Source organism: Daucus carota, chromosome 1, assembly GCF_001625215.2.
Source record: "Daucus carota subsp. sativus chromosome 1, DH1 v3.0, whole genome shotgun sequence".
Lineage (NCBI taxonomy): Eukaryota > Viridiplantae > Streptophyta > Magnoliopsida > Apiales > Apiaceae > Daucus > Daucus carota.
The window spans coordinates 17,358,311-17,430,399 of record NC_030381.2 but is presented as its reverse complement, the minus strand read 5'-3'; the positions used below and the strand labels follow the sequence as shown (position 1 = coordinate 17,430,399).

At 40.3% G+C, this 72,089-nt stretch overlaps 1 long non-coding RNA gene across 1 annotated transcript; it reads left to right on the top strand.

Annotated features, from left to right (window-relative positions):
- Positions 1 to 30,411: 30,411 nt before the first annotated feature.
- LOC135152299 (uncharacterized) lies at positions 30,412 to 33,596 on the top strand. Its single transcript, XR_010291339.1, has 3 exons — positions 30,412 to 30,576; positions 32,317 to 32,392; positions 33,280 to 33,596. It is a non-coding gene; the product is annotated as an uncharacterized LOC135152299 (long non-coding RNA).
- The last annotated feature ends 38,493 nt before the right edge of the window (positions 33,597 to 72,089 follow it).

Below are 72,089 nucleotides of genomic sequence, written 5' to 3'. Positions count from 1 at the left end.
GCATTCAAGATTCTCAAATAATTGTTATATACTTCAAACGAATATTTTAGTATAACCCTAAGAATCTCCCACTTATACTCAAGATATTCTTTGAGTATATCAGTGTTTATTACAAGCAATCCACTACCAACTATAATAACTATGTGACCAAGTATCTGACTCCTATCGCTTCCACGTGCTCCTGAAAAGCCTTAGCTGGTAAGCTCTTCGTGAAAGGATCTGCCCGGTTATCCTTCGATGCTATGTCAGCCACAATGATATCTCCTCACTTAACGAACTGTCGTATGAGGTGATACTTACGCTCTATGTGTTTCGCTGCCTTATGGGCCCGCGGTTCCTTGGTATTCGCCACAGCACTAGTGTTATCACAATAAATCGTGATTTGCTGTGGCAGATTAGGAACCACACCCAAATCCAGCAGGAAGTTTCGGAACCATATAGCCTCTTTGGCTGCCTCCGAGGCTGCCACATATTCGGCTTCCATGGTTGAGTCCGCGATGCATTTCTGCTTCGCACTCCTCCATATTACGGCTCCACCTCCCAAAGTAAAAACACATCCCGAGATGGACTTTCTCTTATCCTTATCTGTCTGGAAATCCGAATCGGTATATCCCAGAGGCACTAAATTAGAGGACTTGTAAACCAGCATATACTCCTTAGTCCTACACAGGTACTTGAGTATTGCTTTTACAGCACTCCAATGTTCTTGTCCTGGGTTTGACTGGTATCTGCTAACCATGCCCACGGCAAAGCAGATATCAGGCCTCGTACATAACATTGCATACATTAGGCTCCCACATGCCGTAGCATAAGGAACTGCCTTCATGTTCTCTATCTCCTTAGGTGTCGAAGGACACTGCCTCTTTGATAGAGTAACTCCATGTCTGAATGGTAAATTACACTTCTTGGAGTCCTGCATGTTAAAACGAGCTAATACGTCATCTATGTAGGGCTCCTGAGATAAAGCCAACATCCTTTTCTTGCGATCCCTTATAAGTTTGATCCCAAGGATGTATGTTGCTTCACCTAAGTCCTTCATTTCAAATTGTTTGAACAACCATGCCTTTATTGAAGACAACATCTTAAAATTGTTTCCAATGAGTAAAATGTCATCAACATAAAGCACTAGAAAAACCACTGCATTTCCCTCACATCTCTTATACACGCATGCTTCGCTTGGACATTGATCAAATCCATATGACTGGACTGCCTGATCAAAACGAATGTTCCAATACCTAGAAGCTTGTTTAAGTCCATAAATAGACCTCTTCAGCTTACAAACAAGATGCTCTTGGCCTTCTTTAATGAATCCCTCTGGTTGCTGCATATAGATGGTTTCCTCAAGATTTCCATTAAGGAAAGCTGTCTTGACATCCATTTGCCAAATCTCATAATCGAGATGAGCTGCTATAGATAAAAGAATACGGATTGACTTAAGCATGACTACTGGCGAAAAGGTTTCCTCAGAATCGATACCTACTTTCTGAGTATACCCTTTCGCAACAAGTCTTGCTTTCCATGCTTTCACTTTTTTGTCTGATCCCCTCTTTTTCTTGTAGACCCACTTACATCCAATAGGTTTTACACCTTTGGGTGGTTCCACGAGCTCCCAGACCTGATTAGAATACATTGATTCTGATATGGGTCTGAAATTGGCCCTAAAAATTATTGGGTTATTTTGAGCCCTGGTTTGATTATAGGCCAGAATATAAGGCCCGGATTCTGGGTTTATCACCCAAAATTCGTGGCTAGCAGATTGAGGTTATAAAAAGCCCGTTGGGCATCCATGTTTGAGAAACATGGGCTGCCCAAACTCAAGGCACGAGCCCCCAGCCCGGTTAGGGCCCAGAACTCGAATCCTAGTCCTACTAGGAGTCTGACTAACGAGTCCAGGACTCCGAGAGTCCTACAAGAACTCTGAGTTTCGTGGATAACTATCTAGAGTCCTAGATAACCTCCAGTAGCTCAAGATAAGGATCAGAGATCAGTCCTATCCTATCTCTGACTCAAATACCTATTTCTACAAGGACTCTAACACCAGGGATCCTACTTCTAATCAGTCTCTAACCCTGAGACATCTATATAAAGGGCTCTACCCCTCCAAAATAGAACTACGTTTTTTGACTTGATTCTTCACCCCACTGAAGATACGTAGGCACCTCGTGAGGACCCGTCTGAGTTCCGACTCGCGAGATCAGTCAAAAAGCACGAAGCTCACCTCTCGATTTTTGATCCATAACATTTGGCGCCGTCTGTGGGAAGAAGACAACAACCATGGTGTCCACCAGATTACGCTCAGAAATTCATGCACCTTCAAACGGAGACAACACCGCAACCCAGGATCCACCCTTGTCTCAGGTCACCGTTGGAACCTCAAATCCCGTCACCACCACACCACCAGTCACGTTGGCCCTTGCTAGCAGTGGCACAACCACCGCTGCTCAAACCTCGATTCCTATGATTTTTGGCACGCTGCCCCCTCTGACTAATGTTGTGGCCACAGCCACTGATCATGGGACTCATTACTCTACCGTTGTGACAACCACAAGAGGACCAACAGATGAGTATGTAGTTTATACGGACGACTCTTCTGAAGATTCGGAGAGGGACTATGATATTCCCCCACGAAGGAGGAGAGACGGAAACCAGAGCCGAGGCTCCCAGCACAACACCAGGCCGAACAACTCCGAGTCCCGTCGACCCACGGACCAGGAGTACGAAGCCAGGATTCGAGCTTATGAACAGGAGATAGCTCAGTTGAGAAGAGACAGGGCGGCACACCAGACCAGGCAGCCACCACCCGAACCTCGGCAACAAACTGAAAACCCTCAGAACGCAGGTATGAATAGAATTCACTTGTTGGCTGCAGGTGATCCAGATAACCCGATCCCCCCATTCACCGAGGAGATCATGGCAGCAAGGATTTCTCGAAAGTTCAAGTTGCCCACAATTAAGGCGTATGATGGAACGGGTGACCCCGCGAATCATGTACGAACTTTCATGAATGCATTGCTGTTGCAACCAGTCACGGAGGCCATTAAGTGTCGAGCCTTCCCCCAAACTTTGAGTGGGATGGCACAACACTGGTATAGTCGACTACCCCCTAACTCTATATCCTCGTTTGGAGATTTGAGCCGAGCTTTCATAGGCCAGTTTATTGGAAGCAAGACCCACGCTAAGAGTTCAGCCTCGTTGATGAACCTTCATCAAGGCAGGAACGAATCCCTCAGAGACTATATGAATAGGTTCACTAAGGAGGCGCTCAAGGTCCCGGATTTAGACCAGAAAGTAGCCATGATTGCCCTACAGCAAGGAACCACGGATGATAATTTCCGCCGATCACTAGCCAAGAGGGCCCCTGAAAATATGAATGAGCTCCAGGAGAGGGCCGGGAAGTATATCAAGGCTGAGGAAAGCCTGAAGAAATCTCAGAATAACCAGGGACCGACCCCGAACCCAAAGAAACGTGGAAACGACACCGAGTACAACGCGGATAGTAAGTATTCAAAGACAGGGGATGGTGATAAGTCCCCCACCAAAAAGAAAGCAGGACCGAGGTTCACTGAGTATGCAAGGCTGAATGCCCCTAGGAGTCAGATCCTGATGGAAATTGAGAAAGATGAAAGTGTTCGATGGCCGAAGCCTATCAGGACTGACCCCGAAAAGAGAAACAAGGACTTGTACTGCAGGTTTCATAAGGATACAGGACATAAGACCGATGATTGTCGGCAGTTGAAGGATGAGATCGAGTTTTTGATCCGAAAAGGCAAGCTGTCCAAGTATACTAGGGATACGGACAAGAATCCCCGTGACAATGACAACCGTGGAAGAGACAACGATGATAGGAATAAGAGAAACCAGCCTAGAGGGCCTGTGATCAATGTAATCTCTGGAGGACCGACCGCAGCAGGCCTATCTAGTAACTCACGAAAAGCTTATGCTCGTGAAGTGATGTACATTGTTGGAGAGCCCCCGAAGAGGGCAAAAATTGAGTTTGCTTTAGCATTCGACAATTTAGATCTTGACAGAGTTAAATTTCCCCATGATGATCCTTTGGTAATCACCCCGGTGATTGGAAACTCTTCTGTAAAAAGGGTACTCGTTGACGGTGGAGCCTCAGTAGATATCTTATTTCATGATGCATATGAGAAGATGGGATATTCAGATTCGCAATTGACACCTTCAGATATGCCTATATACGGCTTTAATAACGTGGAGACAAAGATTGAAGGTATGATCCAACTACCCGTGACAATGGGCACCGAGCCTAGACAGGCCACATGTATGCTGAATTTTTTGGTCGTTAAGGCTTCATCAACCTACAATGCTATCCTTGGGAGGACTGGGATACATGCTTTTAAAGCAATCCCATCCACCTACCACTTGAAGATCAAATTCCCTACCAAGAATGGGGTGGGAGAAGAGATAGGAGATCAAAAAATGGCTAGAAGTTGTTATGTGGGGGCTCTGAAATCTGGAGGGACCGGGGGGCAAGTTCTCCCAATTGAGGACTTGGATGTCCGAGAGGAAGAGGAAAGGAGAGGAAAGCCAGCTGAGGACTTGGTTCCCTTCTCCCTATATCCAGATGAGCCCGAGAAGGTGACCTATGTAGGGGCGTCGCTCCCCGAGGATATGAAATCCGAATTTGTGAAATTCTTGAGGAACAACCGGGATGTGTTTGCTTGGACCGCAGCCGATATGCCAGGGATTGGTCCCCTCTTTATGACACACACGCTTAACGTAAGCCCAGATAGAAAACCCGTGAAACAAAAGAAGAGAAGTTTTGCCCCTGAGAGGCAGGAAGCCATAAAACAGGAGGTCGATAAGCTTTTGGAAGCAGGTTTTATAGAGGAAATCCAATTCCCAGAATGGCTAGCTAACCCAGTCATGGTCAAGAAAGCTAATGGAAAGTGGAGGATGTGTGTAGACTTCACAGACTTGAATGATGCTTGTCCTAAGGACTGTTTTCCTCTCCCAAGAATAGATACTCTGATCGATGCTACAGCTGGGCACGAGATGTTGAGCTTTATGGATGGCTTTAGTGGATACAACCAGATCCGAATGAATAAGGACGACATTCCTAAGGTATCATTCATCACTGATTTTGGTATCTTTTGTTATTTGGTTATGGCGTTTGGTTTAAAGAATGCAGGAGCCACATATCAACGCCTGGCAAATAAGATGTTCAAACATCTGATTGGAAAAACCATGGAGGTCTATGTTGATGATATGCTAGTGAAGAGCTTGAACAAAGCTGATCACCTTGAACACCTGAGAGAGGCTTTTGAAGTCCTGAGGACACATAAGATGATGTTGAATCCAGCCAAGTGTGCCTTTGGAGTTGGGTCTGGAAAATTTTTGGGTCTGATGGTCTCAAAACGTGGAATTGAGGCCAACCCCGACAAGATAAAGGCCATCCTTGATATGGAGCCTCCTAAGTCTATAAAAGATGTTCAAAAGCTAACAGGAAGAATCGCGGCACTAGGACGTTTCATCTCGAAGTCCGGGGATAAGTGCTTGCCCTTCTTTAAGGCTTTGAAGAAAGTTAAAGATTTTGAATGGACAAGTGAGAGCCAAGAGGCCTTTGAGCAGTTGAAGAAGTATATGGCAGAGCCACCACTCTTATCAAAGCCCGTGGATGGAGAAATATTATATGTCTACTTGGCTGTCTCTGAGAAAGCACTGAGTGCGGTCTTGGTTCGTGAGGATCGAAAAATCCAGAAACCCGTCTACTATGTTAGTAAAATTTTGCATGGAGCGGAGCTCAACTATTCTGTGATTGAGAAGTTTGCCTTAGCCATGATTACAGCTTCAAGAAAGCTGAGGCCTTACTTCCAGGCTCACAAAATTGAAGTCTTGACAGACCAGCCCCTTAGGAACATAATGCATAGCCCGAAGGCTAGTGGGAGATTAATCAAATGGGCAGTAGAGCTTGGGGAATTTGAAATTCGATACAAACCACGGGTGGCAATCAAGGCTCAAGCTCTAGCTGACTTCCTCGTTGAATGCACCATTGACAACAAGGAAGTCGGGGGGCAGGAGAGTATGGTAGAGGAACCCAAAGAAGAGGAGAAACCTAAAGAGTATTGGTTACTATTTTTTGACGGAGCTTCAAAAACAAAAAATAGTGGGGCAGGGCTGGTGCTCCGAAGCCCGGATGGCTTCACGGTCGAGTACGCAATCAAGTTAGACTTTCCAACTACCAATAATGAAGCTGAGTATGAGGCCCTTATAGCTGGATTGGGATTGGCGAGAACCCTGAGGGTTAAAAACCTGAAAGTATGTGGGGACTCAAGACTTGTGGTTTCACAGGTTAATGGAGAATTTGAGGCACGAGAAGAAACAATGCTGAAATACTTAAGGATTGTGAAAGCCCAGATGACGCAATTTAAAGAATGTTTGGTAGAACATATACCTAGGGAAGAGAATGCAAAGGCTGATGCCTTATCCCAGTTTGCATCCTCAGAGAATGAGGTGTGCTCGGGAAGTGTTTACTATCAGGTTTTGAAAACCCCAAGTATCAATGCCAAGCTGGTAGCCCCAATTGACACGGGGGCCACTTGGATCGATGAGGTCAAAACGTATCTCGAAACCGGACATCTACCACCTGATGCTGGGGAAGCACGAAAACTACAAGTGAGAGCTTTAAAGTATGCACTCATTGAAGGGATTCTCTATAAGAAATCTTTTGTTATACCTTATTTGAAGTGTTTAAGGCCGGATGAGGCTCGGGAAGCCCTGAAAGAGGTCCATGAAGGAATCTGTGGCCAGCACCTAGGCGGGAGAGCCTTGGCTCACAAAATTACTCGCCTTGGGTTCTTTTGGCCAAATATGCTGAAGGATGCGAAGGATTATGTTAAGAGATGCGATCGTTGTCAGAGATTTGCACCTGTTGTACGCCAGCCCCCAGAGATGTTGACATCCATTAACTCCCCGATTCCCTTTGCTATGTGGGGGATGGACATCCTAGGGCCGTTTCCACTCGCCAGTGCTCAAAGGAAGTTTCTGATAGTGGCTATTGACTACTTTACCAAGTGGATTGAGGCCAAACCCCTGGCCAAGATAACCACCAAGCAAGTTGCTCAGTTCTTTTGGGAGAACGTCATATGCAGGTATGGCATACCCCGAGTCTTGGTTACTGACAATGGAGCTCAGTTCAACAATCCAGAGTTTGTGGGATACTGTGACGACTATAGCATTGAGCTACGATTCACTTCGGTTGCCCATCCTCAAGCCAATGGGCAAGCTGAAGTAGCCAACAGGATAATCCTTGATGGGCTAAAGAAAAGAGTCGAGAAAGCGCATGGGTCTTGGGCTGAAGAGATTCTCCCTATACTATGGGCATATCGAACAACCTGCAAGGTCTCCACAGGAGCAACCCCATTCCAGTTAGCTTACGGGGCTGAAGCCGTAGTGCCACTTGAGATAACTCATACCTCCCCCAGGGTCCAGCAGTATGAGCCCGAAGCCAATGAGGAAGGAATGAGACTCGCACTCGACATGATCGATGAGGTCCGTGATGAGGCTAACGCCAGGATCGTTGAGAGCCAAAAACGAGCTTCCTATTACTATAATCTCCGAGTCAAGGAACGATTCTTCAGAAAAGGGGATTTAGTCCTAAGGAAAGCTGAGGCCTCAGGAGTTGGTCCCAAGGGAAAGATGGCCCCAAACTGGGAAGGTCCGTATCAGGTGAAGGATGTTATTGGTCGCGGCTCGTACAAGCTTCAGACCCTGGATGGAGTTGAGTTTCCAAGGAGTTGGCATGCCACCAACTTGAAGATTTATTATATTTGATTATCTTAGCAAGTAGATGACCATTGAATAAGGTCAGATAGACCACTGCCAGTTAGTTTATAACTTAGTTGATTTTAGTTGTTTATCTCTTCTACTATAGTTTCAATAAAATTTCTTATGGATTGCTCCATATCTCATGTTTCTAATGTTTTCATTGAGTTTTTGTTTACTTACCGTGAACGGATCAACCCGGAACATGAATTCAACCATAAATAAGTTACGATTAACATTGATTAAGTGAAAATTACAAGCTAAGGCTTGATAAGTCCGATACTACGAGTTAAGGCTAAACAAGTCTAATACTACAAGTTAAGGCTAGATAAGTCTAAATAAGTAGACCACGCAGGGTCCTTAATAAATCCTACTCATCAGACTCGGAATCAGCCTCCGAGCTATCTGCAGACCCGGACTCCCCAGCCGGATGCTTTTCAATGACATCCAAATCCTCGACTTCCTCTTCAACAGGACTGGGAGAGTCAAGAACAATCCTCATGGGACAGAGATAATCCCATTTAGGATGGAACAGGTCTGGATGATCCTCATGAATGGTCTGAACAGCCTCATTCCACCCGTCACTGTAATCCTCTGCAGAGGTGATCTCATTGTGCTTCTCCAGCAGATTCTTGTACTCATCAGAGTCCAAATAGTCGTCGATGATAGCATCCTTTCCCTTTCTAGCCTCGACTAGCTCGCTTCGAGCTTCCACTAGCTCCGATTGAGTCTTAGCCACAATCTCGTCTTTTTCCGCATCCTTGATTCGAAGGGCCTCCATGCCCTCCTCCAAGGATTCCTTAGCCTTCTTGTGGCTCTCAGCTTGTTTTTTCCAAGCTTTAGCCTGATGGAGGGCAGCCTGGAATTGAGCATTGGCCTGAGACAAGTAGATAAACGGGTTAAGGAAGACTCGGAGAACCTAAACAATAAGTTTGTAAGAACACTCACACTAGCAAGGGCTTGAGAGCCAAAGCCATCAATCCCCTCGATCTCCGACTGTAGCACCACATCCTGGTAGTCGGCAGGGGTAATAGAGTGAAGGGACCAATCAGAAGCATGAACAGTCGATCCCAGCACCGAGTCAGTCCTTCGAAAACCCCAGGCCGGTTTAAAGGCTTGAGACTTGGAAGCCCGAGGCTGACTAGATGATCCTCCCTCTGCCGAATGGGGTTGAAGGAAGGCGGGCAACTCTCGAGGGACCCGAGGGTCTTTAGCCAACCTATGCCGCTTCATCCGACCCGTCTCCTCTTGCAGAGGCACGTTCTCCTCATTGATTTTTGTAGCAGCTGCAAAACAAAAACGAGAAATAAGTTAAGTCGCGAATAATGGGGTAGACCCGAGGAAGGTCCTAGGTGTAAAAAAAAAAAAAAAAAAGGTTTATACCTTCATCACTAACCCTTGAAAGACCAAGCTTTCTAAGATTGAATTCATCAAGGAGATCCCAGCATTTGGATTGGCCATTGTCTTTGACCAATTCAGCATAGGCTGCCTTCTCGACATCCGATAGGTGGATGGAGTCGACACTCCCATCAACGACCTTACAAAACTTGGATCTGAATAGAGTTCCCCAATCTCCCCCTTCCCAGTGTAGCTTGAAGAACTCTTTCTTCCAACGAGGGTTGTTATCCGGAATAGAGGAATTGTTGAAAATATGAGGCTGGTCAGGCCGATGACTAATGAGAACCCAACCCGTGGAGCCCGCCGGGTAGTTCTTGAATTGGAAAATCTTACGAAACAATGAGACAGACATGGAAAGGCCTTTAGATAGGCACTGAACCATGAAACAATGGATTATGCGCCAAGCATTGGGCGTCAATTGACAGGGATTGAGTCCCACATCAGCTAAGAGCTTAGGGATGAAGGGATGCAGGGGAAACCTAAGTCCGGCTAGTAGAGCATGCTTGTATACAAACAAGTGCTGAGGATCCCAATGACAGGTCCTATCCCCGGGTTCGGCACGGACCAGGGAATAAGCCTTGGGAAAGTTAAGCAATCTATGATAGGCCTTGGCCAACGAAGGCGAACAATCGGCAGCATAGCCATAAGAACCTAGCTCAGCTAGGGAGGGGTATTCATCCCGCATAATATTGATCAAATCAAGTAAAGATGAACAAGAAGAGTTTATGATTATAGGAGTACCTCTCTTGGACTTGGAGGAGGTGCCCATGGCCTTGGAAATCTTGGCCAAGCGTGATGCTTCCCGATCAGCCATTTGAGCTCGAAAGAACCTTGGTGGTGAAAGCTTGAAGCTTGAGAGAATTCTAGAGAGATGTTGTAAACTTGTAGAGTGAGAAGTGAGAAGTGGGAAATGAGGATGCTCACTTATTTATAGGATGGCCAACAGGTCATCTAACAGGTCAACAGGCCAAGTGACCTGCTATTACAAGTCAACTAGCCCAAGCCCAAGAAAAAGCCCATAATCTAGAAGGTTTTGGAAGGATCTAGATTTTCCTAGAGCCTAAAAATAAATGAAAATACAATATTTATACATATTTTCATGTAAAAAAATATGTATAAAACCTTATAAAATCCTAATCAAGGGATTAGCCTAGAAAAGGCCCCTAAAACCTTGATTAAGGCCTAATCTTATCTTATATCATTAACAAGTCATGATCAAGCAAGATTACACTTAATGGTTGCATAATCCATGCTTAAACTATGTATAGTCCCGAAACGCTCGAGAGCGCCCATGAAGCGCCCCAGGAGCGCCCTATGAGCGCCCTAGGAGCGCCAAGAGCGCCCGAGGTGCGCTTGAGGACCTCACCACCGTCGACCTGGGCACCTAAAATGCCCTAAATCGACCTAGGTGAGGTCGACAATCGACTTAGGTGTTAAAAAACACCTAACGCCCGAGAGCGCCCGAGAAGCGCCCTGGAAGCGCCCTATGAGCGCCCCAGTAGCGCCAAGAGCGCCCGAGGTGCGCCTGAGCGCCCGAGGTGCGCCTGAGGATCTCACCACCGTCGACCTGGGCACCTAAAATGCCCTAAATCGACCTGGGTGAGGTCGACAATCGACTTAGGTGTTAAAAAAACACCTAACGCCCGAGAGCGCCCGAGAAGCGCCCTGGAAGCGCCCTATGAGCGCCCCAGTAGCGCCAAGAGCGCCCGAGGTGCGCCTGAGCGCCCGAGGTGCGCCTGAGGACCTCACCACCGTCGACCTGGGCACCTAAAATGCCCTAAATCGACCTGGGTGAGGTCGACAATCGACTTAGGTGTAAAAAACACCTAACGCCCGATAGCGCCCGAGAAGCGCCCTGGGAGCGCCCTATGAGCGCCCCAGGAGCGCCACAGCGCCCGAGGTGCGCCTGAGGACCTCACCAGCGTCGACCTGGGCACCAAGGATGCCCTAAATCGACCTGGGTGAGGTCGACAACTGATTTGGGTGACAAAAAAACACCTAACGCCCGTGAGCGCCCATAAGCGCCCAAGGTGCGCCCACGGTGCGCGCGAGCGTCGACCTAGGCGCCCATGAGCGCCCATGAGCGCCCGAGCTGCGCGCCAGCATCGACCTGGGCGTCCAATCCGCCCTAAATCGACCTGGGCGAGGTCGAGCGCCCCTGAGCGCCCGAGGAGCGCCCGAGTTGCGCGCCAGCGTCAACCTGGACGCCCTGAGCGCCCTAAATCGACCTGGGCGAGGTCTAGCGCCCTGGAAGCGCCCGGAAAACGCTCAAAAAGCGCCCCAGAACACTTGATGTACCCCCAAAATGCCTCGGATCGACCAAGGGAAGTCCAGAATCGGCCTAGATGGCTGACCTTACTCAGAATAGGCTCGAGAAGTGATTGAAAATGCTCTAAAACTTTAGAAAAGTTTCTACGAAACTTATCCAAAGTTGGGGGGCAAATGATATGGGTCTGAAATTGGCCCTAAAAATTATTGGGTTATTTTGAGCCCTGGTTTGATTATAGGCCAGAATATAAGGCCCGGATTCTGGGTTTATCACCCAAAATTCGTGGCTAGCAGATTGAGGTTATAAAAAGCCCGTTGGGCATCCATGTTTGAGAAACATGGGCTGCCCAAACTCAAGGCACGAGCCCCCAGCCCGGTTAGGGCCCAGAACTCGAATCCTAGTCCTACTAGGAGTCTGACTAACGAGTCCAGGACTCCGAGAGTCCTACAAGAACTCTGAGTTTCGTGGATAACTATCTAGAGTCCTAGATAACCTCCAGTAGCTCAAGATAAGGATCAGAGATCAGTCCTATCCTATCTCTGACTCAAATACCTATTTCTACAAGGACTCTAACACCAGGGATCCTACTTCTAATCAGTCTCTAACCCTGAGACATCTATATAAAGGGCTCTACCCCTCCAAAATAGAACTACGTTTTTTGACTTGATTCTTCACCCCACTGAAGATACGTAGGCACCTCGTGAGGACCCGTCTGAGTTCCGACTCGCGAGATCAGTCAAAAAGCACGAAGCTCACCTCTCGATTTTTGATCCATAACAGATTCCATCTCAGAATCCATTGCCTTTTGCCAAAGACTTGCATCTTTGTCCTGTATTGCCTCTTCGTATGTCCGGGGATCATCATCATGTTCACTAGAGACCAAGTCCGAAGACTCTCCCAAAAACATGAATCTGTCGGGCTGTCGAACAACCCTCCCACTACGACGAGGAACTGGTGCGGTATTAGTGACCGGTTGCACAGTCTGCTGTGGTTGTTCTACTTGTACTACAGGTTCATTATTCGTCCCTCCCACTAGTTCCTCTAAAACGATACTACTCTTGGGTTTGTGATTCATTATATAGTCTTCCTCTAAGAATCTTGCATTGGTGCTAACAGTGACATCCCGATCCTTAGGACTATAAAATAAATAACCTTTTGTTCCCATGGGGTAGCCTACAAACAGCTTTACTTCTGTACGAGATTCTAGCTTAGTCGCGTTCTTGTTCAGCACATGTGCTGGACAACCCCATATCCGAATGTGTCTCAGACTCGGTTTGTCCCCGGTCCACAATTCTAAAGGGGTTTTAGGAACCGACTTAGAAGGTACTAAGTTCAGAAGATAAGCTGCTGTCTCTAAGGCATGTCCCCAAAAGGACTTGGGTAAATCCGAATAACTCATCATCGATCTAACACTCTCTAAAAGAGTCCGGTTCCTTCTCTCTGCTACACCGTTCTGCTGGGGTGTGCCTAGTGCAGTCAACTGGGATTCTATCCCATTCTCTGATAAATATTCCCTGAATTCCCCAAGCAAGTATTCGCCACCACGATCAGATCGTAGTGACTTGATACTTTTATTATGTCGCTTCTCCGTTTTAGCCTTGTACTCTTTGAATTTCTCAAAGCACTCAGACTTACGGTGCAACAAATAAACGTATCCATATCTAGAATAATCGTCAATAAAAGTGACGAAATACTCATAACCACCTCTTGCTTGGATATTCATAGGTCCACATAAATCAGAGTGAACCAATCCTAACACTTCTTTGGCTCTATTCCCCTTTGCCTTAAAAGGCCTATTGGTCATTTTACCTTCCAAGCAGGATTCACAAACTGGAAATGGCTCCACTGCCAATGAGCCTAAAGGCCCGTCTACTACCAGTCTTTGAATCCTCCTCAAGTTAATATGACCTAATCTCAAGTGCCAAAGATATGTTTGGTTCAAACTAGAAGGTTCCTTTCTTTTATTAGAGGTAGAAGATGTGTTATTCAATACCCTATGTTGTAGTTGCAGTGCGGGTTGACTAGGATTAATTATATACAAATTGTCTTGCAATGTACCAGAACATATAATCCGTTTATTCATCAAAATAGAAACCTTACGATCCAAACAAACATTATAACCATCCATAGCAAGTTTAGAAACCGAAATCAAATTCCTTCTAAAAGAAGGTACATAAAGACAATTGTTCAAAACCAAAATCCTATCAGAACCAAAAGATAAATGAATAACTCCTACTGCAACTACTGCTACTTTCGTAGCATCTCCCATGAACACGTAGATCTCACCATCTCTAAGCATTCTGGATTGCTGGAACCCCTGTATAGAGTTACAAACATGATCAGTGGCTCCAGTATCTACACACCAAGTGCTCGTAGATATAGCCGCTACAAATGTTTCTGTAACTAGAGAAAGAGACATACCAGTATCGTTTGTCTTCTTAGGAAGAGGACAATCCTTTTTCCAGTGACCCGACTGCTTGCACCGGTAGCACTTCCCCTTAGACTTTTTCACACCACCTTGAACTCCCACTGCATTCACAGCTTTCTGTGTCTGAGCCTTTTTCTTCTTCTTATTGCCTTTCGGCTTAGAGGAAGAACCTTTCTCAGCCACATTCACTTGAACACTCTGGCGAAATAATCCTTCAGCTGCCTGAAGTTCTGTCAGCAGTTCCGCAAGACTATACTGCCTCTTGTTCATGTTATAATTCAAGCGGAACTGCTCAAAACTCTTGGGCAAGCTCATAAGGATAATGTCAATCTGGGTTTCCCCGTCAAGCTCTGCACCAAGGATCTCTATCTCATTCAGATGTGACATCATCTTGAGAACATGATCCTTTACAGGTGTACCTTCAGCCATCTGAGTGTTCATTAAAGCCTTCATGGCTACTTGCCTAGCAGCCCTATTCTGATCTCCAAAAAGTTCTTTGAGATTAAAGAGCATATCCGAAGCAGTGGCCATAGCCTGATGCTGATGCTGCAAAACACCCGACATTGCTGCCAGAATGTAACTTCGCGACATCTCATCAGCCTTTGTCCACTGCTTATAATACTCTTTCTCCTCATCAGGAGCATCAGCAGCGGGCTGCTCAGGCTTGGGTTCATAAGTGCAAAACTTGTACTCCTCAGCAGTCAACACAATGTCCAAATTACGTTTCCATTCAATATAGTTAGGTCCGGTAAGTTTGTTATCCTTAAGTATAGTGAACAGTGGATTAAACCCCATTATATCCTGAGAATCATGCATGAAAAAATCACATTACACATAAAGAAGGGTGCATAAAAAATTAAGTCCTATTGTTTCCTCTAACAATTATTAAAATTAAATGCACTAACGTTTAAACACCATAAGTTTCTGGTACGTCACGATGGGTGACATGTATACCACCTAAATTTGTTTAAACGTTACTTCGGTCCTATTACTAAACAATAAGCCACATTGGGGTGGTCTATATTATTTTTCATAGCTAAGTGTATACCATCATCAAATCTTAAATTACCCGAAACCTATGGAACTTGGTACGCCACGATGGGCGGCATATATACCTTCCAATATTTCTGGAATAGAATACTTTAATTCAATATTCGTGTCTGGTTTGATTTCTAGGCAATGGAGGAGTCACATCGGTCTCACTTAATACCCATAAGCCTTCGAAATCGCCCCAAATCAGAGATAAAGAAAATCCGTATCTATTCGTATTAATTTAAGAACTTTGTTCCAGTAATATCTATAACATTCTAGACACCATAAATTACATGCCACGATGGGTGACGTATACATAATTTATATTCGCCTTTATGTTAAATTACATACAAACAATGATGGAGACCATGGGATTTAATACCATATTAACTCCCTCCCCCACTTAGAATTTACTTTGAGAATTTTAATCTAGATGCATCGCCCTATGTTATTTCTTCGAAGTCCACATGCATACTATCATGGTTATAGCAACATAAAGAACACATAAAGAACACATAACATGGCAGCATACTAGCATGATTAAAGCATTAATTAAAAACATCCCTATGTCCATGTCATTCTAGCATGCGAAGGGTTAGTATCACATGGCATAACAACACAAACAAGAAACACATGATAACAATAATCAAGAATCATAATAAAGCACATCCACTATTATGGCCCCGGAAAAATCAGCTTCGAATTCATCCTTCGTCAGAATCCAGATCTGTCCAGAAAACTTCGAGAGCCCGTTTGGAGGCCTAAACGGCCTCAGAATGCCTCGAAAAATCCCGAAAAACACCTTTGAAATCACCTCCTTCGAGAGCTCCGAAAAGTGCTCATTCGCCCAAATCGGACATCGTATGCAAAAGTTACGCCCAAAACAGTGCAGCACCCCCGAAACCCTAATCGCAGCAGCGGAAGATCCTTGTTTCTTGCAGCCCCGTTGATCAAACAATTACATACTAATTGTACAGACGAACCAGCCTATTCTATTACATCAAATCATAATCTAAAACAATTACAAATTGAATTAGAAGATTAAACTATCACGATCAACCCTCGTGATTTACAACAGCCACGATAAACCACGTGGAATCCAAACATAACAGAATAATTAAAACACGGCCATAATAGTGGACAACGACCTGCATCACAGAATCACTATATACATGCATATATAATCATGACATGGACTACATATCATAAATCGCAGAACCGCAACCTGGCTCTGATACCATTGTAGGAACAATCGGACCTTGGCCCTGCGTTTTATGATATTAATTAAAAGTTCGAACAGAATATTAACCTTAATCGCTACGGCGCAAGCGATTCAAATCCACGTCTTCTACTGTATTCCTTGATTCTCCTTGGACGAAGTGTGGCCTTCGATCTCCCAAGGTGTGCCTCTCCTTAAAGCTCCGAAAACCCAAAACCCTAGCTGTCTCCTTGAGAAAAACGTCTGCCTCTCTCTGACTCTAGGATTAATTCGTTTTGGTGTGTCTTTCAGCTTTAGGAGAACGAGAATATATATAGGCTACAGCAGGGATCATGGATCATTAGGTCCGGCCTTCCAATGACATTCCGGGCCAGGCCCAATGTCATTAAATATTAATTCTATCCACTAAAGAACTAATATTTGCACTACCTTTCCTAATTCCGTAAATTAATTATTTAATTCGGCTCCCATATTAATTGCTTATAAATTCCCCATGTTTAAGATATCGCATGTCCATTAATTAAATTAATTTCTGACAATTAATTTAATCAATATCTTTTATCCTTGATCATCCACTCAACCTTATAATTATGCAAGAACAAATCTGCCTGCAGGACTAAAGCATAATTATCTTTATGAGCTTTCAAGAGGACATCATCACCCAAATATATTTTTCGGACACGGTTTCCTTCTATAGTCAATATCCCACTCTGTATATAATGTCATTGCCCAATACATAAATTCGTAATTTAAAATAAATTACTTAATTTATGAGTCAAGGCATATGCATTAAATACAAGTGTCAATCACTATATCCGGATTAAGAACTTAAGCATTAATAACATTATAGAATCTTAGTTCTTTATTGTCAGAATTAAAGAAACAATTATTCTACTATTTTGATCCCGTTCAATATACACAAAGTATATAAGTATTATTCAATAGTCAAGATAAACTATTTCCAAATAATACTTATGCCGTTCTAGTGGTTTGTCTAACACCACCTCGACTGTGAACCTTTATTATATTATATAAGGAGTCTGACAATCTAATCTTCTGCTATCCCATTTGATACTAGATTGTCTACAATATATAATATACAGACAATGTGAAAACATGCATTCAAGATTCTCAAATAATTGTTATATACTTCAAACGAATATTTTAGTATAACCCTAACAGAACCTGCAGTTGTGCGAATTGTAATCAATCCACAGATTCTTCAATATAAAATCTCACGGGTGGATCATTCAATCCTCCCGTATTTTAATACTTGGTGTTTTTCTGTTTTGCTGTTTTAAAGTGTTTGTTCTTGAATCTTTTATTTTGTAAAAGATTGTATTCAACCCCCCTTCCTTTCTATAATCTTTCTTATAGTTGGTGTAAAATAACAATTGGTATTAGAGCCAGGTTCCCAACAAACAGGGAAAAAGATCAACACTGCTAGAGAAAGATGGGAAAGAAGGTTGCTGGAGTGAAGATTCCTGTTCTTGACAAAGATAACTACTTTCACTGGAAAGTTAGAATGCATCTGCATTTGTTGTCTATTGATGAGAGTTATGCGAACTGCATTGAAAGAGGACCTCATGTTCCCATGAAGGTCTGTACAAGTATTGTAGCTGATGGTGAAGACATGGTAGGCAAGATAATTCCAATACCTATCCATGAATACTCTCAAGAAGATACTGAAGAAGTGCACAAGGACAAGAAAACCATGAACCTTCTGTTCAATGGTTTGGATCAAGAAATGATTGATAGTGTTATCAGCCGCACTACTGCCAAAGAAGTTTGGGACACCATCAGGACTATCTGTGAAGGGAATGAGCAAGTAAGAGAAAACAAAATGCAGCTGCTGATTCAACAATATGAGTCATTCCATTTCAAGGCTGGTGAAAGTTTAAGTGACACATTTAACAGATTTCAAAAACTGTTAAATGGTCTGAAACTTTTTGGAAGAATATATCAAGTTAAGGATTCAAATTTGAAATTCTTGAGAGCTCTTCCCAAAGAATGGAAACCCATGACAGTCTCTCTCAGAAACACTCAAGAATTCAAAGACTACACTCTTGAGAGATTGTATGGAACTTTGAAGACCTATGAGCTTGAAATGGAACAAGATGAAGAGATAGAGAAAAGCCAAAAGAAAGGGTACTCATCTGTGGCTTTAGTTGCATCTCTTGATGATACAGTCAAGGACAAAGGAAAATCTCAAGTTGAAGAAACTGAGAAGCTGGTCAAAGAAGAGAGCTCAGAATCAGGCAAAGGAAAAGGAAAAGATGTAGCTGATTCTGGTGAAGAAAGTGATGGGATTGATGAGCATTTGGCCTTCCTGTCAAGAAGATTCTCCAAACTGAAATTCAAGAAGAATTTCAACCCTGCAAAATCTTTTAAAGGCAATTCCAAGCCTGACAGAAGCATGGTGGATAGATCCAAATTCAAGTGCTTCAACTGTGGAAATCCAGGTCACTTTGCAAATGAATGCAGGAAGCCAAAAGCTGAGAAGAGGTCCAGTGAACATATGGATTACAAAAAGAAATATTATGAACTTCTCAAGCAAAAAAAAAGAGCATTCATTACAAAGGATGATTGGGCAACTGGAGATGATTCTGATGATGAGGAGGAGTTTGTCAATCTTGCTCTAATGGCCAACTCCACAGATCAAGAAGAAAACACTGGAAGCAGGAGTCAGGTATTCACTACAAAGTTAGTAGAGTTAACTAAAGATGAATGCAATGCTATTATCAATGAAATGTCTACTGAATTATATCATTTGCATGTCTCTTTAAAATCTCTCACTAAGGAAAACTGTAGAATTAAGGAAGCTAACACCTTTCTTAGTGATAGAAACAGTGCTCTGGAAACTCAGTTCATTGAGTTTGAGAAACTGAAGATTGAATGTCAAACAGCCAAAGATGATCTTTTGGCTGTCTTAAAAAGAGAAGAGATCATAAGAAAACAGCTTGATAAGGAACAAGAAATAATTGCCAAATGGAAATCTGGGAGAGATGTTTCCATCATCAACATGCAAGGTAGAGAAACCTTTTTTGAGAATAAATGGAAAAGGAACAAGAAAGCTCTTGAGATCTCTGAGAACAATTCAAGTGATGAGAATACTGATGATGATCATCAGTTGAAAAATAAAGCGTCAACTGATGAAATTCATCAGTTGAACAAAAACTCATCAGTTGACAAGAAAGTTCTCAAGAAACTCAACAAGAAATATGATCCTGTTAAGAAGAACTTTGTCAAAGGTGAGAATAATTCTTCTGAGACTAGTGAGAGTGTAAACAACATTCACAATTCCAGTAACAAGACCAAGAAGAAATTGGATGCTAGTGAGCCTAAATCAGAAGAGACTAAAAAGAAGAAGGGGAATAAAAATGGTAAGATTGGAGTCAATAAGCACACTAATTACACACCCAATGCTAGTGCTCCTAGGAAAACTTGCAGTAAATGTGGTAGTGTAAATCACTTATCTGCTAATTGTAAAACTGTGATTACTCCTAATTTATCATTGCCTATTCCTATGCCACCTGTTCCTCACATGAACCTATCTGCTATGAACATGATGCCTGGTTTATTGCCTCACAATTCATATTCTTAGCCTGGCATGCCATATATGTTCAATCCATATTTCAATGCTTTTAACATGCCTCAATTCCATTCAAACCTGCATGGTATAAACAATGTATGTATGCCTCAAATGCCTGTGTTTAAAAGCAATGTTGAAATTCCAATTTCTCAACCAAAACCAAAGATTGAACCACTTCAATCCAAGGGAAAAGTTGAGAATGAAGGAAAAGCTGTTAAGACTAACAAATCTGGTACCAAATTCAACTTGATCTGTTTTTGGAAATGTGTGCAGGGAAACCATAAGAAGAATTTATGGTACTTAGATAGTGGATGCTCCAGGCACATGACTGGTGATTCTTCCCTGCTCACAAAGTTTGTAGAGAAAGCTGACCCTAGCATTACCTTTGGAGATGACAGCAAAGGATATACTATGGGATATGGCTTGATAGCAAACGAGAATGTCATCATAGATGAAGTTGCATTGGTGTATGGTCTTAAGCATAATTTGCTTAGCATCAGCCAACTTTGTGACAAAGGGTACAAGGTCAATTTCACTCCTGCAGCCTGTGTTGTCACCAAAGGAGATGACAACAATGTGGTACTAATTGGACAAAGAAAAGGAAATGTGTATGTAGCTGACTTCAATTCTGTCAAGTCTGAATCAATCACTTGTCTTCTCAGCAAAGCAAGCTCAGATGACAGTTGGCTATGGCACAAAAGATTGTCTCATTTAAATTTCAAGACATTGAATGAGTTAGTCAAGAAGGATTTGGTAAGAGGAATTCCAAAGCTGGAATTTTCCAAAGTTGGTCTGTGTGCAGCATGTCAATAAGGAAAGCAAAAGAGAAGCTCTTTCGAAAGCAAGCCTCTTTTATCAATTGTGAAACCTCTTCAGCTTTTGCATATGGATTTGTTTGGACCAGTCAATATTATGTCCATTTGAAAGAAGAAATATTGTCTAGTGATTGTTGATGATTTTTCAAAATTTACTTGGACTTTCTTCCTGCATTCTAAGGATGAAGCTGGGAAAATCATTATCAATCATATCAAGGCATTAGACAACAATCCAGATGTCAAAGTTAAAAGAATAAGAAGTGATAATGGGACAGAATTCAAGAATTCTTTGATGAAAGAATTTTGTGAAGATAAGGGAATTATTCATGAGTTTTCTGCACCAAGAACTCCATAACAAAATGGAGTGGTCGAAAGGAAAAACAGAACTCTCATTGAGGCTGCAAGAACCATGATTAATGAAGCTCAACTTCCAACCTATTTTTGGGCTGAAGCTGTGAACACTGCTTGCTTTACTCAAAATATTTCTCTAATTACCAAACCTCACAATATAACTTCCTTTCAACTCTTCAAGGGAAAGAAGCCAACAATTAGCTTTTTTCATGTATTTGGATGCAAGTGCTATGTTCTAAGGAATCAAGGTGAAAATCTTGGAAAATTTGAAGCCAAAGCAGATGAAGCTATCTTTGTTGGATATTCTAATGGAAAATCATTTGGAGTATACAATCTGAGAACCAACATTGTTATGGAATCAATTCATGTAGTTTTTGATGATAAAAAGATTCAAGGATTGACAGATGAAGGATTTCATGACAATCTCAGATTTGAGAATGAAGGTGAAGGTGATCTATATGACAGTGATGATGATTATGATGATTCTGTTCAAAATGCTGGAATTAATCCTGGAGTTAATATTCCAACTGGTGAGATTCTGACACAAGAGACAACTGCCATTGGAAACTCAACTGAAGCATCAGTTGAAACAACTTTGGAAGCATCAGTTGAAACTCCTCAAGAATCATCAGTTGAAAGAATGTCTCAAAATTTCAATCAATCCAGAAATAATGAGATATCAAATTTAGGGGGAGCTTTTCAACATGGTAATCTGAACTATAACAATGAAGCTACATCATTAAGACAATCACTTCCACCTCAGAGAAAATGGACAAGGGATCATCCTTTTGAACTAATTATTGGAGATGCAAATGCATCTGTACAAACAAGAAGAGCTACTCAAGATGAGTGTTTACACAGTGCATTTCTTTTACAGGATGAACCCAAAGTAATAGAAGATGCTCTCAAAGACGCTGATTGGGTTCTTGCCATGCAAGAAGAATTAGATCAATTTGAGAGAAACAAAGTATGGAAGCTGGTACCCAAGCCCAAAAATAGAACAATTGTAGGCACAAGGTGGGTATTCAGAAACAAAATGGATGAGAATGGAGTTGTCACCAGAAACAAAGCAAGGCTTGTGGCTAAATGATACTCTCAATCTGAGGGAATTGATTTTGATGAGACATTTGCACCAGTTGCAAGATTGGAAGCCATAAGAATCTTCTTGGCCTATGCTGCTCATGCAAACTTCAAGGTCTATCAAATGGATGTCAAAAGTGCTTTTCTAAATGGTGAACTAGAAGAGGAGGTGTATGTGAGTCAGCCTCCTGGTTTTGAAGATCCAGAATTTCCAGAGTATGTTTACTTCTTATTGAAAGCACTTTATGGTTTAAAGCAAGCACCAAGGGCATGGTATGACACTCTATCTCAATTCTTATTAGATAATCATTTTTCTAGAGGAACAGTGGATAAAACATTATTTTACAGAAATGTAAATGGTGCTTTTATTTTAGTTCAAATTTATGTAGATGATATAATTTTTGATTCTACAGATGAGAAACTTTGCAAAAAGTTTGCTAATCTAATGAAAATTCAGTATGAAATGAGCATGATGGGAGAGCTCACCTACTTTCTTGGTTTACAAGTTAAACAAGTAAAGAAAGGTATATTCATAAATCAAACTAAGTACATTTATGATCTACTTAAGAAGTTTGATTTAATGGATTGCAAAGAAGCTAAGACTCCTATGCCAACTGCCACTAAATTGGAGTTAAGTCCTAATGAGAAATCTGTGGATATCTCTAATTATAGAGGCATGGTTGGTTCTCTTTTATATCTGACAGCTAGTAGACCAGATATTATGTTCTCTACATGCCTCTGTGCTAGATTTCAAGCTGATCCTAAAGAATCACATCTTATTGCTATAAAAAGAATATTCAGATATCTTAAGGGAACACCAAATCTTGGTATTTGGTACCCTAAAGACTCTGGATTTGATCTAATTGGATATTCAGATGCTGATTTTGCAGGATGCAAAATTGATAGAAAAAGTACAACAAGCACATGTCAATTTCTTGGAGATAGGCTGATTTCTTGGTTTAGTAAAAATCAACACTCTGTTTCAACCTCTACAGCTGAGGCTAAATACATTGCAGCTGGAAGTTGTTGTGCACAAATATTGTGGATGAGAAATCAATTACTTGATTATGGTTTAAATCTCTCAAAAATCCCAATATTATGTGACAACACCAATGTTATTGCTATAACTGAAAATCCAGTGCAGCATTCAAAAACCAAGCATATTGACATCAAATATCACTTCATAAGAGAACATGTGATGGCTGGTACAGTTGAAATGCATTTTGTTCAAAGTGAAGAATAAATTGCAGATATTTTCACAAAGCCTCTTGATGAATCCACATTCACAAGGTTGGTAAGTAATTAGGTATGTTAAATCTTTCCTAATTTATAGTGAATTTTTCCGTAATTTGGCAGCCAGAATTTGACTAATTTTAATTTCTCAAAATCAAGTTAGTTATGATTCTGGATAGGATGTGAAATATTTCAACTGATGAAATAGTGAAATTGTTTCAACTGATGTTTGAAACAATACTCTATTGTTTTGTTTTTCTTTCAACTGATGACATCAGTTGAAAACACTTTCAACTGATCATCATCAGTTGAGTAAGAAGTTTAAAGAGGCGCTTATTTCATCCGTTGAAACTATTATCAGATCTGAGCCGTTGAAATTACTTTTATCTCCCCTCTACTTTATACATACGATCGTGTGTGTGTCATTTTTGTAGAGTTAAATAAGAGTTATATCTTATCAACGGTAATTTCTCAGCCAATCACATCAATTTTCTGAGAAAGTATTTAAGTGTTTTAGTTTATTTTTATTTCTTTTCATTACACTCTTTCGAATTCACAAACCCCCCTTCTCTCTCTGTGCAAAAACAAGTTTCATCTTCTTCAAGCTTTTTCTGTAACTGCAATGGCGCCAATGAAGAAATACACTTCTCCTACTAACTTCATTTATGAAAAGAACAACTTTGCCTCCTTTGTGGACACCAAGGCGGTAGAGGAGAAAGAGTTTCATAAAATGATGGAGTTTATCAAGGCAAGCCAACTCTCTCATGCCATGCTCTCAACTCCAACTGTCTATCATGAGGTTGTGGAAGAGATATGGACTTCAGCAGAATTTAACAGTGAGGATGATACTATTTCCTTCTCTCTTAAAAATAATATTCATGTTATTAACTGTGATGTTATGAATGCATGCTTTAGAATTCCTGATAACACTGTTGATTCTTTGCCTTCTGATATTCAACTGGTTAGTATGCTATATGCCATGAATTATGTTTTGCCTACTGATGCCTTAGGTAAGATGGAGAGGAATGGTCTTAGGAGAGAGTGGAGTTACTTATGTGATGCCTTTGTTAAAATATTTTCTGGCAAAATTAGTAATTTCAATGCTATTACCTCTCAAATTCTGCAAATGCTTTATATGTTCTTGACCAATGAGTACTTTAACTTTGGTACTTTGATGATCCATGAAATTGGGGAGAAGTTAGGTGATAGGACTGATAGGCCTAAGAATATATATTATGTTAGATTCTTGATGATGCTAGCAAATCATGTTGATGATAAGTTAGTCATCACTAACCAGGAAGCCAAGCTTCCAAGTTTTGTGCAGGAAAAGAGGGTGTTCAAAGACCTCTTAAGGATGAACTTATACCCCTCTTTAGAGGTGGTCTATCTGCCAATAATGGAAGCTGGAAAAGAAAAAGAGGTACATGGCTTTCTTTCTACTCCTTCTCAACCATCATCTTCTTTGCTTTCTGCCATCAGGGCTGTTGAGGAGGCCCATCAACAGTCCACACAAGTGGCACAACCTTCAAAATCCAAGTCCTCTAAACCAACCTCAGGTGCCTCCCAAAAGGCACCTGTTGTAAAAACCAAGAAACACAAACCTGAGGGGAGTGTGATTGGTGGAAGTGAGGGGGAGGGACAGGGTGAACATCAAAAGAAACCCTAAGGATAAGGCTGGAGAGGTGAGTGATAACCAGCCTAGCATTCTGTAGTCTCCCAAAAGACTGTAGAGATTAACAAGGATTCAAGCACATCCCTAGCAGCATCCTCCCAAAAGGATGTTGCTATTGAAAATAGTCCCCATCCAGGGACACATCAAAAGAGGGGGAGGGACACACAGTCACCTATAAAAGCCTATAGGAGAAAGAAGCTCAAAGGTGACAAGTCCAAGTACTCTACACAAACTCAGGCATCAATTCTTGATTTTATGCCTGAAATTTCTTAAAGTCAGCTTGATGTGGCTCCAATAAATGTGGAGTCACAGCCCCCTTCTACTTCTCAACCTATCTTACACATCCATGATCTCACCATCTCTACAGTCCTAACACAATCCCCCACCTCTTCTATGGATGTGGAATTAATTCACACCACACTTGTAAATTCTCCATCTTTAGATTTCATGGAGAAGCCCCTCTCTGAGATTGATCATCATCAGCTTGATGATTTGTTGGATCTTTCTCACCAAATTTCATCTTCTATGACAATGTGTTCTGTGGATTTACATTCAAAATCAATCACCACAGACTCAACTGTCACAACTTCTTTGCATTTTTCTTCCTTATCTTCAATTGATCTCCCTCATCAGTTGAATAGTGTTTGTCCTTGAACTGATGTGCTTAACAGCCTTCATCAGTTGAAAGCCTCTTTAATACATGTTTCAACTGATGTCCCTCATCAGTTGACAACTACTGGTATTTCAACTGATCTACCATCCTCTACAGTAGTTGATCACATGATACCCTCATCAGTTGACAACTACTGGTACTTCAACTGATCTACCATCCTCTACAGTAATTGATCACATGATAGCTCAAACACTACTAGGACTGAGTGAAGTGAGCTCTAGAGTGGAGAGGCAGCCTTGGGAGCTGGCAAAAGGAGAGGGAGTGGAGAGTCTGGCTATTTCTTCCAGCCAGGAAAAAGGAGAGAATTTGAGTGGCCCTTTAGAAAGGGTAAGTGAGGGAGAGGTGAGCTGTGTGGTGAGCCAAGAGGAGCCCTTGATGCAAGAACAGAGAGATTATGAGAGAAATGCAGGTGTCAATGAAGGGTTTAGTGAGCAAGAATATCAAGCTGAATACAGATCCATATTGGATAGTGTTTCACTAGACCCTGAGACTTTCACTCATGGAATGCCCTCTATTGAAGCCTTTGCAAGACTGGACAATTAAGCAGCTGAGAGGAGTCTAAATTTGATTCACACTACATCATCCATGCTCAGAGCAAAGGAGGCACTTTCAGCTCTGCCTGCCAATGCTGGTGATGATTTTCATTATGAAAATAGTGATGAAGACCTCAATGAAGCTCTTGAGGATTCTCTTGGTGAAGAGCCTGCAGTTTCTCTTCCTTCTTGGCTCTCCATTCAGTCTGCCAATGCAACAGTGGTCAGTCTGGAGTTGCAAAGGCAAGCCTCATCCATACTTCAACCTCAAGCTGGGAGCTCTTCCTCTTCTCCATCTATTTCAGCTACTCTTGCCAGTAAGGCTATGGACAATCTCAGACTCCATAAGTATCAATCTCTCCACTTTCAGAAAGAAGTAGAGCATCTCAACTCTCTCATCACTTCTGTTAAAACTGATCTATCCAAACAGATTGATGAGAAGACTCCTGCTCAAGTCAAATCTGCAACATCTGTCACTGAGAAAAAGCAAGCTCAGTTAGAAAAGCAAGTGGAGGCTCTGGAAGACAATGTTCAAATTTTAAATTCAAGGATGGAAGAGATGCTCCAACACCAAAGAGTGCAAACTGGACTTCTCCAACATCTTCTTCTGGCATCTGGCATTTCACTTCCCAGTCCTTCCACTACACTTGATGCTAACAAAAAGGGGGAGAAAGAACCCTTGCCTACTCCTGCAGAGTTGGTAAGCAGAATTCCTCCTCCTTTCCATACTGAGAAAGAAAAGAAGAAGCTTGAAAGACTTGAAGCTCTGGACTCTATTGAGAAGAGATTGGCTCTGTTGGGTAAGAAACCTTCTGCAACTTCACAATCTACTTCTGCAGCCACAACAGTTCCAACGTCTTTTCCCACCACAACTACAATTCTTAGGGTAATCACACCCGAAATCGTTATGCCTTCAAAGAAAGAAAAGGGTGAGCCATCAACTTTGAATGAATTCAAGGCCACATTATTTCCAAACAGTTGTGGATATTCTAGGCCTGGCAAAGACTCAAGTTCAATTTACTTTCCACCAGCCAGGCCTGACAAAAATGAATACAAGCTTTTGGGCCAAGAAATCAAGAGCTACAAAGACTCTACAGATGTGGCTTTAAAAGCTCACTTTGTCATCATCTACAGAGAAGGCCAAAAGCTATTCATTGGAACTGGCCATCCTCATTACTCATTTGCAAAAGCTGAAGAGGTGGCCAGAGAATGTGAAAGAAAAGAATATGAATCTCAACTCTCTGAAAATCAAGAAATAGAGGATGATGAAAGATATGCAATTGAGCTGGAGGAGGAGTTGGCAGCTGAACTTCAAAGTGAAAATAGAATTGCTCTTGAGAATCCTCCAAAGAAGAAGAGAATTAAGTCTAGATCAAAGATGCCTGAGGATGCTAAGAGAAGAGAAGAAGTGCCAGAAAAATCTATACCAATCTCAAAGCCTTCTTCTCCAATCAAAGACACCACAGTGATGCATCCAGATGTCAACTTCCATGATGAGCCAATTATGCCAAAGGAGGAGCCAATTGATCTTGACAATATTCCAATCTCAGCCTTCCTTGTTCAAGAAACTCCAAAGCCAAAGAGGAAAGTGAAGACTGTGGCAAAAAGAATGGCTAACCCTCCAAAACCTCCAAAAGAACCTGAAAATCCAGATGACTATCTTGTCATTGCTAATATAGAAGAAATTTATGAGTTGGATGATCTTCAAGAAGTTAGAGGAATAGATGCAACTTCAAAGCTTTCTGAAAGATTGATATTCTCTTACAAAAGCAAAGGTGATGTCACCTGGCCTCTTCACAGGTTTCTGAGTTCTGAAGGATTTAGTTCTCTAACAAAGATCCATGCTTCCATGAAGAGGACATGAGGATTTACACCACCGGCCAAGCAGATGGTGTTGAAGAGAATTCTTGAAATCAGGACGGAATTATCCTCAGATGCTAGTCTACAAAGAAGGCTGAAAATCCCCTACACTGGAAAGAAAATTCATCATGAACCAACCCCAATTATGGAGTTCAGGGACAGTCAAGGTGTTAGGAGATTTTTCAGACCTAAGGGTCAACTCAAGGTTGCTAGATTGAATACTCTGAAGACTCTCCAATCCAAACTCAACAGACAGGACAGTGATGAAGAGTGGTTTTACAGGATCTTTCAGAAACAGATTGATATACTTGAAGAAAAACTTAAGTCCAGAAGAAGAAGATCTTTTAGGAATAAGTAATCTGCTCAGTCTAGAGGAGCACAATCATCTGTAATTCTTCCAACTCTTGTATTTAAGTTCTGCATTTTATTTTAATTTGTGTTTTGTTATCATCAAGTGTATAATTTATGTCTGCATCTTCTCCAGTCATAAATTGAGGGAGATTGTTAGGAATCAATAATTTTTGATGATAACATAAACACTTTGTAACATGTTTTATTTAGAATCTTTATCAAAATTTCAGTTGTAATTGTTATACTTCTTATCTTTGAGAATTATCAACGGATGGGTAGAATAGGATGTCCAATTGTAAATATCCAATGCCATGAAATTTTATCTAAATGAAGGATATTCAACTGATGAGATGTAACTATTCAACTGATGAAGACTGGATCATGTTTCAACTGATGATGACCAAGCATTCAACTGAAGACAAAGTATTCAACTGATGGTGCTAAGGAATTCAACTGATGAGACTGGAACAGCATTCAACTGATGAAGTCTGTAATTCGTTCAACTGATGAAGGAGCTTTCAACTGATGAAGCAAAGAGCAGTTGAAAGCGACTAAAGCTTAAGTCTGACAAATCACATGGATCGAATTACACTAAAATAGACATGGAAGCCTAATTAGGAAAATAAAGAAGAGCCAGAAACATTCTTATCTCATGCAATGCAATCTGGATCAAATCAAGATGATGGTCAAAGATGAAGACATCTCAGAAAGCATGCATAAGACAAAGATGTGCAGCATTGTTTAGATTAGAGTGCAATTTGTATTCTAGTTAAAAGCTTTGTAAAACTTGGAGTATATAACCAAGTTAGTAGCATCAGTTGAACTTGTTCGAAAAACTTGAGAGAAATTCTGAGAGTTAGAAACTGTTCAAGTGATGAACCTGCAGCTGTGCGAATTGTAATCAATCCACGGATTCTTCAATATAAAATCTCACGGGTGGATCATTCAATCCACCCGTATTTTAATACTTGGTGTTTTTCTGTTTTGCTGTTTTAAAGTGTTTGTTCTTGAATCTTTTATTTTGTAAAAGATTGTATTCAACCCCCCCTTTCTACAATCTTTCTTATAGTTGGTGTAAAATAACAATATCGGCTCTTCGCCACCTGGGGCTGTCGTATGTTCCAAGGGTTGGGCTATTCGCCCATTAAAGCGGTACGCTCTCGGCCATTCCACGCGCTGCCCTAGCAGGGGCATGGTTATGTGAAGTGGATTCTCTCTTTTGTAGTAGATGCTGAACCTGCTGCCCTGCCCCATTGACTAAGGACCAAGCAATGGGGTTTGGTTGAACAAGGACTTATTCTAGCAGAACTACCAGCCTAAGAGGAAGCGGACTCCCAAAGAAGGTTTCTACGGGCAGGTCGACAATTATAAATTTTATACATAATCCAATCTTAATCTTTTATTATTATTATTATTATTCTTGTTGTTGTTGTTGTTACTATTATTATTATTATTATTATTATTATTATTATTATATTAATATTATTAAAAATTACAACATATTACAATATATATTGTGTAACGCCGCAATATTTTATAATAATATTTTGATGATTATATTATATTTATTCAATATATCTATTCAATTCTATTTTTATGATAATATTGCTGGTACTATGTTTTTTTTTTTTTTTTTTTTCCTCTTTCTTTATTTATTTATGTTGTTTAATTTCCGTGACTTTATAATTACTTTATGTGAATTAGATTAGAATATTTTGATACTAATTTTTAGTGTAATTATTTACGTGATTAATTGGTTGTGAGATGTGATATTATTATATCTTGCTCCCTGATTTTATTCAAGTGTTCCAATTTTGAACTTCTGATTTCCAAAATAACTTTTTACCATCATTCCAATATTTAAAATTTTGATGCACAATAAAATCATTTACAAAATTCTCAACCTTCTTAATCTTTTAATCTATTCTCAATTTTTAAAATTTTGATTGGATCTTTATTTATTAAATTTTTATTTCTAAAATTCGTTTCTAGATTTAAACCTTATAAAAATTCTATTTACAACAAGATTTCATCATTCATATTATCAGATTACCAGTTTACCCTTGGATTTTATAATTGTTTTAATATAAAGCAAGGGGCAAAAGAATTTTTTTATATATGATCCCAAAATAGAAAACAGAAGGGTTAACCTCCTATTCTCCCTTCAATCTCTCAATCTCTCTCGTTTCCTCTCGAACCTTGTATCTCTCTCGCACCACCGCCTTACAAACCCTCCGTCCGATTGCCTTCACCCTTCTTCCAGCGATAGTTCCGATTACACCACTGTAACTACCTCCCTTTATCTCTTTTCCTTCACTTGTCGTACGCGATTTTAATTATATGCATACTTGTATACACTGTGATGATGGGGATTGATTGCTTGCAAGTGATTCTATGAGTTTGGGGGATCAATTGCAGGAGGGAATGGAATGTTTGGAGTTGGGGGCCTCCATTCGAGTTGAAGACTTGGGAGGAACCCGAGCCTCCTCGGACAGGGGCTGGCCATGGCAATGATCTACTGAGAGCCATGGCCTTGGATTATGTTTGTTGTGATATTGGATGCTTCAGAACTCTTTGCTATATTATAGTGTTTATAAACCACTAGTTGATTTATGTGTAAAAGATGCTCGATGAAATGCTTAGTAGGCGGATGTTCAATTTTTTTTATTGATTAGGCAAAAAAATTCTGTAGAACATGGTTTAGTTATGATTATATGTGAAGGCATGTTGCATATTCTTGATCAAATTGGAAGTTTGATGCTTGCATATTAGTTTAAGCTTTAAGAATCGATTTTCGTGATGTGTAGTACACCTGCCCTGTTCTTGTAAGCTAAAGTGAGATGTGAAATTGCTGTTATATGGTGTGTAAATTACTGATTTTATAAGTGCTCTGAAGTGTAGTTTAAGTGGGAAAAAGAAATTTGAGATTTCGTTTAGTAAAACTAAAGTTATATGATTTTCTTGTATGAACTAGTTTAATATTCTGGAAACTGAAATTTTGCTCTGTTTTGGATACTAATTAAGCATGTTGAGAGTAGTTGTAAAATATCAAAACCTCTGTGACTAGATGCCATGTAGAGTCTTCTGTGATTACCAAGAAGAATTACTTGATTTGGATATGTATAATTAAAGTTATGAATTTTGTAAGCTTATAGTGTCAACCTCCCTGCTATAGATGCAATTCTGCTGTGTACTTCATTTTCAAAAATGCATAACTTGATAACCACACGTCCAAATCTGCTTTTGTTGTTTTCATAATGTGGTTATGTGATTACTCTTTGGTTTATATTCTTTGAATATCATGATTTGAGGTCGTTTTGTATTTTATAAAAATTGGATTAGCTAGATATGTCAAAACTGTCCAAGTCTGCCATGTTTTGCTAAATGAGACATTGTGCAAGTTCTATAAATGATAAAATGATGAATCTTTTTGGATTGACTAGATAACTCCAATTATGATATTTTCTGTTCATATTGCTTAGAGAAAAGACTTGATATATCATGCTATAAACTGAAGTAATTGAGATACTTGCTGCTGAATGGTGTTAAATAGTTGGATTAAACTTTAAATTCCCGTTTCGTTACTTGATCAATGTTTTCATACCTTATATGGTTAGAAATCTCTTTGAATATCCTACCTTTCTTGTTTGATGTTCATTTCATATTAAGATAGCCTAATGGTAGTAAACTGCTAATCTTTCAGTGGCTGTCCGGCAGTTTATGTGACTGAAAAATAACTGTAAATTAGACAATAATTTTATGTGTTAGATGTATGATATCTGTATATATGCATATGTGAGATTCTTGTTTATATGCTATGTGTAAGTAATATATTATGTGGTGGTTGTATATTATATATATATTATTTATTTAATTATTATTTCCTTATTTCATTTAATTCTTATTTGATTATATAATATTATATACTATTATCTTAGTATTTGTATAGAGTGTAAAGTATGATTGTTTTTTTTCGCGAATGGGTAGAGATGAAACCGTGACACGTTTATTATTAATATTTATAGGTCCGAGTAGGCGAGCAGGAAAAGAGCCAATCGCGGACCAACCCTAAACTGTAAGCTGTGCTACACGTTTCTTAAGGCAAGTATATTATCCAACTAGCTTGTTTAAAGATTTTGATGCCATGATTCGATACTTAATTTTTAGAATATTACAATCCTGTTTATCATCGAAATCAAAGTTTAGAACTCTACTGGATGCCAAGTATTCTAGATTGTTATAAACGAAGAACATGTATAACCTTTAATGCTTTAACCTATCATATCTCTCACCTATAAACTTGATTCTCTAAAACCCCTTTATAAGCTTACAATAAGAATTGATACCTTGAATTCTTCAATGTTAACAAACCAGAAGTATTCTTTACCTAATACACCACTTCACTTGGTTGTCATATGAACCTAAATAAGAACCTAAACACTTAACCCTCAATAGCTATTACCCAGTCTTGTCATAAATAGTTCTTATTATCTTTCTTTATGAATTATCATTCCCTTGAGAGAACGCTTGGCATAGTAGAATTCTAAAAGCTGTTATGCAACGATGATTTGTAATTTTAAAATGATTTGAAGTATCTGTTTTAAAAAGGGAATTGGTTGAAAAATGTTTTTATGACTGAGACGCCAGTCACCATTTCATTTACAAACATCTGTAGCGGGGAGCCTGATGTTTGTATAAGGCCAAAGTGTGCCTAGGATCCTTTATATTTGAGAACTCGTATTGGATATGCGGGTTCGGAGCTTTGTCGTGGGCTGATCACCCAGCTTAGCTCGTAGCGTCTAATCAGTTTTCAATTCCATAAAAATGAAACTGTTTTGCTTAAATCATATTGTATTGATTAATCTTTTAAGCATGTTAAATTCTTGATATCATTACCATGCTTTACATACTATTTGTGATTTACTGTTGGGTTGGATATTATATACTTGTTGGGCACTTTTGCTCAATATTTTAACTCTATTTTACAGTTAAACCCGAAAGTGGTGCGTTTGCTACAGACTGCCCATAAAAACTGTGGAGGTTCGGGAACCGACTTTAGGCGTCGTTTCACCCAGGTAGACTTGAAAGTTCAACTCTAGGGACCTTCCAGGGAGAAGTAAAGGATGGTGAAGTTGTAATAGGTTGAACGTGCTGAGTTGTAACTTAATCCTTTTATTTAAAAACAGTTAGTATTGTTCATACTCTTACCTGTGGCGATCCGGGTTTGGGTAGTTGTTGTGGATGTTAACTTATGTTGGTTGAATTTAATGATGTAAATTATTAGTTTTAATCAGCTTTTGCTTTCTATTTGAGTCGGAAAATTCTGAGATGTGGTATTTATCGGGTTCTTTATATTCAGTAGTGTGGGTCCGTCACATATTGGCTAGAAGTGAATAAAATAAATAATGAATATAAATTAGACTTATTTGCATTTTGCATCCCTTTGGTTTGAGGTAAATGCAAAATGGGCAACGTAGTTTGATGAAATTCATTTTGCATCTCCATACTTTTCATCTCGTAACAAATTGCACTCTCTTTGTCTATTTTAACCTTTACTTTTGGTCAAACAAGGATAAATTAGTAATTTTCATTGGCGTTCTTAAGCTATTCTTGAATATCAAATCAAACTTAAATATGTTATTGACACCCAATATTCAAGTATGAGTAACCAAATCGAATCCTAGGCTTTATACTATCTATATGCGTCATCAAAATAATCAAACAATCAAATATTGATCATAAATTTAAAAGCGAATAACTGAAAATTTGATATAAAGAACCCCGTTATCAAATTTTAAAATTGATCTTTGTTTGATTATCAGTAATATGGTTTTGATGATGGATATAGATAGTATAGGGCCTGAGATTCAGTTTGATTACTCATACTTAAAGATTGGATTTGATCCTCAAGAACAGCTTAAGAACGCAAATGAAAATTATTGATTTATCCTTGTTTGACTAACAATAAAAGTCATAATAGACGAAAAGAGTGCAATCTGTTACGAGATGGAAGTATAGGGATGCAAACTGAATTTTTTCAAAATACGTTACCCATTTTGTATTTAGCCCAAACCAATGAGATGCAAATTGCAAACAAGTTTACAAATTATAGAGAATGCGTATCTTTTTCTTGAACGGAACAATTTCTCGACTAAAAATTTAATTAACCACAAAGATTAGTTCTACTTGTCAAAATAGGAAAACTATATGAAATAATATTAACCTATCATTCAAAATATAACCGATTAGTATACCCAACAATGTCGAGATGCATATATCGGTCTGAATTTTAAATAAAATAATATTTTTATAATCTTAACGTTTTAATAAAAATTAGTGTAAAAATTATTTTTAGTCTCGGTACAAACGAAATAGTAATATCTAAAATTAGATTTGATATTTTCCTAATCTCTATTCTATCAATATTTGTGTGTATCTCCGTCAATAATATGCATCTAAAATAAATTGAACTTGTAAATGTAACATTAATTTGCAAATTAATCTATATATTAATATTTGTAAACATTTAGATTCATAGAATATTATTTATTTTAACAAAACTATTAATACCATAACAGTTTCAGTAAAAACATCTAGAAAATAAAAATAAAATAATAAATCTAACAGCATGGCATCAGCTGGTCAAGATTTGAGTTATGCTATATGAGCCATTATCATCGTCTATCCCAACTTAAAATTTGGAGCTAAAATAATAAAAAAGGCCGCAAGTGGTGAATTTTTAATTTTTTAATAAGCTAAAGTCATGATTGTAAATATCAGATAGGATTAAGCAAAACCAATTAGAACTGAAGAACCAAATCCAACTGTGAAAATTTGGTACGGTTCAATTTTTTTTCTTTTTAGAATTTCGGTCTTTTCTGTTTTTCGATTTGGACTGAATTAAATTTCAATTCAGTCTTTTGAAAAAATTCAGTTCCAGAACAAATAGACCGAACTATTGATATTAATTATTTAATATATTAAATATAATATTTTATAACTTAAACGTTTTAGCCACAGACACCCAGACCCAATTCCCACTTCCCTTCAGCCGTCTAAACACTAACCAAGCAGCAAGCATGCTATTTATCCTAACTGACAACCATACAAAAATCAGTAAGCAAGCATCGGAGATTCAAAGTAGAATAATGCATTGCATCCAATGATGCACGTGGGGCCGTTTGGGCAAACTTTAGAAAAAAGGATTTTTTGTTTAAATTGAAAAAGTAGATTAGAAGTGGGAAGTAATTAAGTAAGGGTCCTGTTCCCTGACATGTGGTTGTCAGGGAACGTTTATTTGACACATGGTGCCACAGCCGTTGGATCGACGATCCAACGGCTGGGGCGAAAGAAATTATTTTTAAGTATCCGCGCTTAAAAACCGCGGACACTATGTCCATCCGCGCTTTTTTAAGCGGACACATAGCCTTTCCGCGGTTATTTACCGCGGATATTCCAGAGAGAAACAGAGTGCATCCGCGGTTATTTACCGCGGACATTCCAGAGAGAACCACTGTTATTTTACACGAACTATAAGAAAGATTGTAGAAGCGGAGGTTGAATACAATCTTTTACAAATTTAAAAGATTCAAGAACAAACACTTTTAAAACAATAAAACAGAAAACACCAAGTATTAAAAATACGGGTGGATTGAATGATCCACCCGTGAGATTTTATATAGAAGAATCTGTGGATTGATTACAATTCGCACAGCTGCTGGTTCATCACTCAAAACAAGTTCTAACTCTCAGATTTTCTCTCAAGTAATTTGAACGAGTTCAACTGATGCTTCTAACTTGGTTATATACTCCAAGTTTTACAAAGCTTTTAACTAGAATACAAATTGCACTCTAATTTGAAACTATGCTGCACATGTTTGTCTTTTGCATGCTTTCTGAGATGTCTTCATCTTTGACCATCATCTTGATTTGATCCAGATTGCATTGCATGAGATAAGAATGTTTCTGCTTCTTCTTTATTTTCCTAATCAGGCTTCCGTGTCCATTTTAGTGTAATTCGATCCATGTGATTTTCGATCCATGTGATTTGTCAGACTTAAGCTCTAGTCACTTTCAACTGCTCTTTGCTTCATCAGTTGAAAGTTCTGGTTACTTTCAACTGCTCTTGACTTCATCAGTTGAATGTTGTACTAAGCTCATCAGTTGAACGAATTACAAACTTCATCAGTTGAATGCTGTTCCAATCTCATCAGTTGAATTCCTTAGCATCATCAATTGAATACTTTGTCTTCAGTTGAATGCTTGGTCTTCATCAGTTGAAACATGATCCAGTCTTCATCAGTTGAATAGTTACATCTCATCAGTTGAATATCCTTCACTTAGATAAAATTACATGGCATTGGATATTTACAATTAGCCATCCTATTCTACCCATCCGTTGATAATTTCCAAAGACAAGATATATAACAATTACAACTGAAATTTGATAAAGATACTAAGTAAGACATGTTACAAAATGTTTATGTTATCATCAAAAATTATTGATTCCTAACAATCTCCCCCAATTTATGACTGGAGAAGATGCAGACATAAATTCTACACTTGATGATAACAAAACATAAATAAAATAAAATGCAGAATTTAAATACAAGAGTTAAAAAAGTTTACAGATGATTATGCTCCTCTAGACTGAGCAGTTACTTGTTCCTAGAAGATCTTCTTCTTCTGGACTTAAGTTTTTCTTCAAGAATGTCAATCTGTTTCTGAAAAATCCTGTAGAACCATTCTTCATCACTGTCTTGCCTGTTGAGCTTGGATTGGAGAGTCTTCAGAGTGTTCATGCTAGCAACCTTAAGTTGATCTTTAGGTCTGAAAAATCTCCTACCACCTTGACTGTCCCTAAACTCCATGATTGGAGTTGGTTCATGGTGAATTTTCTTTCCATTGTAGAGGATTTTCAGCCTTCTTTGTAGAGTAGCATCTGAGGACCATTCTTTCCTGATTTCAAGGATTCTCTTTAACACCATTTGCTTTGCAGGTGGTGTAAATCCTCCTGTCCTCTTCATGGAAGCATATATCTTTGTTAAAGAACTGAATCCTTCAGAATTCAGAACTCTGTGAAGAGGCCGGGTGACATCACCCTTGCTTTTGTAGGAGAACACCAATCTTTCAGGAAGCTTGGAAGTTGCTTCTATTCCTCTTACTTCTTGAAGATCATTCAGCTCCAGCTCTAACTCAGAAATTTCTTCAATATTGGCAATGACAAGATAGTCATCTGGATTTTCAGGTTCTTTTGGAGGTTTAGGAGGGTTAGCCATCCTCTTAGCCACAGTCTTCCCTTTCTTCTTTGGCTTTGGAGTTTCTTGAACAAGGAAGGCTGGGATAGGAATATTTTCAAGGTCAATTGGCTCCTCCTTTGGCATTATTGGCTCATCATTGAAGTTGACATCTGGATGTACCACTGTGGTATCCTTGATTGGAGAAGAAGGCTTTGAGATAGGCACAGACTTTTCAGGCACTTCTTCTCTTCTCTTGGCTGCCTCAGGCATCCTTGATCTAGACTTGACCCTCTTTTTCTTTGGAGAAGTTTCAAGAGCCAATCTATTCTCACTTTGTAGCTCAGCTGCCAACTCCTCTTCTAGCTCAATAGCATACCTTTCATCAACCTCTATTTCTTGAATCACAGAAAGTTGAGATTCATACTCCTTTCTTTCACAGTCTCTGGCCACCTCTTCAGCTTTAGCAAATGAGTAGTGAGGATGGCCAGTTCCAATAAACAGCTTTTGGCCTTCTCTGTAGATGATGGCAAAATGAGATTTTAGTGCCACATCTGTAGAATCTTTGTAGCTCTTAATTTCTTGGCCCAAAAGCTTGTATTCATTCTTGTCAGGCCTGGCTAGTGGAATGTAGATTGAGCTTGAGTCTTTTCCAGGCCTGAAGTAACCACAACTGTTTGGGAATAGGATGGCCTTGAACTCATTCACAATTGATGGCTCACCCTTTTCTTTCTTGGAAGGAATAACAATTTCAGGTTTGATCACCCTGAGAATTGTAGTTGTTGTGGGAAAAGAGGTTGGAACAGTGGTGGCTGCAGATGAAGATTGAGAGGTTGCAGAAGTTTTCTTTCCCAATAGAGCTACTCTCTTCTCAATAGAATCCAGAACTGCAAGTCTTTCAAGTCTTTTCTTTTTTTTCTCAGTATGGAAAGGAGGAGGAATTCTGCTTACCAACTCTGCAGGAGTAGGCAAGGGTTCTTTCTCCCACTTTTTGTTAGCAGCAAGTGTAGTGGAAGGACTGGGAAGAGAAATGCCAGAGGCCAGAAGAAGATGTTGGAGAAGTCCAGTTTGCACTCTTTGATGCTGGAGCATCTCTTCCATCCTAGAATTTAAAATGTGGATATTTTCTTCCAGAGCCTCCACTTGCTTTTCCAACTGAACTTGCTTTTTCTCAGTTGCAGATATTGCAGACTTGACTTGAGCAGGAGTCTTCTCATCAATCTGTTCGGTGAGATCAGTTTTGACAGAGGTGATGAGAGAGTTGAGATGCTCTACCTCCTTCTGAAAGTGGAGAGATTGATACTTGTGTAGTTTGAGATTGTCCAGAGCCTGACTGGCAATAGTAGCTGAGATGGATGGAGAAGAAGATGAGCTCCCAGCTTGAGGTTGGAGAATGGAGGAGACTTGCCTTTGTAGCTCCATGCTGACTGCAGTTGCGTTGGCAGACTGAATGGAGAGCCAAAAGGGAAGAGAGGTTGTAGGCTGTTCACCAAGAGATTCCTCAAGAGCATCATTGAGGTCTTCATCACTGTCATCATAGTGAAAATCATCTCCAGCATTGGCAGGCAGAGCTGTAAGTGCCTCCTTTGCTCTAAGCATAGATGATGAAGTGTGAATCAGATTTAGACTCCTCTCAGCTGCTTGATTATCCATCCTTGCAAAAGCTTGGATAGAAGACATCCCATGAGCAAAAGTCTCAGGGTCTAGTGAAACACTATCCAATATGGATCTGTATTCTGCTTGAAATTCTTGTTCACTAAACCCTTCATTGATACCTGCATTTCTCTCATTTTCTCTCTTTTCTTGCATCAAGGGCTCCCCTTGGCTCACCACACACCTTACCTCTCCCTCACTTACCCTTTCTAAAGGGCCACTCTTTTCCTCTCCTTTTTCCTGGCTTGAAGAAATAGCCAGACTCTCCACTCCCTCTCCTTTTGCCAGCTCCCTAGGCTGCCTCTCCACTCTAGAACTCACTTCACTCAGTCCTAAAAGTGTTTGTGCTACCATGTGATCAACTGCTGTAGAGAATGGTAGATTAGTTGAAGTAGCAGCAGTTGTCAACTGATGAGGGACATCAGTTGAAACATGAGTAGTGGAGATATTCAACTGATGAGAGCTGTTAAGCAGATCAGTTGAAGGACAAACACTATTCAACTGATGAAGGAGATCAGTTGAAGAAAATGAAGAAATAGGTTTAGAAGCTGTGACAGTTGAGTCTGTGGTGATTGATTTTGCATGTAAGTCCACAGAACACATTTTCACAGAAGAATAAATTTGATGAGATTGATCCAAAAAATCATCAAAATGATGATGATCAATCTCAGAATGGGGCTTCTCCAAGAAGTCTAAAGATGGAGAATTTACAAGTGTGGTGTGGATTAATTCCACATCCACAGAGGAGGCTGGGGATTGTATTTGAGTGGTAGATATAGTAAGATCATGTATATGTGTAATTGTTTGAGAGGAAGAAGGGGGCTGTGACTCCACATTTATTGGAGTCACATCAATCTGACTTTGAGAAGAGGAAACATGCATAGAATCCTGTGTGTGTGCAGTGTGCTGTACCTTGTCACTTCTTTGCTTCTTTCTCCCATAGGCTTTAATTGGTGAAGAAGTGGTGTCCCTCCCCCTCTTTAGCTGTGTCCCTGGATGGGGACTATTTTCAATAACAACATCCTTTTGGGAGGATGCTGCAAGGGATGAGCTTGTTTCCATATTAAGCTCTGCAATCTTTTGGGAGACTGCAGAGTGGCTTGGCAGGGCATTACTCTTCTCACCATCCTTATTTTTAGGGCTTCTTTGATTTTCACCCTTTCCCTCCCCCTCACTTTCTCCAATCACACTCCCCTCAGGTTTTTGTTTCTTAGATTTTACAACAGATGCCTTTTGGGAGGCACCTGAGGTTGGTGTAGTAGACTTGGATTTAGAGGGTTGTGCCACTTGTGTGGACTGTTGATGGGCCTCTTCAACAGCCCTGATGGCAGAAAGTAAAGAAGATGATGGTTGAGAGAGAGAGTAGTAGGATAGCCATGTACCTCCTTTTCTTTTCCAGGCTCCATGATTGGCAGGTAAACCACCTCCAAGGAGGGGTAGAGATTCATCCTTATAAGGTCCTTAAAGACTCTCTTCTCCTACACAAAACTGGGAAGCTTGGCTTCCTGGTTAGTGATAACTAGCTTCTCATCAAGATGATTAGCTAGCATCATGAGAAACCTAACATAATATATGTTCCTAGGTCTTTCAGTTTTATCACCTAGTTTCTCCCCAATTTCTTGGATCATCAAACCACCAAAATTAAAATATTCATTTGTCAAGAACATATAAAGCATCTGTAAAATCTGAGAAGTAATAGCATTAAAATTACTGATTTTACCAGAGAAAGACTTAACAAAGGCATCACAAAGATAACTCCATTCTCTCCTAAGACCTCTCCTCTCTATTTTACCTAAGGCATCAGTTGGCAAAACATAGTTCATGGCATAAAGCAAATTAATCAACTGAACATCACTAGGTAAAGAAGAGACAGTATCCTCAGGAATGCTAAAACATGCTTTCATGACATCAGAATTAACAGTATGCATATTATTTTTAAGAGAGATGGTTAGAGTTTCATCCTCACTATTGAACTCTGCAGAAGTCCACATTTCCTCCACTACTTCATGATAGATAGTGGGAGTTGCAAGCATGGCGTGAGAGAGTTGGCTGACTTTGATGAACTCCATCATTCTGTGAAACTCCTTCTCTTTCACAGCTTTTGTGTCCACAAAAGAAGCAAAATTGTTCTTCTCATAAATAAACCCAGATGGTGAAGTGTATTTCTTCATTGGCGCCATTGCAGTTTACAGAAAAGCTTGAAGAAAATATGAACTTGTGTTTGCACAGAGAGAGAGTAGAGGGTTTGTGAATTCGAAAGAGTGAGATGAAAAGAAATGAAAATAAAGTAAAACACTTAAATACTTTCTCAGAAAATTGCTGTGATTGGCTGAGAAATTACCGTTGAGAAGAAATTACTCTTATTGAACTCTATAAAAATTACACACACGATCGTGTGTATAAAGCAGGAGAGAGATAAAAGAAATTTCAACGGCTCAGATCCAATAATATTTTCAACGGATGAAATAAGCGCCTCTTTAAACTTCCTATTCAACTGATGATGATCAGTTGAAAGTGTTTTCAACTAGTGTCATCAGTTGAATGAAAAACAAAACAAGAGGGTATTGTTTCAAACATCAGTTGAAACAATTTCACTAGTTCATCAGTTGAAATATTACAGATTTTATCCAGAATTATAACTAACTTAATTTTGATAAATCAAAATTAATTAAATTCTGGCTGCCAAATTACAGAAAAATTCACTATAAATTAGCAGAAATTTAACATACCTAATTTATTTACCAACCTTGTGAATGTGGATTCATCAAGAGGCTTTGTGAAAATATCTGCAATTTGTTCTGCACTAGGAACAAAATGCATTTCAACAGTACCAGCCATCACATGTTCTCTTATGAAGTGGTATTTGATGTCAATATGCTTGGTTCTTGAGTGTTGTACTGGATTTTCAGTTATAGCAATAGCACTAGTGTTGTCACAAAATATTGGAATTTTTGAGAGATTTAAACCATAATCAAGTAATTGATTTCTCATCCACAATATTTGTGCACAACAGCTTCCAGCTGCAATGTATTCAGCCTCAGCTGTAGAGGTTGATACAGAGTGTTGCTTTTTGCTAAACCAAGAAATCAGCCTATCACCAAGAAATTGACATGTGCCTGTTGTACTTTTTCTATCAATTTTGCATCTCGCAAAATCAGCATCTGAATATCCAATTAGATCAAATCCAGAGTCTTTAGGGTACCAAATACCAAGATTTCGTGTTCCCTTAAGATATCTGAATATTCTTTTTATAGCAATAAGATGTGATTCTTTAGGATCAGATTGAAATCTAGCACAGAAGCATGTAGAAAACATAATATCTGGTCTACTAATTGTCAGATATAAAAGAGAACCAACCATACCTCTATAATTAGAGATGTCCACAGATTTCTCATTAGGACTTAACTCTAATTTGGTGGCTGTTGGCATGGGAGTCTTAGCTTCTTTGCAATCCATTAAACCAAACTTTTTAAGTAAATCATAGATGTACTTAGTTTGATTTATGAATATACCTTCCTTTACTTGTTTAACTTGTAAACCAAGAAAGTAGGTGAGCTCTCCCATCATGCTCATTTCATACTGACTTTTCATTAGATTAGCAAACTTTTTGCAAAGTCTCTCATCTGTAGAACCAAAAATTATATCATCTACATAAATTTGAACCAGAATAAAGGCACCATTTACATTTTTGTAAAATAGTGTTTTATCCACAGTTCCTCTGGAAAAATGATTATCTAACAAGAATTGAGATAGAGTGTCATACCATGCCCTAGGTGCTTGCTTTAGTCCATAAAGTGCTTTTAATAAAAAGTAAACATACTCTGGAAATTCTGGATCTTCAAAACCAGGAGGCTGACTCACATATACCTCCTCTTCCAGTTCACCATTTAGAAAAGCACTTTTGACATCCATTTGATAAACTTTGAAGTTTGCATAAGCAGCATAGGCCAAGAAGATTCTTATTGCTTCCAATCTTGCAACTGGTGCAAATGTCTCATCAAAATCAATTCCTTCAGATTGAGAGTATCCTTTAGCAACAAGCCTTGCTTTGTTTCTGGTGACAACTCCATTCTCATCCATCTTGTTTCTGAATATCCACCTTGTGCCTACATGTTAGGTCCTATAAACTCACCATATAATCTGATATAGTGATCACAATCTGTAACACAGTAAGACAATATAAGAGATTGAAAGTAATAAACTCTTATATTCACAAAGCTTTAATGGTTACAAAAACTCTCTCAGTGATTTATAATGTATCACTAAGAGCTGCTAGGGTTCTTAACAATGTACTCGATAACTCAACTCCTCTAGAGTAACCCTAATCTGTGTTTATATAGACACAGTTACAAAATCAATCTCTGATTTGATATCCTATAAATCTGCTATAAATTCTATCAATCAAAGATTGCTCCAGTTTTCTGTTTAGTTTCCATAGTCAGCAAATCACTCCTCCGCTTCTATCCTTCCTTGAAGTATATCCGCTTCTGAGCTCTTTCCACGTGTAAACTCTGACGAGTCTTGACTATGTAAACTCTGGTCAGACTTTATCAAACTCTGTCAGACTTTATCAAACTCTGTCAGACTTTACTAAACTCTGATCAGCTTCCAGATTAAACTCTGATGATTCCTGTTCTAAAACAGACTTTAAGAATATTAGTAATCATCAATTATATCTAACAATCTCCCCCAACTTGTGCATAAATAAGTTATGTGCAAGTTAACAGATAATTGATGATGTCAAAACATTTAAGTCAAATGCAACAGAGTTTAACTATATAACAGAAAACTTTTAGAACTTACAGATACTTTACTCCTTAGCTGCATAGACACCATTTGCTGTCTGTAGATACCCTCTGAGGAGTTCTCTTTCAGCTTCTTCAAGCACTGTAATCATTTGTCTCTTGATCTCTCTCAGCTCTGGATCTGAAACTCCAGTTTGATAAATTGCAGCTCTGAGATCATAGATCTTGTTCTTCTTCAAGTCCCTATCCAGCCTGATATTGTAAGCTTTATCAGACTCTTCATTAAATGCCAGAGTTCTGATTCCACCTATTGTTTCAATTTTTGCTGAATTTTTCTTCATCTCCACCAGCTGTCCTTTATGATTGAGGTATTTAGGAATGAAAGGTCCAGCATTCTTGTTTCCTGTAATACCCATCTTTCTTCTGATTTGATCTTTGAGCAGGTTGGAGATGTGTTGGCATGACTTGTTCTTCACTTGAAATATGTGTGATACATATCTCAATTCCTCCCAGTGTTTAGCATAGAGATCTGCTTCAAGTACTCTAAACACTGTTCCATCAGATATGAAGTAGATAAGAACATTATCTCCTCTGTCATTCTTCACCAACTGGACTGAATCAAGTTTGTCCATTTTGTCTTGCAATACTCCAGTCTTGGGAGCACAGAGAGATGAGGGGTCATCTGGTCTTGATCCTATACTCTGATCAAATTTTTCATATTTGGATCCCAGCCCTCCTTTATCTCTTCCTGCCTTACGATGAGAGATTGGTTGAATTGAGCCCTTTTCAAAGCTTATCTCAGTCATCAGAGTAGGCTTTGCAAATCCAGCCAGTGGAGTAGTTGTTGGTTTAAACACAGCTTGAGCCTTGTCAGAGGTTGTGTTTGTCTTTGCATCCTTATTAACTTGAGCTATGTCAGAGGTTAATCTTTCTTTTTGAGATTCTGCAACATGAGCTTTGTCAGAGATTGCAGCTTCTAATTTCTTTTCCTTTACAACTTGATCCTTGTCAGAGGTTGTAGACTTCTTCTTATCCCAGCCTTTTTCCAGATTTTCATCTACTTTGCTTTTGCCCTTGGAAGTATATTCATCTTCAGAGTATACCTTTTTGACTGGTAAACTCTGATCAGCAACAGTAGGTTCCTTAATCAATATCCCTTTTTCTTTTGGTTTGGCTGTTGATTTTGCAGGTTTCTGAATTTTTCCTGACTTTATTGCTTCAGCATGTTCTTTCTTTAGTTCTTCTTCTTCTGCAGCAATCAACTCCAAATCCAAATTGGCTTCTGGATTCTCTTGTTCAAAAATCAATCTAGCAAGCTCTTCATCAGTCAGTGGTTTATCTGATCCAGCCACTGGTCTGTGCTTTGATCCAGATGTGACATTATGTGCTGGAGCAGACTTTGTGCTTTGCTTAGATTGTTTTTGACTGTCAGAGTTTGAAACTCTTCCACCAGTCCCTGCCTGAAATCTCTTGTGCTTTGTGAAATCATCAGCATCATCATCATCATCATCCTTCTTCTTTCTCTTCAGAGTTTGAGTAGTAGACTTGCATTTGACTTGAGCTACTCTCTCCCCCTTTTTGACATCATCCTCATCAGGAATCAGTATGGATGTGATCAGAGAAAGTGAAGATTGGATGGCTTCAAGCTGTTTGGACATCTTCTCCTGAGTTGATTCAATGATAGTCATCCTCTTGTCCAGAGATTCATGGGAAGACACCAGCTTCTGAACATTATCTCTCAGAGGTATTATAGTCCTTTTCTTCTCCAACTCATTTGTCTCCTTGACATTAGCCACCTCTGTTCTTAGACCATCTATTGATTTAGATGTCTGGGCATGAGCAGGATGAAATGTCTTCAGATAAAGAATTGTGCCTTTGAGGCTTGACAGAACATCAGAGTTTGAAATTTTATTCTCTGCCATGGATAGAAAATCTTCAGCCTTTGCTGGCTCCAGAGAATGGTGGTGACTTAGCCAGAGTTTATCCCATACTTCATTTGGAGGATCAACTTGAAGATCCCTGGAAAGTGGCTCAGAGTCTGTAGTCAGAGTTTGTAGCCTGGCATTATACTGGCTAGTAGACTCCCATTTTTGTTGTGTCAGAGGAACTCCATCATTTTCATCCTTGTCAGTATCTGAACTATCATCCTCAGTATCAGCATCAGAGTTTGGTTTGTCTGCATCAGGAACAGTATCAGCAACTTTCTCCACATTATCTTGAGCAGATTTTTCTTGAGCTTCAGACTGTGATTTGATAGGCTCTTCACCAGTCTGAGCAAGAGATTGTAGAGCTTCCACAGCTACTTTGTCAGATTCATCAACTTCATCAGACCTGTAGTTTTCTGGAGCTGTATCATGAACAATGGCATCCTCTGGAATTTTCATTGGAGATTGAGGAATTGGACCATGATCAGATAATGGAGTTTGAGGATTAGACATATGTGCTCCAGCTTCAGCTGTGGGTTGCTCCTTGCAAACAATTTCTTCATCTACTTCAGATGAAGTTGAAGATGCTGTAGGAGATGTCAGAGGAACAGCTTTGATAGGAAGCACCATCAGAGCTTGAGAATTTTCAGCTACTGGAGTTGATGGTGTCTGGTCTTCCTCAACTGTGAAGTCTGTGATTTCAGTGATTTGGACTTTTGCTCTTGTAGGCTTTTGAGCTCTTCTTTTGAATCTGGCTGGCTTCTGAGGACTGGCTTGAACAGGTTCAGAGGCTGTTGTAGGAGTAGGTTCAGAGTTTACAGCATGTGCAGGTTCAAGATCATCATAGTCATAAGCTGCAACCAGTCTTCTTCTTTTCTGCTTTTGAAGAGTAGCAGCTTCAGTGTTTTCTGGGATCTCAGAGTTTGGAGCATCAGAGTTTAAGTGAGCCTCAGAGTTTACTGGCTCATCAGTGTTTGTCGGCACTTCAGAGTTTGATTTCAGAACATGTGTAGCAACAGAGGTTCTTGTCCTTTTGACAGTAGAGGGGGCTGCATCAGACTTTGCAGCCCTTTTGGACTTAGATGCAGAAGTTCTGGGTTGTTTGGGGATTGTAGGAGAGACTGGAGGTTGAGGTTGTTGTGGTTGTGGTTGTTGGTGTACTGGGGGCATATCCATCCTAGCTCTAACTTGAGCTGGAATTAAAAGAGGTCTTTGAATTTGATACTTCTCATCCTTGGAGATGAGGTCCTTAAACACTCTTTTATGAAGCCTGAATGGCTTGATCTCATCATCAACATCAAAATCTACCTCACCAACAGTAGCATTAAACAATAATTGACAGAATCTTGAGAAATATATGACTTGTCTATTCTCTTGCATTCTTTCACCAATATTTCTAAGAACTAATCTACCAAAATCAAAATTAGTAGAGTAGATCAGAGAATACCCAATCTGCAGCATGTCCATTGGAATGGCATCCCAGTTTGTAGACTTCTTTTGAAATGCCCTGGTGATGCAGTCGAAAAAGAAACTCCATTCTCTTCTGAGCCCTGGGCGCTTTAGTTGTCCCAATTTGTCAAGCGATTCACTGTAGCCCAAATCAGTCATCATTGTTCTCAGATTTGCATCCCCATTTGTGATATAAGCAGTGTCGAGCTCTGGCAGATTGAAAGCAGTTCTGACTGTGGCTGGAGTAACAAAATACTCCTCCCCTTCATATGAAAATACAATCGATGGTGATCCATCTTCACCACCATTGTCATACTTACCCGTCCTCCAGAAGTTTATGATCTGGCTTCCTGAGAGTCTAGCAGGAGCTGTGAGAGCGGTAGCAATGGCACTCTGTGCCAGAAATTGCTGCATAGGATGATAATCCCTTGGAGCGTCAGCAGTGTTTAGGATAGCAGCATGGTTATTGGTGACAAATTCCACACCTGCAAAGATGAATGCTGTAGTGGCCATTAGAACAGAGTTTAAGAAGGAAGGTGTTTGAGGAAATGTGTATGAGAAAATTTGAATATCAGAGAGAAGAGAGTAAGAGATTGTTTAGAGAGTGTGTGTGGAGATTCGGTGTAAAAGTGAAGAAAAGAGAAACAATAAAATCTGATGATAAACTCTTCAGATTTTGTGTAGTTGTACACGCTTGGACTCTTTGTTCACTTGGACACCTGTCAGATTTTAACTGGCAGTTGAATGTTAGTGGGATAGAGAAACGAGAGTAATAATCATGAGCGCAGTAAAACATGTGCAGTAATAAATGCTGATTACACGTTCTCCTATTAAAATGTTTTTCATGTAAACCCACTAACAATACATCCGTTTGAAATACTCCCTTCATATTCTCTGAATATTTTGTACTCCTGAAATGTACAAGATTTAAAAAAAATCAAGATTAAATCTCTCGAATTTTAAACTCTGAGATTTACATCAAAGAAAATAAATTTCTACGTACCTCAGAATAAAGACATGATTTTTAGAAAATTCATCAGAAAATCAGAGTTTGTCACAAAATCCATAGCTCAATAACGTGCTTGTGACAGTATGTGTGTGATTTAACATATTAAATCAGAGACTAGAGAATTTCACAATTTCGTAATTATAAGGTAGACAAGAATAATTTATTTAAACTCTCAAGACATAGACAAAAGATATACTCTGATGGAGAAATATATAAAATAATCCAACCCCCTTTTTTTTTTTTTTCAAGGACGCTTTTCAGTGTAAATGAATCACGACCTTTAAATATTATTTTTGCAATAGTATTTCTCCAGTAATCAGAGATTGTGACTGGTCACCATAGATTACAAAATCTTGGCAATTACTTAATACCAGTAAGTGTTTGGGTCTTCCCAGTCACTGTCATATAGACATCTAAGATTTCAAAGGAGTACCATGCTTATTTGCAGGGGTATATATATCATCAGAGTTTATAATCACTGTCTAATTTACTGAGAGAAAATGCAAATTAGTCAGTCTCACTTATAATTAAGATATGTGAAGTAATAGAGTCTCAATGATATCAATATGCATATAGTGTTAAGTAGTAGCACAAAATTGAGATCAAGATGAAAGAACTGAACTGAGATTCATGATTACTAATTCATATCATGCTTCATAGTATCTTCACAGGTTTGTTTTCTCAGAGAAATAAAAATGAAATCATTAATCAAGATTCAGAGTTTACAAACATCAGAGAATATCGTCAGAGAATGACGATCAGAGAATATCATCAGAGTATAGCACACAGAGTATATCATCAGAGAATGTCATCAGATTTTAACAATCAGAGTATAGCATGGCAAATTTGTGAGCAATACATATGGTAATTTGAAAGATCTGACCAGTATGTTTACTCAGTTCCTGATATCATTCCTAGCTCATTCACCAGTCTAGTGAAGGTTGCTTCACTTAGTGGTTTGGTGAATATGTCTGCTAGCTGCTGTTCTGTGGGAACAAAGTGAAGTTCAATGGTTCCTTCCTCCACATGCTCTCTTATAAAATGATATCTTATACTGATGTGCTTTGTCAGAGAATGTTGAACTGGGTTTCCTGTCATAGCAATAGCACTTTGGTTATCACAATAAATAGGAATTTTAGAAAAGGATAACCCATAGTCCAACAGTTGATTCTTCATCCAAAGAATCTGAGCACAGCAGCTGCCTGCAGCTATATACTCTGACTCTGCTGTTGATGTTGAAATAGACTTCTGCTTCTTGCTGTACCAAGAAACTAGTCTTCCTCCTAGAAATTGACAACTCCCACTTGTGCTTTTTCTGTCAATTTTGCAACCTGCAAAATCTGCATCAGAGTATCCAATTAGACTAAAATCTGATTCTCTAGGATACCATAATCCCAATGATGTGGTTCCCTTGAGATATCTGAATATCCTCTTTACTGCAATCAGATGAGGCTCTCTTGGATCTGCCTGAAATCTTGCACATAGACATGTGGCATACATGATGTCTGGTCTACTTGCAGTCAGATAAAGCAAAGATCCAATCATTCCTCTATAGTTTGTGATATCCACTGATGCACCAGTGTCTTTGTCTAGTTTGGTTGCTGTTGCCATAGGAGTAGTTGCAGCTGAACTGTCTTGCATACCAAATTTCTTCAAAAGATTTCTGGTATACTTGGCTTGATTTATAAAAATCCCATCTTCAGTCTGTTTAACTTGTAAACCCAGAAAATAACTGAGTTCCCCCATCATGCTCTTTTGGTACCTAGACTGCATGAGCTTGGCAAATCTTTGACAGAGTTTAGCATTAGTGGAGCCAAAAATAATGTCATCAACATAGATTTGAACTAAAAGCAGATCATTACCATGATTCAAATAAAACAAGGTTTTATCTATGGTACCTCTAGTAAATCCATTCTCAAGAAGAAATTGAGCCAGAGTTTCATACCATGCCCTTGGAGCCTGCTTTAGTCCATAAAGTGACTTGTCCAATCTATAGACATAGTCTGGATGCTTTGGATCCACAAAGCCTGGAGGTTGTTCAACATATACCTCTTCATCCAGTTTCCCATTTAGAAAAGCACTTTTGACATCCATCTGAAATACCTTGAATTTCTTGTGAGCAGCATAGGCCAGAAAGATTCTGATTGCCTCCAATCTTGCAACTGGAGCAAATGTCTCATCATAATCAATACCTTCCTGTTGTGAATACCCTTTTGCCACAAGCCTTGCTTTATTTCTTGTAATGACACCCTCACTGTCAGTTTTGTTTCTGAATACCCATTTTGTACCAACTATAGATCTGTCTTTAGGTCTTGGTACTAGGGTCCATACTTTGTTTCTCTCAAACTCATTCAGCTCTTCTTGCATTGCTTGTATCCAGTCAGCATCTTGAAGAGCTTCCTCCACCTTTTTAGGTTCTGTTTGTGACAGAAAGCAATGATGTAAACACTCATTTGCTGTAGCTGTCCTTGTTTGCACACCTGCTTCTGGATTGCCAATTATTAAATCAGGTGTGTGAGATTTTGTCCACTTCCTGGCATGTGCAAGTTGACCATTTTCATCATTGGATCCTCCCCCTTGATCCATGCTCTCCTGATTCTGTTGATTATTCTCTGTAGCTCCCCCTAAGTTTGTGCTATCAGAGTTTGAATCAGTATTCTCTGATGAGTTTGAGTCAGCATTCTCTGATGAGTCTTGGGTAGAGTCTGAAACATTCTGATGCTCCCCCTCAGCAAGTGCTTCATCATCATGAACTTGTAAATTTTCATCAGAGTTTGCTATATCTTGTTCACAGTCAGAGTTTGACTGTTCATCAGAGTTTATCGAATCAGAGAATATTTCTTCATTTTCAAAATGCAGTTTTTCATGATCATCCATATCTGTTAAGCCCAAGATTTTCTTGTCATCAAATGACACATGTATGGATTCCATGATCACCTTGGTTCTTAGATTGTAGACTCTGAAGGCCTTTGTTATCAGAGGATAACCTACAAAGATGCCTTCATCAGCTTTTAAATCAAACTTGGTAAGCTGTTCTGGATGAGTCTTCAAGACAAAGCATTTGCACCCAAATATATGAAAATACTTCAGATTTGGCTTCTTTTTCTTCACCATCTCATATGGGGTCTTGCCATGCTTATTAATCAAGGTTGCATTTTGAGTGAAACAAGCTGTTTGAACAGCTTCTGCCCAGAAATAAGTAGGCAATTTAGCCTCATCAAGCATAGTTCTGGCAGCTTCTATAAGAGTCCTGTTTTTCCTTTCAACTACACCATTTTGCTGTGGTGTACCAGGTGCAGAGAATTGTTGCACTACACCTCTTTCTTTGCAGAACTCTTCCATTGTTGAATTTCTGAACTCAGTTCCATTATCACTTCTAATGATCTTCACTTTGTCTTCAGATTCATGGTCCAATTGTGTCACATGATCCATCAGATGCAAGGCTGTTTCATCTTTAGAGTGAAGAAAATATACCCAAGTGTATCTGGTATACTCATCAACAATGACAAGAGCATATTTCTTCCTTGCAATGGATGGTACATTAACTGGTCCAAATAGATCAACATGTAGAAGATGATATGGTTTCTTTATTGAGAATTCAGTCTTACTCTTGAAGGATGTCTTTCTCTGTTTGGCCTTTTGACATGAATCACATAATCCATCAGATGTGAGTAGTGATTCAGGGAGTCCTCTCACAAGCTTTTTCTTTATAAGCTCATTTATAGAGTTGAAATTCAGATGTGAGAGCTTCTTATGCCACTTCCAACTTTCTTCTGCAGAGATCCTTGTAGACAAGCAGATTGCTTTTCCTTCAGAGTTTGTAGGCAAGTGGATTTCATAAATATTCCCATGTCTGTGAGCAATCACTGCCACTTTGCCTGTTGACTTGCTTACTATCTCACTGTGTTCTTCATAGAAATCAACATGATATCCTCTGTCACAGATTTGACTGACAGAGAGTAAATTGTGTTTTAGCCCTTGAACAAGAGCTACATTTGATATGATGACATTTCCAAGATTGATGTTGCCATATCCCAGAGTCCTTCCTATGTTGCCATCTCCATAAGAAACACTTGGGCCAGCCTTTTCCACAAACTCTGATAGCAGGGCCTTATTTCCAGTCATGTGTCCTGAACATCCACTGTCCAAGACTAGAATATTCTTCCTGTTGCCCTGCAATCACAAAGACCACTAATTGTTAGTTTTAAGGACCCAGACTTGCTTGGATCCCTTGGCCTTATTGTTCGGTGAAATCTACACGCAAGCGCACGTGATAATAAGTAATATATTTGTTCGTTCCCACAGAGACTGGTGAATTAAGAATACGCACCTATGCAACAATGTATGATCAATTATCACTGCTAAGACAATTAACAAGGATTGGTTTTCTTTTATACTAATAACTAAAATTACTAATCAAATTCAGAATAGGAAAACACATGGGATTCTAACTTCATTATCGAATTCATCTAGAATTGAAATTACTGATTAACATGCGACTGTTGATCCTAATCAGACAACACGAAAGTAATACATGCCAACTCTCATTGCACACATATCATACCACTCAAAATCCACAATTAAGATAGAAATCTCATGGACACCAACAAAGCTCAGACCCTATATCTCTATAGCGGTAGTGTAAGCAGAGAGGTTTAATAACAAGTCGTCTATCGTGATTACACAGGGTGATAAAAATAGTTCAAGTCTATCACAAATTATGTTTCATTCACATAATCCTATGTTTACATGGCATAGTTCTAAATTCAATCATCCACTCTCGCTTCAGAAAGAATTAACAAACAACTTAGAAGTTAGCTACGCTCCTAAGAAGAATAAGCACGGCTCATGCAAAGAAATCAACGTACGTCACACAATCAAACAAGTAATATTCTTCGCTAGACTACATCGATAAATCCATTAGAATCCCATGAAGGCGGTTAGTTCATAATCGAACTAATCGACATCATGGTTTCTAATGAAAACATGATAAATAAAAGACAAGAATTAAATAGAATAAAAATGCTTGAATTAATAATAAAGATCACACGTTACAGATTGAAGTTCACGATCTCGCTCGAAACTGTCACTTCCGCGCGAAGAACGATCCAATACAACTGATATTGTGCTTGAACGATTAAACTGAAAACTACGATATTATTCTCTATTCTTCAAACTACTACTATACGGCTAGGGTTTTTACACACGAGAAATAAAAATGCATTGACTAAGTCAACCGGGCCTCGACCGCTGCGAAAATCCATCTGAAAAGCTGTAAAAATCGGCCCGGGAAGTTTCTGTGGGGCGCCACCGCGCTACACTAGCGCGGGCGCGCTAGTGTTGCAGACTGTAGCGCGGGCGCGCTACTGTGTGTGATGGCAGCTCTGATTCCTTGTTTTTCAGCTCGTCCTCGCGTGCACGTCCTTCCTCGCTCCTAGTACCACTTCCGTAGGTGATCACGGTTGCATTTAGCATATGCAACAAGCCCTTTAAACCCCTAGATAGCTCTAGTGGACGAGTGTGCTCTCGTGAGGGTTTGTAGAAGATGTACCCACAAAATCCCAAGTCGCGATGAATCCACAATTCTCTATTCTTGCAAATAATGCACCAAAACCAACCTAAAATGATAGAAAATCACTTCATCACCTCAACTCGTGACCTGCACAGAAAAACAATAAAAACACATCAAAAGACACTAAACACTTAAGTACAACCAACCAATTTAAGCGGAAATGAAGGCCTATAAGTGTGTATAAATACCACTTATCACACCCCCAAACTTAAACTGATGCTTGTCCTCAAGCGTCAAAGACACTAACAATAATACAATGCAATGCATGAATGCAACTACGTGATGAATGAGTGAACTATGAAGTAATTGCCTTGTCAATTATAATACCTCAGATTGTGCTAATGTTCTCAAATTTCACTTCTCTCGCTACCAAGTCAATTACTCTTCTATTTACAAGTGTGGAGTGCCAATGTGTGCAAGCATGCTCTTTTATTGAGACAAGACAAAAACTACTACTCCCACAGAATCCCAATCAAGAATCGTAAAAGTTTAAAACTAACACCCCGTCACTCAAGTCCAACTAAAAGCCAAGGTCCCAAAGAATGTCCACACCCTTCTATTTTATTCCTTATATTTTTTTGCTTTTTATTGGTGATTAATCGCTCGGTCTAAGGTCAGAGCGCTTCGCAGTGTAAATGCGTTACGAACACCACAAGACTTCACACACCAATTATTCACTCTATTTTAGTGGTTTATTTAACCGTGCAATGGTTGAGATCCCTAAAGATTTATGCACTAGTACCCATGTAGCGAGTGTTGGGTCAACAATCCCAAACCACGAGGGCTTTAGGTTGCTAGGCACAAAGTCCCCTCAGACTTAATTACTCGAGTACTAATGAGCTCAACCTAGTTAATTATACCACTTATTTTTCTAGTGAATTTATTACTACTAATTTTTTTTTTCTTTTCTTTTCTATTTATTTTTTTTTTTTCCTTAGAAAGGCATATCTACTCCTCAGTTCCCCCAAACTTAAGATTTACAGCCCTAAGCTGAAGGGTGTCCAACTCAATCCTAGAATTCATGGAATTTCGTCTAAATCCTATCTCAAGAACATATGTGAAGTACAATTTCCAACACAAGCAATTTCCAAGTACTAACTTAGCATTGCAATTGAAATTACTAATCAAGAACTAAGCACATAACTCATCATAGGCAATTAACTTGGCTTAACTTCATAATTCATGCAAATGCTCGTGATACTAACTATGACAAAAAATAGAAAAACGTGATAAATAATCAAAGCAAAATAAAAAAAACTTGAACTACATGAACTAACTAACACATGCAATAATAAACTACATAATAATATGCTCTTCCTTAGATTACCACCCCCAAACTTAAAATTTTCAATGTCCCCATTGAAAGGGATAAAAAGGCTAGAGCGCCCACATACCTACTCGGAGTCCGAGTCCTCCCCCTCCTCTGCTGGAGGTGAATCAGGTGGAGGATACTGCATCCCTGCTCCGAATACTGGCCACTGAACTGTGACCCCCTGTGCCTGGAAAACACTACCTAGAGCCTGTGTCAAGTCAAAAGCAAACCTCTGGTGGATGTCATGCATGGTATCCATCCGTCTCGCTAGGCGGCGATAATGAGCATCTCCCATCGGTTCGGAGCTCCTCTCCGTCTGTGAAGTACCAGCTCCAGAAGCTCTAGGCTGCTCCCTCCTCACAAATGCTGGACGTCCCCCTGGCACCTCATCATATATGTACCCGAGGCCTCGAGGGTGGGGAACTCCTCCATCCCACTCCGTCATCCGACTGATCGCCGAATGATCAATAGGTGTTCCCGGCAACTGTAGTTGCTCGTTGGCTGGCCAACGAACACCGCTTGATCGACAGAGCTTCGTAACAATTGTGCCATATGGAATAGCACCAGTGGTTCCTCCCCGTAAGAACCTCAGCATCCCCTGATGAATAACATGTCCCAGATCAATATACTTGCCTGAGACAATCCCAAAGAGCAGAATCGCTCTATCCACTGTCACCTCATGCCCATGAGAAGATGGCATGATATTAGCACAAATGAAGGCATTCCATGCCTTCGCATACCGGTTCAAAGCGGCTGCAGGAAAAGAAACATGTGCCGGCAAAGGAGGTGCAGTCATCTTCCAATGCGTGTCCGGTACACACATGTCATACACCAACCGCTCAAGATCAACCGGATCATCATCAAACCGGCGTTTAGCACGCCCAATCCTCTCAACCACCCAATCTTCTTCATTACGGCGCTTGGCACGCCCCCAATGACTCTACGGATTGCATCCGCACTATAATCCACCCGGATTCCCCGCACCACCGTGAATCCATCGCGATTCTCCTTGGCATTAGCATAAAACTCTCGAATAATAGCCAAGGGAACCGCCTCCGGAGCCTCGCAAAAAGACTCCCAACCCCGCTCTTGAACCATGTTCAAAAGCTCACCATCTTCCGCCGTGGGTAAGAATCCCCTCTCCTTAACTAACGACTTATTCATAAGCCGTTGAAACTCGGTTCGCGCACCATCAGAAGTGAACTCAACCTCACCCATCGAGGAAGAATCGCTAGATGTAGGGGCTTGGGTGCTTGTTCCTTGTGATCTTCGGGCTCTTTTGGGTGCCATTGGTAGAGATTTAGAGTTGCAAGAGGTTTGTGTGTAGTGGGTTTGAGAGATTTGGATGAAGGTTGTGCGTATGGATGTGTATATATATTAGGGTTTAAAGAATTATAATGGGATTTGGAGATGGGTTTTGTGTTTATATAAGGATTGAAGAGTTGAGTTAGGGTTTTATGGGATGTATTTCGGGCTAGGCATGCAAAATTAGGATTGTGGGCTTTTTAAAACGAAAAAAATAATTTTTGAGTGAAAATTCGGCTGACTCGGCAGTCAGTAGCGCGGCCGCGCTAAGTATAGCGCGGGCGCGCTGTGCAACTTAGCGCGGGCGCGCTGACACTAGCGCGGGCGCGCTAGTGTCTGACACCGGAGGCTGAATTTTTTCGATTTTTGTGTTTTTGAGGTTTACAATGGTACAATGTGGTTCCAATGCGTGGGTTGCCTCCCACGAAGCGCTTGTTTAACGTCGTTAGCTCGACGTGAAGTCCAGAATTAATCCGATTCCGATGAAGTATCCTGTGGAGGATACCTCGTTCCATAACCAAACGAATCCCAAGTAATATTAACATCTAGTGCCAAGAATGCTTCCGCAAGAGAGTCTGTTAATATATCAGCAAAACGACCAATTCGTTCTTCCACCGCGTCAATACGCCTGATTATCCTTCGGTACTGTGCTTCATTCAATGTTGAATCAGCAGATGTTTGAATTATGGATTGGTTACTCGCACTGCTAGAGAGTAGAGGACAAGTGTCTCCACATGCATTAGGAATTGAGTTTGAGTGAGCTCTAATTCTGTGCCAGTTAGTCATCTGGATTTCCTGAGTGACTTCGACCGCTTCATCTTCCTCTGATTCTTCCTCTTTTGGAATTTTCCACTTTAGGTCTCTGTGCTCAGCAGCGGCCAGGTTCTCTATCAGCTCGTAAGCATCATCAAAGCTCTTGCTCCAAAGATTTCCTCCAGCTGCAACGTCTAACACTGCTCTACATTGACCATTAAGACCTCTGTAGAAATAATGAATTGCCATTCCAGGAGGCATGTCATCTTCATTGAGATTTTCGAGAATCTTCTTGAATCGGTCCCAAGCTAGACAAAGATATTCTCCCGAGAATTGAGAGAATTTACCTTCAGTGTTTTTGAGAGCTGATACTTTAATTAGAGGATAAAACCTTGTACAGAATATTTTCTCCAACTTGTTCCAGCTATTAGTAGTGTTTGCCGAGAGAGAGATAAACCACGATCTTGCTACATCACGTAGCGTGAATGGGAAGAGTCTCAGCTTCACCAGATCCTTAGGTCCGATATTAAAATCCAAAGCAGTAATGAATTTCTCGAAATTCCTGAGATGCAGGTTTGGGTCCTCAAGAACTGACCCCCCAAATTGAATAGTATCTTGCAGCTTGAGAATGATTGATGGCTTGATGCGAATGCCACTGGCTGATATCGCTGGCTCAATTATGTCAGCCTTATTATCATTGATGTTCAAACGAGAAAATTCACGTGCTGCCACACCAACTGCTGTCCTTGCATAATTCATTGGTTCAGAATCAGAAGAAGAAGATGAATCCATTGCTTCCTTACGGGTTTGAGAACGTGTTTGCATAAACGCGATCCAATTACCTGAAATAAAGAAAAGAAGAAAAGTGAGAAGAGAATAGAATCCTAGTCAGTGAATTTTAATGCACACTGATGACAAGTACATAAACTAATTAATTAACACCGAGTCCCCGGCAGCGGCGCCAAAAACTTGTTCGGTGAAATCTACACGCAAGCGCACGTGATCATAAGTAATATATTTGTTCGTTCCCACAGAGACTGGTGAATTAAGAATACGCACCTATGCAACAATGTATGATCAATTATCACTGCTAAGACAATTAACAAGGATTGGTTTTCTTTTATACTAATAACTAAAATTACTAATCAAATTCAGAATAGGAAAACACATGGGATTCTAACTTCATTATCGAATTCATCTAGAATTGAAATTACTGATTAACATGCGACTGTTGATCCTAATCAGACAACACGAAAGTAATACATGCCAACTCTCGTTGCACACATATCATACCACTCAAAATCCACAATTAAGATAGAAATCTCATGGACACCAACAAAGCTCAGACCCTATATCTCTATAGCGGTAGTGTAAGCAGAGAGGTTTAATAACAAGTCGTCTATCGTGATTACACAGGGTGATAAAAATAGTTCAAGTCTATCACAAATTATGTTTCATTCACATAATCCTATGTTTACATGGCATAGTTCTAAATTCAATCATCCACTCTCGCTTCAGAAAGAATTAACAAACAACTTAGAAGTTAGCTACGCTCCTAAGAAGAATAAGCACGGCTCATGCAAAGAAATCAACGTACGTCACACAATCAAACAAGTAATATTCTTCGCTAGACTACATCGATAAATCCATTAGAATCCCATGAAGGCGGTTAGTTCATAATCGAACTAATCGACATCATGGTTTCTAATGAAAACATGATAAATAAAAGACAAGAATTAAATAGAATAAAAATGCTTGAATTAATAATAAAGATCACACGTTACAGATTGAAGTTCACGATCTCGCTCGAAACTGTCACTTCCGCGCGAAGAACGATCCAATACAACTGATATTGTGCTTGAACGATTAAACTGAAAACTACGATATTATTCTCTATTCTTCAAACTACTACTATACGGCTAGGGTTTTTACACACGAGAAATAAAAATGCATTGACTAAGTCAACCGGGCCTCGACCGCTGCGAAAATCCATCAGAAAAGCTGTAAAAATCGGCCCGGGAAGTTTCTGTGGGGCGCCACCGCGCTACACTAGCGCGGGCGCGCTAGTGTTGCAGACTGTAGCGCGGGCGCGCTACAAGTTAGCGCGGGCGCGCTACTGTCTGTGATGGCAGCTCTGATTCCTTGTTTTTCAGCTCGTCCTCGCGTGCACGTCCTTCCTCGCTCCTAGTACCACTTCCGTAGGTGATCACGTTTGCATTTAGCATATGCAACAAGCCCTTTAAACCCCTAGATAGCTCTAGTGGACGAGTGTGCTCTCGTGAGGGTTTGTAGAAGATGTACCCACAAAATCCCAAGTCGCGATGAATCCACAATTCTCTATTCTTGCAAATAATGCACCAAAACCAACCTAAAATGATAGAAAATCACTTCATCACCTCAACTCGTGACCTGCACAGAAAAACAATAAAAACACATCAAAAGACACTAAACACTTAAGTACAACCAACCAATTTAAGCGGAAATGAAGGCCTATAAGTGTGTATAAATACCACTTATCACTTATTAAGTTTGTTAGCTTTTGCAGCGGTATTATTATCAGAGTTTGAGCTAACAGACTTTGCAACAGAGTTTGTACTAGAAACAGATTTTGTACTTGCAGAGCTTTTATTAAACTTCTTCAAAGAAGGTTTCAATTGATAATAATCATAATACAAACTATGATATTCTTTGCAAGTATAAATAGAATGCCATAAACTACCACAATGAAAACATGGATCTTGTGGTTTATATCTAATACTATTTTTTCTAACTCCAGACTTTGTAGGTAAAGAGTTAATGTCCTTGTTCTTCCTGCAAAAATTAGCAAGATGATTAGTATTACCACAGTTATGGCATGTCTTCCTAGGTGCATTTGGAACAGGCATGTAGTTATTACTCTTGTCTATTCCAATCTTGCCATTTCTGTTTTTCCTAGGCTCCTTGTTTTTGTCATCAGACTTTACTTCTTTAAGCTTGTGTTTAAGCTGTTTCTGAGTCATCAGTCCTATGTTAACCTGTTTGGGCTTATCAGATTTTAAATTTTTGTTAATCTCTGATTTTGGTCTACTCTGTTTAGACTTAGAGGATTCAACAACAAATTTGACAGGTTTAACCTTAGGTTTTTGAGTTTTAACAAACTCTGTTTTTGATGACTCAGCTTCAGAGTTATCAGTGTAACCTAGTCCTTTCTTCCAGTTTCCACTACCTAAGATATCTTGAGTAGTTTTGCCTGAATTAGTCCATGTCTTTATGATCTCCCTTTCCTTAGCAAGTTCTGATTGAAGAGATGCATACCTCTTTAATAATTCATCTTTGACAATGACAGCATCATCTCTTTCTTTCTGAACTTCCAACATCTGAACTAATTCTTTTTCTAGAAAATCATTCCTTTTCTTTACACTCAGAGTTTCAGATTTTAATCTTTCATTTTCTAAAGTCTGATCTCTAAAGCTGATATGCAAAGTTTTAAGAAACAATCTTAACTCAGTTATATCTTCAGTATCAAAGGCAAGAGTAGAATGAGGTACCTTAGCAGGAGATTCAGAGTTGTTGTCAGTGTTTGCCATCAGAGCATAATTGACTTCTTCTTCTGAATCAGATGTATCTGTCCAGTTTTCTTTCTTGGTGATAAAGGCTTTTTCTTTTTCCTTCTTGGCTTTCTTGCATTCAGATGCAAAGTGTCCCTTTTCACCACAGTTGAAACAGGTATACTTGTCAGCTTTTCCAGCTTTTCCTTCTTTGCCCTCATTCTTCTTAAAGTTCTTCTTGTCATAAACTCTGTCAGAGTTTCTGTCTTTCCTTGAAAAACTTTTGCCTTTGTTGAACTTTTTGTAGGCCAACTTCTTGAAGCTTTTCACCATCAATGCTGCTAACTGCATCATCTCATCATCACTTTCTTCAGAGTCTGAGGGAACATCAGAGTTTGAGTCATCAGAGTTTGATGACTCAATGTCAGACTTTGTGACATGAGCTTTTCCTTTGCTCTTAGCAGCTTCCTCTTGAACTTTCAGAGCAACAGACTTTGATTTTCCTCCATGACGTTTGCTCCTTTGCTCCATTTCAAGTTCATGGGTCTTCAGTCTTCCATAAACATCATCAAGAGACATTTCTCCAAGATCAAGATTGTCTCTTATTGTGGTGACTTTCAAATCCCATTTTTCAGGAAGAGCCAGAAGGAATTTGAGATTTGAGTCTTCAAGATCATATTCCTTGTTTACCAGAGATAAGTCATTCAACAGTTTGACAAATCTGTCATATAGATCTGTCAAGGACTCACCAGATTTTGAGTCAAAGTGCTCATACTCCTGTGTAAGGATTGTTTTTCTGTTTTTCTTTATGGCCTGAGTTCCCTGACATCTGGTTTCTAGAGCATCCCAGATTTGTTTAGCAGTTTTGCACCCAATCACCCTATTTGACATTGCATTATCAAGGGCACTGTGCAGAAGGTGTTTTACCTTAGAGTCTTTACCAATTGACAAGATGTCCTCAGGGGTGTAATCTTTCTTTTCTTTTGGTACCATCTTCTGAGGTTCATCTGCAATCCCAACAGAGAGCTTGGTGGGCATATGTGGTCCATCAAAGATCCTGTCAAGGTATTCTGGATCAACAGAGTCTAAGAATATTATCATTCTTTCTTTCCAGACTGGATATTCAGATGCCTTAAGGATTGGAACTCTAAAGGATGAAGCTTGTGATTTTTCAGACATGATTGTGTTTAAGATCTCACTGTAGTAATCTTAACAGAGCTGGCTCTGATACCACTTGTTAGGTCCTATAAACTCACTATATAATCTGATATAGTGATCACAATCTGTAACACAGTAAGACAATATAAGAGATTGAAAGTAATAAACTCTTATATTCACAAAGCTTTAATGGTTACAAAAACTCTCTCAGTGATTTATAATGTATCACTAAGAGCTGCTAGGGTTCTTAACAATGTACTCGATAACTCAACTCCTCTAGAGTAACCCTAATCTGTGTTTATATAGACACAGTTACAAAATCAATCTCTGATTTGATATCCTATAAATCTGCTATAAATTCTATCAATCAAAGATTGCTCCAGTTTTCTGTTTAGTTTCCATAGTCAGCAAATCACTCCTCCGCTTCTATCCTTCCTTGAAGTATATCCGCTTCTGAGCTCTTTCCACGTGTAAACTCTGACGAGTCTTGACTATGTAAACTCTGGTCAGACTTTATCAAACTCTGTCAGACTTTATCAAACTCTGTCAGACTTTACTAAACTCTGATCAGCTTCCAGATTAAACTCTGATGATTCCTGTTCTAAAACAGACTTTAAGAATATTAGTAATCATCAATTATATCTAACACTACAATTGTTCTATTCTTAGGCTTGGGCACCAGCTTCCATACATTGTTTCTCTCAAATTGATTTAATTCTTCTTGCATAGCAAGAACCCAATCAGCATCTTTGAGAGCATCTTCTATGACTATAGGTTCATCCTGTGAAAGAAATGCACTGTTCAAACATTCATCTTGAGTGGCTCTTCTTGTTTGTACAGATGCATTTGCATCTCCAATAATTAACTCAAAAGGATGATCCCTTGTCAATTTTCTTTGAGGTGGAAGTGATTGCCTTGATGATGTAGCTTCATTGTTGAAGTTCAGATTTTCATGTTGGAAAGCTCCCCCTAAATTTGACATCTCACTATTTCTAGATTGATTGAAATTTTGAGATATTCTTTCAACTAATGATTCTTGAGGTGTTTCAACTGAAGCCTCCAAAGTAGTTTCAACTGATGCTTCAGTTGAGTTTCCAATTTCAGTTGTTTCTTGCACCACGGTCTCATCAGTTGGAATATTAAATCCAGGATTGATTCCAGCATTCTGAACAGAGTCATCATAATCATCATCACTGTCATACAGATCACCTTCACCCTCATTCTCAAATCTGAGATTATCATGAAATCCTTCATCTGTCAGTCCTTGGATCTTTTTATCATCAAAAAAATACATGAATTGATTCCATAACAATGTTGGTTCCCAGATTGTATACTCTAAAAGATTTTCCATTAGAATATCCAACAAAAATAGCTTCATCTGCTTTGGCTTCAAATTTTCCAAGATTTTCACCTTGATTTCTTAGAACATAACACTTGCACCCAAATACATGAAGAAAGCTAATTGATGGCTTCTTTCCCTTGAAGAGTTGAAAAGGAGTTAGATTGTGAGGTTTGGTAATTAGAGAAATGTTTTGAGTAAAACAGGCAGTGTTCACAGCTTCTGCCCAAAAATAGGTTGGAAGTTGAGCTTCATTAATCATGGTTCTTGCAGCCTCAATGAGAGTTCTATTCTTTCTTTCTACCACTCCATTTTGTTGTGGAGTTCTTGGTGCAGAAAAATCATGAGTAATTCCCTTTTCTTCACAAAATTCTTTCATCACAGAATTCTTGAATTCTGTTCCATTATCACTTCTTATCCTTTCAACTTTGATATATGGATTGTTGTCTAATGCCTTGATATGATTGATATTGATTTTCCCAGCTTCATCCTTAGAATACAGGAAGAAAGTCCAAGTAAATTTTGAAAAATCATCAACAATCACTAGGCAATATTTCTTCTTTGAAATGGACATTATGTTGACTGGTCCAAATAAATCCATATGCAAGAGCTGAAGAGGTTTCACAATTTATGAAAGAGATTTGCTTTTGAAAGAGCTTCTCTTTTGCTTTCCTTGCTGACAAGCTCCACACAAACCATCTTTGGATAATTCCAGTTTTGGTATTCCTCTCACCAAATCTTTCTTGACTGTCTTTTGTGCCATAGCCAACTGTCATCTGAGTTTGCTTTACTGAGAAGGCAAGTGATAGATTCAGACTTTACAGAGTTGAAGTCAGCTACATACACATTTCCTTTTCTTTGTCCAATTAGTACCACATTGCTGTCATCTCCCTTGGTGACAACACAGGCTGCAGGAGTGAAACTTACTTTGTATCCTTTGTCTCAAAGTTGACTAATGCTAAGCAAGTTGTGCTTAAGACCAGACACCAATGCAACTTCATCAATGATGACATTCTCTTTTGCAATCAAGCCATATCCCATAGTATATCCTTTGCTGTCATCTCCAAAGGTAATGCTAAGGCCAGCTTTCTCTACAAACTTCTGGATAGTGGATGCCTGGAGCATCCACTATCCAAGTACCACAAATTCTTCTTATGGTTTCCCTGCACACATTTCACAAACAGATCAAGTTGATTTTGGTACCCAAATTGTTTTGGGTCCAGATTTGTTAGTCTTAACAGCTTTTCCCTCATTCTCAACTTTTCCCTTGGATTGAACTGGTTCAATCTTTGGTTTTGGTTGAGAGATTGGAACATCGACATTGTTCTTAAACACAGGCATTTAAGGTATGCATACATTGTTCATGCCATGCGAATTTGAATGGAATTGAGGCATGTTAAAAGCATTGAAATATGGATTGAACATATATGGCATGCTAGGCTGAGAATATGGATTATGAGGCAGTAAACCAGGCATCATGTTTATAGCAGATAAGTTCATATGAGGAATAGATGGCATAGAAATAGGCAATGATAACTTAGGAGCAATCACAGTTTTACAATTAGCAGATAAGTGATTTACAGTACCACATTTACTGCAAGTTTTCCTAGGAGCACTGGCATTGGGTGTGTAATTAGTGTGCTTATTGACTCTAATTTTACCATTTCTATTTCCTTTCTTCTTTTTAGTCTCTTCTTCTTGGTCTTATGAGTGTTGTTAACACTCTCACCAGTCTCAGAAGAATCATTCTCACCTTTAACAAAGTTCTTTTTAATAGGACCATATTTCTTATTAAGTTTCTTGAGAACTTTCTTGTCAACTGATGAGTTCTTGTTCAACTGATGACTTTCATCAGTTGAGGCTTTACTTTTCAACTGATGATTATCATCAGTATTCTCATCACTTGAGCTGATCTCAGAAATCTCAAGAACTTTCTTATTCCTTTTCCATTCATTCTCCACAAAGGTTTCTCTACCGTGCATGTTGATGATATTAGTGGAAACATCTCTCCCAGATTTCCATTTAGCAATAATCTCTTGTTCCTTATCAAGCTGTTTTCTTATGATCTCTTCTCTTTTCAGAACAACCAAGAGATCATCTTTGGCTGTCTGACACTCAATTTTCGGTTTCTCAAACTCAATAAATTGAGCTTCTAAAGCACTGTTTCTGTCACTAAGAAAGGTGTTAGCCTCCTTAATCCTACTATTTTCCTTACTGAGAGATTTTAAAGAAACATGCAAATGATACTGTTGTGCCATAAAATCTCCCTGGGTCTATTTTATAGCCCACCATATTATTTGGGCTTCACTTGGGCTTATTGGAATCATTTGGTTAAGGATAATGGGCTTCGCCATAGCTGGGTGAATCATTGAAGGTGTACAAGAAGGTGTATGGACTTGCATTGGAAGCGTAATGAAGACTGCCATCAGAATGGGGTTGCACCTGAAGGCGCTTTAGGGGTTACCACTGCTAGGGGTTACCGATAAGTGCACCCTGGCTTGCAGTTATGGGGCTGCAGCGTGACTCCCACCAAGCTAGATTTTGGTGTAGAAGGCGGCAGGAAAGAAGGTGGCAACCCTGAGAAAGAAGCTAACCCCGAAATGGATGATAGAGAGCACTCACAGGCTGCTAGTGTGTTCGACCGCCTTGGGAGGAAACTGACCGAGCAAGACTTGCGGCACAGGCTTGGCAACAAGGCCCCTAACGGGGATGGACCTGAAGGCTCGCAACATAGGGCTCCTCCCAGTCAACGACATGAGAAGCCCGTGTCTGAAGCTCGGTCAAAGGATAAAAACCAAAGGCCGTCAAAGGTTATCTCCATCCGTGACGATGAGGAAAGCTCAGGGTCGCACAATGATAATGAAGTAAGCAAAAAGAAAGATCAGCCCCTGGATGATGACTATGAGGTTGCACTTGATGATGGGGATGATAAATGCAAGATGGAAGAACTGCTGGAAGCCCTAAAGAAGGTGAAAGCCGATAAGAAGTCGAAAGCTGAGCTTACCGTAAAGTCACCCTTTACTAAGAAGGTTAGGGAGTCACCCCTACCTCGCATCTACAGGGGGGTTGGCGACCTGCGATTTAACGGAACCACGGATCCCGTGGAGTATCTTAGCCGGTTTGACACTGAGATGGAGGTCTACCAGATTCCGGACCTCACAAAATGTCGCTTGTTGGCTGCAACCCTCAGGGATGACGCTCATCACTGGTTCAAGAGGCTTCCCGCTGATTCCATCAACTCTTGGAGGAAAATGTGCGAACTGTTTGTGGGACAGTTCAGGGCTTCCGTCACTTACGCCCCACCTGCCAACACCCTGGCTAATATTAAGCAGAAGGAACATGAGACATTGAGAGAGTATTTCAAGCGCTTCAACGCAGAGGTACCCCGGGTTAGGCCAACTTCAAAGGAAACCCTGAAGAACTTCTTGATAGCGGGGGTAAGGCCCGGAACAGACTTTTGGAAGGAGTTGCAAGGGCGGGAGCCTGAAACCCTAGCTGACTTCTTTGCTAGGGCTGAACCCCATAAGGTGATCGAGGAATCCCTGGTTAAGTTGAAGAAGGAGTCAAAGTCTGAAAGCCGTAGCAGCTGGAAAAACAAGAGGGATAGGTCTTACAGCCCAGATAGGAGGAACACCTACAAGAGGAATCCCTACGTAAGGCCTGCTGGTGAAAAATCCTCGAGCCGAGATGGCAAGACCTCGCCCATTACCGTGAACACAACCAGCACGCAGGGCTTCGACAAGTCAAGGTTGACAATGAGGAAGGCAAGAGAAGCGAGGTACCACGAATACACACCACTGACAGCTTCTATAGATCACATTTTTGAGGTCGGAGACAAGGCGAGACTCTTCCGGAAGCCCTTTCGAAGTGGACCCCCTGGGAAGAAAGATCAGGGAAAATATTGTGCTTTCCACGATTTGAACGGACATGACACGGCGAAATGTGTTCATCTTAAAGACCACATAGAGGATCTTATCAGAACAGGATACCTGACGGAGTTTGTAGCCCAAGAGGCTAAGAAATATAAGGAAAAGAAAGCTGAAAGGACAAATAACCAGGAAGCCAACCGTAACACCCGTGCCGGTAGTGTACGAATGATCATCGGAGGGCCCTTCGTGGGAGGCCAGGGACGCAGTGCTATGAAGAGATATGTACGGGAAGCCCGAGGGCCGCCCTTAACCAATGTGTGCCATCTGTCTGAAAGGCCTCCCAAAATGTTCAAAGGGGAGACCATGGACATTACCTTCATTGAGGGGGATGCGCGCGCGGTACACCATCCTCATAGCGATGCCCTGGTGGTAACAGCCGTGATCGGAAATGTCAATGTACACAGGCTTCTTGTCGACAACGGAAACTCTGTCAATATCTTGGCCTACAGTGCGTACCAAAGAATGAAAATGGCGGATAAAGATATGATGGCTTGCTATAATGAGTTGTATGGTTTCACGGGGAATGCTGTCCAGATTGTTGGAAGGGTAAGACTCCCGATCACCCTTGGAGTGGAACCCCGGGCTGTCACTCAGGTTGCAGAGTTCATGGTAGTGAATGAAGACATCTCCTATAACGGGATCCTGGGCAGACCTATCTTAAGGGACATGCGGATTGTAACCTCAATATACCACTTATCCATGAAGTTCCCCACCCCCAATGGGGTAGGATGTGTACGAGGATGTCAGGATGACTCCCGGGAATGTTATAGCAAGGCTTTGAGATCTGCAGTAAAAACCTGTAAAGAAGCCCAACAAATGGATGGAGACATCCCGGAAAGCTGTTACAAACAAATGGATATAGAAGAGGAACCCGAAACCAAGGCTCAGGGAAGGGTTTTAATAAAGTTCGTGAAAGCAACCTGCAACATGGTGATTATCGTGCAACACCCGGGGGAAGACCCCTATCTAGAAGCCTCGCATGCCGTGCATGAAGGGCTTGCACCCACAGATGCATTCTCAATGAAAAATATTGATACAGCTGAAACCCTGGTCGAAGGGATTGTGGAAGATGTTACTGACAGTGACTTTGAAGGGGATGATCAAAAACAGCCCCGGAATAAAAAGCAAGAAAATGAGTGCGAGGCACCTTGTGACTTCAACAGTGCTATGGTAACCTATCAACTCGGAGAACGAACACGGCTTCCCGTCCATGAAATCCTGGGTACGCAACCCCAAGAGGGTGGCAACAAAGAGGTTACTGTAGAGATCGACCTCGACCCAAGGATGCCGGAAACCCAGGTGAAGACTGGAGCAGCTGGGGATACCCTGTCCATCTTGGTGGATGAGTCCGACCCCACTAAAGAACTAAAAATTGGGGAGCAATTGGGGCCGGACCTAAGGGAAACCCTGACCGCATTCTTAAAGAATAATCTGGACGTCTTCGCTTGGAACCATTCGGATATGATCGGGATTCACCCGGAAGTCATGTGCCACCACCTCAATATTGACCCAGACAGGAAGGCAGTCAGACAGAAGAGAAGACCAATTAGTGGGGAAAGGGCTACCGCTCTTCAAGAAGAGGTAGACCGACTATTGAAGGCAGGCCTAGTGAAGGAAGCTTTTTACCCCACATGGCTAGCAAACCCGGTGTTGGTGAAGAAACCTAACGGAAAGTGGAGAACTTGCATAGACTTTACTGATCTGAACAAGGCTTGCCCTAAGGACAGCTTCCCGCTCCCTCGAATTGACCAATTGGTGGATTCCACTGCGGGGCATGCACTGTTAAGCTTCATGGACGCCTACTCGGGCTACAATCAGATCCCCATGTTCGAGCCAGATCAAGAACACACCTCCTTCATCACTGACAGGGGGCTTTATTGCTATATAGGCATGCCGTTTGGTTTACTAAATGCTGGGGCTACATATCAAAGGCTGGTCAATAAGATGTTTAAAGATCAGATTGGAAGAACTATGGAAGTGTATGTGGATGACATGTTAGTAAAATCAAAGGAAGCTTACGATCATGTTACACACTTATCAGAGATGTTCGACATACTGAGGAATTACAGGATGAAGTTGAATCCCCAAAAATGCGTATTCGGGGTTGAATCCGGCAAGTTCTTGGGCTTCATTGTCAATCACAGGGGAATCGAAGCTAACCCCGCAAAGATCAAGGCCTTAATTGAAATGAGGTCGCCTAGGAACGTAAAGGAGGTGCAATGCCTTACAGGTCGGGTTGCCGCCCTAAACCGGTTCATCTCAAAATCCTCAGACAAATGTAGAGAATTTTTTGCAGCCATAAAAAAGGGGCAAAAATTCGAATGGACGACGGAATGTGAGGCTGCTTTCCTGAAGCTGAAGGAGCAACTTGGAAGCCCGCCCCTGTTGGCTAAACCAACGGAGGGTGAAGCCTTGATCCTTTACCTAGGGGTTTCCGAGTTCTCAATTAGCGCTGTCCTGATCAAGGAGGAAGAGCAAGCCCAACAGCCAGTATACTATGTGAGCAAAAGATTACTTGATGCTGAAACTCGCTACTCAAACATGGAGAAGTTAGCCTACGCACTAATTTTGGCTTCCCGCAAATTAAGGCCTTACTTTCAGGCTCACAAGATTGAAATACGAACATCCTTCCCTCTCAGACAGGTCTTGCACAAGCCGGAAGCCTCTGGAAGAATTATGAAATGGGCAGTCGAGCTAGGCCAGTTTGACATAGAGTACAAACCAAGAACCGCTATAAAGGGGCAAGCGCTAGCTGACTTCATCTTGGAATTTCCATCCACTTTTGAAGTCGAACGGATGGAATGCATACCTGAACCCCAGTCTCCAATAGCCATACCTGAGAATTGTTCCCCTTGGTGGAACCTGTACGTTGATGGGGCTGTAAATGGAAATGGGGACGGGGCTGGCATTGTCTTAGTCAGTCCGGAAGGCCATAAGCTGCAAAGCTCCATTCATTTTGACTTTAAAGCCACTAACAACGACGCGGAGTATGAAGCCCTAATAGCTGGTCTGAAACTGGCCTTGGAGATGAGAGTGGAAAATATGAATGTTTACAGTGATTCTATGCTGGTAGTCTGGCACATCCGAGGAGGCTTCCAAGCTAGGGGTCCCCGCACCGATCTCTATATGCGGTATGCCCAGGAACTAATTGGGAAATTCAGGGAAATCAAGCTAGAGCAAATACCAAGGTCTGAGAATGCAGATGCCTATGCCTTAGCCAAATTAGGCTCTCAGAGGGATGCACACATGCTCGGGGTAATCCCCCTCGAAATCCAGTATCAGCCTAGCATCCCCAAAATTGAAGTCATGGATGTTGAAGCTGATGAGACTAACCTCTGGACAACCCCAATCCATGAATACATAGCCAACGGAACCCTGCCTACAGACAAGGATGAGGCCAGGAAATTGAGGTACAAGGCAGCCCAGTATGTAATTTATGATGGAATCCTTTACAAAAGGGGATTCAATCGGCCCCTCCTCAGGTGTGTTGCTGGGGTAAGATGTGAATACATTATGCGCGAGGTGCATGAAGGAATCTGTGGGAATCACTCGGGGGGTGCCTCCCTCGCTCACAAAATCCTCCGTCAAGGCTACTACTGGCCTACCCTCCACAAGGATGCTCATGCCTTCGCCAGGGCCTGTGACAGTTGCCAAAGGTTCTCTAATACAAACAAGAGCCCCACGGTACCCCTGAAGACCCTGACAAGCCCCTGGCCGTTTGCTGTTTGGGGTATAGATCTGATTGGTGAATTGCCAAAAGGGAAAGGAGGGGTGAAATATGCAGTCGTGGCTGTGGATTACTTTACTAAATGGGCTGAAGCTGAACCCCTAGCTTCCATCACTGCAAGGAAGTTGGTAGACTTTGTTTATCGCGCGATCGTCTGTCGATACGGGGTTCCCTACAAGCTCATATCAGACAATGGGAAACAGTTTGACAGCAATGAAATGATGAATTTCTGTGAAAACCTTGGCATAAAGAAAGGCTTCTCCGCGGTGTGCCACCCTCAGAGCAACGGTCAAACGGAGGCCGTGAACAAAATTATTAAGCACACCCTGAAAGCCAAACTAGAAGAGAAAAAGGGATGCTGGCCATAGGAACTTCCCATTGTGTTGTGGTCTTACAATACCACTCCAAGGTCTACCACCGGCGAAACCCCGTTCACCCTAACATACGGGTGTGAAGCCATGGTCCCCGTAGAAGTTGGAGCAGGATCTTTTCGAAGGGATAACTACGACCCTGAGAATAATGAAGTCAACCACAGGCTCTACTTAGATCTGATTGAAGAAGTACGAGATACGGCTCAGTTGAAACTTGCTGCATATCAACAGAGGACCCGTAAATACTTTGATAAGAAAGTAAGGGCTCGACCCCTCAAAACGGGAGACCTAGTTCTCAGAAAAATGATGCCTAACATGAGGGTTCCCGCTCATGGAGCCTTCGGTGCAAAATGGGAAGGCCCATATATCATCAAAACAGTGCTTTGGGAAGGTACCTATCACCTCACAGACATGGATGGAAGACTCATACCACGGGCATGGAACGCTCAACACTTAAAGAGGTATTACCAGTAGCTTCACCCGGGTAGTATTTCTGTAGGCTTCGGCTTAAGGGTCAGGAAATAAAGGCGATTTATTAGTTATAATCGCCATGATTTTAGGAGAATTATCAGGCTACTATTTGCTTTATTTGCTAGGACGCTCGGGGGGTAGTGTCGTTGCACCCCCCAATATTATGCTATGTCAATTTTTACCATGTGATTCAATAAAATTTCGCAGCTTTCCGTTACAAAAATGTTGTATATGCTTGCTTGCTTACCATGATTGTTAATTGAATACTTCATGTATGCTTTAAAAAATTATTTAGGGTTTCAATTGCACCTAGTTCT